Here is a 72,089-nt window from a genome sequence, read left to right on the forward strand (position 1 = left end):
CCGAACCCCATATATGATGGACGGTCAGATTTCACGCATGAAGCTAATGAAGTGACTGAAGTTTTGATCGCCGGATTCTAGATTTCAGCCAAAACTCAAAAGTTGCGAAATCTTCGTTCGGACTCCAAATCGCATCCTGTTCGTTGCTACGTGATCGTGACGGCATGCTTAGTTCACTAAGAGGAAAAAATTATAAAAAAACATCAAGGAATGACCGCACTATCAATCTGAAGTTTTCAAGATTCAACCAAATTTCAAGTCTCATGATCATGGCTCAAAGACATGATTCATGGCTCGAAGTTGATGTCAAAATGATCGTCATGCTGAGCCCTGCAAGAAAACAATAACATTTTGATTAAAAAGGCATCAGAACACCATCGGGTCTGCCATTGAAGACCAATCAAGATCTCGAACAGTAGTAAGGAATGTTCTAGAATTTCACGCATTGTTAGGAAGGGGCAAAAAAATCCTTTTGCACCCATTTTTAGAATTTATTTTAATTCAATTAAATCTTAATTATAAAAAATTAGGTCTAATTTTGATCAATCCACTCATGTTTAGGAACAATTCTATATAAACAGGCACTGCCTCATTGTAAAAACACTCTTAACGACCTCTAAACGCTCAATTCATGCTTTGAAGATATAATAAAATTTTTGTTCTTACTTGAGCTTGTGAGTACGTCTTGGAGAGTGAGAGGAGAGAGAAGAAAAGGGTCGGTACCCCTCGGGCAGGCAACTTTCTCTCTCCTCCCCTCTCTTTTTCTTTCTCTCTTCTCTCTCTTCTCTTTCTCTCTCTTTCTCTCTGTTCTCTCTTTCACTCTCCTCCTCTCTCTTTCTCTCCCCTCCCCTCTTTTCCTTATTCTCTTCTCTCTTTCTCTCTCCTCCCCTCTCTTCTTTCTTCTCTCTCTCTTCTCTTTCTCTCTCTTTCTCTCTCTTCTCTCTCTTTCTCTCTCCTCCCCTCTCCCTCTCTATCTTCTCTCTCTCTCTTTTTATCTCTTCTCTCTCTTTCTCTCTTTTCATCTCTATCTCTTTCTCTCTCATATTCTCGTCTCGCCTCTAACTTCTTCTATCAACTGGCGAGGCCTAGTGCCTGTTGGTCTTCTGTCTCTTCTTTTATGAACTGGTGAGTCCTAGTGCTAGTTGGTCTTCTGTCTCTTCTTCTATCAATTGGAGAGGCCTAGCACCAGTTGGTCTTCTGTCAACTGGTGAGACCTAGCACCTGTTAGTCTTCTGTCTCTCCTTCTATCAACTGGTGAGGCCTACCGTCGGTTGGTCTTTTATCTCTTCTTTTATCAACTGGCGAGGCCTAACGTCGATTAGTGTTCTGTCTCTTCCTCTATGAAATGGCGAGGCTTAGTGCCGGTTGGTCTTTTATCCCTTCTTCTATCAACTTGAGAGGCCAAACACCAGTTGGTCTTCTATATCTTCTCCAATGAACTAGCGTGACCTAGCACGACCTTGCGCTGGTTGGTCTTTTGTCTCTTCTTCTATCAACTAGCGAGGCCTAACTTCGGATGGTCTTATGTCTCTTCTTCTATCAGATGATGAGACCTAGCGCCAGTTGGTCTTCTGTCTCTTCTTCTACCAACTAGCGAGGCCTAGTGCCGGTTGGTCTTCGATCTATTCTCTTATTAACTGGTGAGGCCTAGCGCCCATTGGTCTTTTGTCACTTCTTCTATCAGTCGGCAAGACCAAGTGCCAGTTGGTCTTCTCTCTTCTTCTCTCAGTCGGAGAGACCTAGCGCCGGTTGGTCTACCCTCTCCTCTTCTATTAGTCAGTGAGACCTAGCACCTGTTGGTCTTCCCTCTTCTGTTCTATCAGTAGGTAAGACTTGGCACCGGTTGGTCTTCTCTCTCTCCTCTTTTGTCTGTCAGTGAGACTGAGCGCCAACTGGTTTTCCCTCTGTTCTTCTGTCCGTTGGCAAAACCTAGCTCTAGTTGGTTCTCTTCCTCTCTTCTCATCTGACATAGTCGGCAAAGATTAGAGTCGACTGCTTCCTTTGTCTCCCATCTCCTGAAACAGTCGGCAATGTCTAGCGTGGACTGCATCTGCTCTTCCTTCTTCTCCCTCCTCTCTCCTTCCCGTCCATTACCTTCTTCTCTTTAACCATTCCTCCGCTACACTTTCTTTCGACCAAGATGGATTTAGGTTAGCTTCTCATGGCGGTCCTGTCGTGTAGCTATAATGTTGTTCTGCCAGGTTCACTTGGCCCGCTTTATTGCCACATAGACCGACCATAGTGCTTAACTAGTCGATATTGACAATAGCGTCTAGTAGCAATCCCGTGAGCTGGTGCCAGTTACCAAGCTCGTTTCGCTACAACGTTATGCTAATTATCCGCCAGCCTGGTCACTTCTCTGATTTCCACGCTTGGTGGAATCCTTTTCTCCCCCCGTCTTTCTTTCTTCTTTTTGAATGCGCATGCTTGTGTATGATCATCAAAGAGGAAAAGGGTGCGATCTGACCCACCTGTCTTGTAACCTTTGTCATATAAGTGTGTGATTGCAGGAAAGCAGAAAACATGAAGAATACAAGCCAAGGGAGGCGATTCCAAACCAGTTTCATTGCTAGGGGCCTTTCTTCGTGATCTAAGAGGGTGACCACGTGAGTCAGTTCAAGTAAGTCTCAAACCCACCTTTAAATTCGTCTCTCAACGGTTTGTAGCACCTGCCCTCATTTACGAATGAGTTTCCCGAGAGGGCGATCTCACAAACATCTTGGGTCTCTCCCGAAACCCAATACATGTGCTGCCCGATCCCTTAGGGATCCAGAGGGCAAGATCGAGGCACCTAACCAGCTTGGCGACTCCACTAGGGACTTACTACCCTTTAGTCGGATCGTTTTTGTTTGGCTAGTTTCTTCTTCATCTGCCTTCATTCTTCTTTTCTCATTCACTTATGGCTGCTGGGTTCTGTAACCCATTTATCTGAATCAAGGATTTTCTTATCCCGTTATTTGAGAGTGTCCCTAGGGAACAAGGTCCTTCGATTTTGTTCCAGACCATCCTCATGAGCAAAGATCCCTTGTTTAGCTCCCAGGTCTTAACCTTGACTGGTGTGAGGAGGGACATGAAGGTCCTTCACTTCCCATCTCTTCCCTCTGGAGGAAACTCCACCAAGGCACGTTGCATGAGCGACACTTATGTTGCCCCACATAACATGCACCTAGCCACTAGCAAGTCATTTGCCGGTAGTGTTTCTGAGGTATGTCAGAAGGCTGCCCAGTCTCATTTTGTAAAAGGTAAGCAAGTTGCCATTGCTCCTATGGGTTGTCATAAGGCTGCCCCCCACATTTCTACACCATTGGTCTCTATCCTTAGAGGCTCAACACTCCGAGGCGAAAACCCCACGGTCTCCTTCCCTTACACATACCACAAGGCTCGTGGGTCAACCACTCGAGTCACACCTCGGGGAAACCCTCTTATTGCCTCATGACCGTGTTTGAGATCGAGATCCTCCACATGCCACTCATGTGCATCTCACTGCTTGGGGCAACATCATTATTGCGCCAACCCATGTACACAGGAGACGATCTTCTCGTCCTCCTCCTATGCACACACAAGCGCACCCTGTAGGGGGCAGGCCTGCACCTGTTCTCTTACAGACATCTGCTTATAGTTCTCGACCTCCTAAGGCCAGATCACTTACACGAGCCCAGGTTGACGCTCAGGTTTGCCATAATCCTTCCTCAAGGGGTGCACACGCATCTCCATCTCATAAATCCCCTCATCCTCAACTCAGGCTGCCTCATGAGTCCACCCTGCTCCTCCTTCATGGAGCAAGCACCATCAGCCTTGTTACTCGAAGGTTTTTCCCAAGAGTGTCATCCTAAACCAGCCTTAACACTTTGGTCATGACGCTGGAGCTCATAAGAGAGCTCGGCGCATGAACCTCACAGAAGATTGAGTCCTTCATCCTCCCCGGCCTAAGGTGACTCCTGTTCTTAGCCCTCATCCATTGTTGCACCTGATAGAGACAACTCTCTTCTGTACGAGAAGAGTTGACTTGCCGAGACCTAGATCGCAGGTTTGGCATGAGGTCCATCAAAACCTCAATGTTAAACATAATAGAGGTCTGCGAATTTCTACTAAGGAGGTGACCAAGGCAGTCAAAACATCTAATTTTGATGACCCTCTTCACCTGAACCCCTTCTACCCCCTTCAGATGATGAAGCCTAAAGAAGAGCACAATGAGCCCTGTGTTGTGGTTACTGTCGTAGAAGAAGACTCAGCCACTCAACAGCCATGGTCCCAAGACCGTCGTGAACCGGCTCCTCAGCCATGGTCCCAAGACCGTCAAGAACCGGTCTCAACTCGATTTATGTACAAAAGTCGAGTTCAGTCAAGACATGCTGAACCCTTACTGACTGACCTACCATGTACAACCCGTCAAGCACGCAAACCCTCTATTTCCACTAACGTCGACCCCCGTAATGAAACAAACATCGTAATGGTCGTAAGCAAGCCCAGCGATGCGTAGGAGGATCGAATGAACAAGTTTGAGGACATGGTGCACGCGATGGTGGAGAAGATCGATCATATTGATGTGGCACGACAGTCGTCTAACCATGAGGTTCATTCCCATCACTTTGATGGTGTACCTCCTTGGCAGCCTCTTCCGTCTACCTCACGGGGCAATTATGTCCCTCCTCTAGCCTGTCAGTTAGATATTGGCGCTATGGCCACCAATAGCCTAAAGAACAGACAAATTCTTAGCATATAGGGTGCAACGCCTTATCAAAGACCATATCCTTCCTACATTGATCAAGTCCCATTCCCCTCAGACTATAAGAAAGGGAAGTTTCCTCTATTCAGCGGAACCACCTCCCCAAACCAGCATATCGTCCACTTCCAAGCAGCTTGTCGGGAAACAACAGATGACGGCAGACTTCTTCTCTGTCAGTTCGTTGAGACCCCTTGATGACCCAGCATTTCAATGGTATGCCCAACTTCCTCCAAACTTGGTCCATACATGGGAGGAGATGGAGAAACTGTTATATCAATGCTTCTACGAGGTAGAGAGAGAAGTTCAAACTATCGAGCTTCTCACCTTGACTCAAGACCCTGATGAGCTCGTAGATCAATTCATATCAAGATGGAGAAACTTGGCTTCCCGCCATCCTAATCTTATGCCCTAAAAGGAAGCAGTCCAAACTTGCATGCGGAACATGCGATCTGAAATCACTCTACATGTCGAGGTCTTTAATCTGACCTCCATGCCAGAGTTGATCTCTAAATCAATTAGCATAGAAAGTTTTTCACACCATCTTGGTGGGGTACGAAAACCATCTACAAGTTCAGTGAACAACAGGGGCAATGGTGGCTTTGGGATTAACACATGAGGCAACCAACAAAAATGAGTAATTAGTGCATCTGTTATGGTCACTGATTCAAAGAAGGATCCCTCTCAAACTTTGGACCTTTCTAAAGATGTAAGCACGACGAAGGTAACACCCTAGGCTGGCAAGCAACAACAGTCGTATAATTGGGTACCTACACCAGCCAACTTTAATCGGAGTGATTATTTCACCAGGCATAAGAATAAAGTCTATCCCTTCAAGAAGGAATGGGTCCCTGCGTTGTTCCAGTTATTATAAGAGAAGAATATGATCCAGCTTCAAGAAGCCAAGTTCCCTGAGAAATCTGGCCTTAACACTCAAGAAAATTATTGGGCCTACCATCGGAGGATCAATCATCCCACAGATGACTGCTACACGCTGAAGGATATAATTGAGGCCCTGATTCTGAAAGGTCAGACAAACCTTGAAGATTTAAAGAAGGCCTTCGAGACAACTGAGGCCTCCCATGCTGTAATCATTCAAGAGGAGGATGAAATGCCGGGTATCCTCTATGCCCTCTTCATTATAATGCTTCAGGAAGGCATAATCACACTAAAGAAGGCAAGGCAACCCCGCCGCCTTGCTAAGGGGACTAAAGATCGTTGGTGCCATTCCATCAGATAAGAGGTCATTATTTGTCAGAATGCACAACTTTCCTTGATATATTCACAGAGAAGATACGGGAGTGTCAAGACAACCTCCCTGTAAGTAATCCCCAAATCACTTCCTCATTGGGGCAAGAAGATCTCACTAGGTAGGACCTTCCGATCAATGACCCAGACTCTCCAGAATCCACGACTTCCTAGCCATGGATGATCTACCATGGCCGGAGCAGACTCAAGTCTTTGAGGCGAGAAGCGGTTTGTCAAGCCAGCACTGATCGCGAACCCAGTGAGACAAATAAAAAATCACCTCAAAAGACCAGAAAGAGACGGGCACCAACGACTTCTCACGGAAGAAATAAGATTGCTCAACCCACAGTTAAGTAGGAATTTCTCAAGCCCCTTCCTCCGTTGCCAACTTTGCTGGATTTTATCCCTGGCACGATCCTTTTTTCTTCTTCGTCCTGTCAAGAAGATGTCCCCATGCCGTCTTCCACTCTGCACACGTCCAATGAGGGTGACGACGTTGAAAGAACTCCCCAACAATCTAAGCAAGGGAAAGAACTAAAAGATCCCCCTGCAACCATCCAATCCTGATGATGACGTAAAATGTTGCCCAGATCGGTCTAATGAGGGGAATGACGTTAAAGGTCCCCCACTTTCTAACCCTTCTACACCTTCTCCACTTGCTTCTCATTCTCTTTCTCCCATGGCTTCTTCAAGTACGACCTTGATGTGCCTAGACTACAAGGCTCTTGACCGAGAATTTGAAAGAATAACTATAAGTAGGACGCAGCAAAAGCGATTGAGAAAGACCTTGGCACAGGCAGCTGGATTCTTAATAGTTGCCGATGCCCTGGCAGCTAAAGCCAAGGCAGAGCCACCTTCTACAAGAAAGCGTAAGAAGTCGAATTCAAAGATACCCTAGTGGCCCCCTGAGCCCGACTTCGAGTAGAGATTGAGAGAGTCAAGAAGGCAAAGCTTCTATTCTCAGGGAGCTTTCCACATGGTGCAAGTTTCAGGAGTAATAGCCAGCATGGGGCAGATAAATCTCAGATCAGGGAGGACTTTGCAGCCTTCACCATAGAAGTTAGGCACCCTGAACTTCCCCAGTTCGCCACTAACCCTTAATCCAATGACTAGTATACCGATCCTATAGCTCCTTGGGCTTCTTTTTCATCCCAATACCTTAAACGATCCTCCTATTCCCCAATTTCCTGGGACCCCTTTTATCCCATACACCCAGTTCCTTCTAAAAACTCAAACTTCCATCACTCAAATGAAGCCCATTGTGCAATCAAGTTAGCCAGCTAGCCAAAATAAACCCTCTTTACCCAAACTTTCTCCTCAACTCAGTATACCCACTAAATCAGTGGTAGGACTAGGAGCACAAGGCCTTGATCAAGAAACGGTGAAATATGATGTGATAGGACATTTACATAAGCTTGAAGCCCTTCTCAGTGTCCACGAAGCCCTCATGCTCTCAAAGGATTACCGAATGGATTTGGTTCAAGCTCTCTCTGACCCAGAAGTGTACGAGACCAAAGTAGAACCTATCGAGGTAGACCCGTCAATTCTACAAGGATGTATGCCAATCACCTTTTCAGAGGACGAACTGCAATTAGGGGGAAGTTTCATAATTGCGCTCTCTTTGTTGTGGGCGAATTACACACAGCCCCATCAACCAAATCCGGTTAGATGGAGGGTCTGCAGTCAATCTCATTCTAAGAAGGATCCTTACTTGATTAGGGCTGGGGTCGGATGATCTTACCTCGACCCACATCACAGTTCAAGGGTGGCTGACACGATATGCCTTCTTTTTAAGATCGGTGAGCTGAATGATTATGCTCAATTTCATGTAATCGATACCGACACTTCTTACAATATTCTCCTCGATCGGCCATGGCTCCATGATCAGGGGGTGGCATCAACATTGCACCAATGTTTCAAGTATAGCTGAGACGGGAGACAACATACGATCTATGTTGACAAAAGACCATTCCTAGTGGCAGAAACTCAATACGCTGAAGCTAAATATTACTTCACAGATCTGGCGTCGCCTCAGAAGGTGAGTGATGAAGGTCACGAGTCTACGAGCAAGTCTGTGTCCTTCTCTCATGAAGATGTTGAGGATGTTGGAAGGACGTTCGTGAACAAGTTCAAGGAAGAAGAAAGGAAGGGCATAATTTTACCCCTAGCTACTCTTCATTCCAACATTTCAACCATCAACCCTCAAGAAACTCCCTCTTCGTTTGAAAAAGAGTCTTCACCTTATGCCCCCAGTTCGGAGCCACCTTGGGCAGAAAATGAACCAAAAGTCATTTCTCAGATCGAGCAAGTCATGGGGATAGAATTCCCGGCCACAAGGATCACCTATACGTCGGACAATCAGAAAGTCATGCATATCCCCATTACACTCTTGAAAGCCGAAGCAGTGCGACAATTGCCACAAAATTTTTTTCAAAGTCCGGTTGCTATAAGTATAGAAGATGTTCCTCAGACCGTTATCTAGACAAAAGTTTTACTTTTCCCCAACCTCTCAGGAGAGAAGTTCGGTGAAGGGCAATTTCCTCCCCCTCAAGGGCAGGATCCTCTAACAGACTTGAGGATTTAAGTCCACAGTCTTCAGAGTCAAATGAAGGTGATGTGTACCGCTTCAAAGCATCTCAAAGAGTTTGTGCCGGAGACTAAAAGCTATGACGAGATTGAAGTAAACACGCCACCAACAGAGGCCGAGGCCCCTCCTGATTGGATTGTCTATAGCAACTAGGCTCACCAAATCATGTGGAAGATGAACTATGAGCCTTTGGCCAATCAGACATTGAAAGGACAAAAAGCAACGACTCCCTATTTCGAAGCTATCCAAGCCGCGGCAACCCACCATGGGGATAAACGAGGCCTACGATATTAATCTCTAGGGATAACAAAAGTATCGAGAGGCATTCAGAAGAATCATATGAAGCATGGAAAAATTTAAGAGAGAATGAAATTATGAAATAAAGTAAGTCAAAAAGAGAAACACTTTATTCATCAGTCAAAACTTTTACAAGTACTGAGAAAAGGGGGAACGACATGCTCAGAAACAATCAATCATCTAATTGACCTCTGCTCTACGAGCTTCAAGAGAAGTCTCGGTGCCTTGAACATGTGCCTTCAGTTTCGTCACTTCTTGAGTCGCCTCTGTCATCACCACAGTTTCCGACTCAATTGTGCCATCGAGTTTGGACAAATCTGCAACCAATGAAGCCTCAATGACCTTCCTCTGAGGCATCTCCCTCTCGAGTCTCGTAAATTCTTCTTTCAGTATTTTCATTGCCTCCCTCACTTCGATCATTCTCTTGAAGCTTCTTTAGGCTTCTCTCTTGAGGTCCTGTTGGCTGCCATTTATTAAGGTTTTCTTCTCAATACAAGCATCTTTCTCTCATGACTGTGCAAGTTCAGCTCTTCCAAGGATGCTACCCTTCTTGCTTCTTCCTCATGATGACGCACTCCCAATCGCCAGCTCTACAACACGTTTAGAGTTGCACAAAATGATAAAGCACCTCTAATGCCGTCCGGACCACAGTAGTCCCAACAAAGTCCCTCAGCCTGGCCAAACCTTCTCCCATCCCATTGAACGGCAGCTCCCTTAAGCCCTGAAGGCTTGCTCTAAGCATGTCTTCAATCATGTTAGAAACACCACCGAAAATAGGCCTGGACGGTGCTATTAAGGCCACCAATGTGGTAGACACCTCGACCTCAAGGACCGGGCTTGTTAAAAAGATAGCCATTTGCACAACTAGCTCCTCTGAAACAAGGGCAAAGCCTAGAGATTCTTCCCCTTTGGGCTCATGGACAGCCCCGGCCTCAATCTGCATGGGCTCTTCAATGCCAGCCTCGCTGTCTGGACCCTCTCGTATGGGGAACTCTACTTCTGTCCAATCAGGCTATAGAGGAACCTGTTCCCCTTGCTCCTCACACTCCTGGGCTGTCACGTCATCATCATCAAGTTTAGGAATTGCCCCTTCTCTTTGGCCTTCGCTAACCGACTCATCCCTGGCAGTGGCTTCCTCAACTTGGCCCTCTCCTTTAACAGCCAGAACCTCAGCCACAAAGAGCTCAGTCCCCTCATCTTCATGACTCGGGACAACAAGAGCGGCAACCTCTTGATGCTCGGGCACTCTTCTCCTCGAGCCATAGCCCTTGCCTAGGTCGGGGAACTAAAATCCTTGTGCATGGAGGCCACATCAACATCTGAGCGCCTATCTAAAGCAGTTGCTTTAGTTCTTTCATCCTCCTTGATCTCCACCCAAGCCACCTCAGACTTAGGAACTACCCTTGGACTCTAGGGTGTCTCCCTAAGATTCGGAGTCCCTTCCCGATCAGAAGCAATGCCGATAGGTTCAAAGCTGTCAAAGTCTTCTGCCTCGGTTTCTGAAGAAAAAGAAAACATTTTAGCAAGATACAGAAGATGGTCCAGAAAGCAGAAAGGGTGATACTAGAAGAATTCATAAAAGATCAGAAGAGGAAGGCCTACCTCCTGATTCCGACACCACAGGAAGCTTGTTGCTCTTTCGCCTCCGAATACGCCCACAAGCTGAAGACCCTGCAAGGGTGTTTGCAGTAGTCGGGCACTTTCTTTTCTTTCCCCCTCGTGGAGCAGGAGCTTCAGCTTCAGATCCACCTCCTTAAGGCCCTCCAGCCAATTTGTTGTTGAGGACTGCTTCCAATTAAGACGATCAAGTCCTGTGGTGGACGCTTCTCATAACCAGGGACTTGTCGCCCCTCATCCCATTTGAAGATCGAGCTATGATTGTCGAAGACACTCCTAGTCATTGTCTTCATTGCAAGGAACTTTTGTAAGGCCTCATCAGTAGCTATCTCACGCGGAAGCCCCAAAGCTCGCTAGTTGGAAGGATAATCCAAGTCGAACACCATGTTGGGAGTAGGAGCATCCGCCAACCTCCTTTGCCAGGTGTCCTGATGCCTGTTACCATTCACCCCTTTCCAAGGGTGATCCTTCTCCCAATAGCCCTTACTGGTGATTCTTCACTAGTTCACATCTGCCTTGGTGGTTCGAACTCTCCTACCAAAGTGAGGTAGCACATACTGCTGGTCTCTGTCATTTCAAGACACATAGACCAAATGGTTTGTATATGCTCTGACAACCAACTCTCTCAGAAAGTTCCAAACTCTTCCACCCTCTCCTTAGACACCTTACTCCAGTGCTTTTCGAAGAATACCAAGAAGGGGCAACCTTGGTCAAGCCCGTGCTAACAGGAGAAGCGATGGGGGAAATACCCCTCTAGCCGGGCACTGTGTGGAGTCCGATAAGGTAAAACTCCCCCTCTGATGCTCAGCATAAACATGAGTTCCCTAATTGTTTTTGGGGCACCATCCAATTCCTTCCCCAAGTCATCAATGAAAGCACGAACAATAAAGCTTTCGACCAGAAAAGGGACGCGTCTCATGTGCAAAGAATCATTTTCAAACAGACCCCGAGCTTCCCCTGGGGTATGGAAGATGGCCCTTTGGTTCGCAATCCTCATCAAGAAGGGCCACAATCTATTTCCTGAGCACTAATGCTTGACGTAGGTGTCAGGGAAATAAGCCTCTAGCCACCGGTGCACGTAATGCGTAGGGAACTAAGTTTAAAAGTCTCCAGGAAGATTTTCTCCTCCTACGATGTCGTTCCCTCCCTCTTTACCCTTTTAGGCTTTTCCACAGGAGATGGCCTCCAAGCCATGATATATGTTGCACAAGACTGGCTGAGTAAGGGCATACTCATGCCCTCTGGCCATGTCGCAGACGATGTATAATACCTCTGGATGAATGTCGTCCCCCCAGCCAGGAAAAACAAATTTATATAAGAATAGGGCCAAGTAGGCAGCCAAGAAAACACCGTCATCACCAGTCTTGAGTTGATATACGGGAAGCATCTCTTTTGTAACTGCCTTTCCTTTCCCCTTCGGAGTACCCTGACCACCCACGAGATAATCCCCATAAAAGAACTTCACCCATTCAGTAAAGGTGACCTTACCATTGGTAAAGCAGCTGACAATAGACTGGTAGGCCTTAAATATATTTGGAAGACTGGCCGGCGGCTCTTCATCTGCCAAGTTAACTCTACCGAAGATGACTGAGTTTGAGGGCACAAACTCAATCTCGTCATACATGGCCCCGAGCATCGGAAGACCTCCAATAAAGTGAAGATCCAGTAAAGATATTCCTGCTTCGCCATGACCAAGAAGCCAAATTGCTCACATGGAATCCATTTTCTCCAACAATACCGTTACTGTATTATAGCAACGGTCATAGTAGTTGCTCCAACATTGGACCGCTGCTAATAGTGAAGCATGCTTAAGATCGCTTCCATACGAAGCTAATACCTTGGCAATCCAAGAAGCGTATCCCTTCAAATATTGGTGCTCTCCCTAAATCCGGAGGCCTTTTGCTGACCACCTAAGTAAAAATATTCCTGGACAATTCTCTTCCCCAAGGTGGCCAATTTCTCTCCAAAAGCTATGTTCTGATGCATACAATGAAGAAGTGTCATCCCTTCTTCAATACAGACATTGTCATCATTGCCCTCTCACACTTCAAAGAATAACAGGTAAAAAATTAATGTAACACTAAGGCGCCATTCTGGTTCGCACACTGGCTGGGTCAGCCAAAAGGGTTCTCCCCTTGATAATACTTCACCTGTAAAATCATGGGCGCCAATTTCCTGTTCGCTTGGGAGCCTCTTCACATCGGGGATTTGGTAAGAAAAACCAGCCATTACAAAGGACTTAGTGGTTCACTCTTAAAAAAAAAGTCATTAAGACACTAGAGGAATGCCGGTGGAGTCTATCTAACACTCAGCACCGGTTGAGCCTCTCAAACGCTTAGCACTGGGTGAGCTCCTCTATGCCCAGTGGCTGTTGCATGTTAAAAATTAGTGCCGGGTGAGTTTGTCAAGATCTTAGCACTGACTGAGCTCCTCAATGCCCAGCACTGATTATGTGTTAGCGATTAGGGTCGGGTGAGTTTATTGAACACTCAGCGTCGGTCAAACTTCTCAATGCCTAGCGCTGGTGAGCGCCAACAACTAGCGTCGATTGAGTCTTTCAGCACTCAACGCCAGTTCAGATTGCCAACACACCAATGCCGGTTGAGTTTTTCAAAGGACAACACCAGCTGAGAGCAAATTCCTCTCATGTGCCACGAATCCTAATCGTGACACCTCGAATTCAGTTGCGCCGACTGACAACCGTCGCCACGTCCTTCGGTGCCGCCTCACACATGTGCGACTGATAATCGTACACTTTCCAAGGATGACGGTTCATCTTCAGCAACCGTACACCTTCCCCATGAAGTTTCACCTTTTGCAACCATACAGCCCGCCTCCTACGATCGTGTGCCTTCCATCGAAATTGCTCCCACACGGCTAGAAACTCACAAGAAAACCTTCCCCCCTATCTTTTTAGCCAGAGGGTCGCTAGAACCTCATCGGGAAACCTCTACGACACCACTAATAGTGTCGAAAAGTGGAGATAACCCTGATAAAACTCTTGAAAGTGCATGGAAACCTCTGCGACACCACAAGCAGTGTCGAAAAATGTCCACAATCGTCAGGAAACGCCTAAACATGTCTATCAGAAAAGAAAACTGTAGCGGGATTTTCATAACATTCACGAAAAACTTTCGGAGGACTCTCCTTTCCCAGCTACTCTCTCTACAAGTCCGCCAATTTCTGGGCAAAGTCCACACGCCGAAGGTCTTCTCTACAAAACCCTTTCTGGAATCCTGCTGCCTGTCAAAGAACCTTCCCTGCAGAGACTGTTGCTGTAGTCCCACTACTCGTTGGAACTTCAACCGAGCGTTCTCTCCTCATGGTTAAAGAAAATTGTTGCTTATGTTTTTACCCTTGGTGAAAAATAAGGGAAAATGGGTTTTACACCCTAATATAGACTACACTGCCCTCATATGCCCTTCACAAACTCGGAATACCAGTTGCGTACAAGGGAAGCCAAGCGACAATGAGCCAGGTTGGGCTTTGACACAAGGCCTGAGGTAACTCTCATTGATCCATCCCCAACTCCGGTTGACGCAGTGCCGGGTGAATTTCCAAACAGCCCTAGCATTGGACAACTTAGCGCTGACTGTGTTTCCAAATACAACTTTAGTGTTAGTTGAAATAACGTCGGGTGTGTCTCCAAATGACCCTAATGCTGGTTGACTTGGCACCATGTGTGTCTCCAAACAACCCTAACGCCGGTTCACTTAGCACCGGATGTGTTTTCAAATGCAATCTTTGCGCGATTAACTTGGCGTCGGCTGTGTCTCAAAAATTACCCCAGCGCCGGTTAACTCAGCATCAGTTGTCTTCAGATATTATCACGGGTCATTCACAATGTCAGCTGAGTAGCGCCAGTTGTGTTGTGAGAACACAGCGACGGTTGAATATTTGCAATAAACCATCAGCGCTACACATGGCGCCTTCCGTATTTCAAGTAGTGTATGCCCTATCATTATCCCTACTGGAGTTGTACCCATGCCAGGATGTGTCACCCCTTGTGGACTTGCACCCCGGCTGTTGCACCTAAACTGTGACTTCCCCAATAGAGTCAAGAATTGTCCCTCATCCCCCACTAGGAATCACACCCATGCTGCGGCCCATCATCCCCAGTGGAGTTAGGTCAATCTTACTTCCCATTTACCCAGTGGGTCAACTTCACACTAAGCTACCTTACCCTCAGGGCGGGTTACCTATTATAGAGACTCGTCTTGCACTCAAAGAGTACACTGGCCCCCTTTAAAACCACATTGAGGTCCACTTCTGCTGGTCATCCATCATCATGCCACCATTTCCATCTGAGCCCCCAGTTTGTGAATAGTCTTCTCCATTTTATCCCTAGGGAATCAGATTACCATCCATAGACCTATTCCTTTTCAAGCTCCACCTACATGGCGACCTACGCCTTGGTCTAGTTGCACAACCCTAAACTTCTCGGTCCATACTGCATGACTCTAAACTGCTTAGCCTCGGTCCATACTGCATGACCCTAAACTGCTTAGCCTTGATCTAGTTGTACGACCCTAAACTGCACAGTCCATACTGCATGACCCTAAACTGCTCAGCCTCGGTCCATACTGCATGACCCTAAACTGCTCAGCCTCGGTCCATACTGCATGACCCTAAAACTGCTCAGGCTCGATCCATACTGCATGATCGTAAACTAATCAACCTCGATCCATACTGCATGACGCTAAACTGCTCAGACGTGGTCCATACTGTAGGACCCTAAACTGCTCAGACGTGGTCCATACTGCAGGACCCTAAACTGCTCAGCCTTGGTCTAGTTGCACGCCCCTAAACTGCTCAGGCTCGATCTATACTGCATGACCCTAAACTGCTCAGCCACGGTCCATACTGCATGATCCTAAACTGCTCAACCTCGGTCCATACTGCATGACCCTAAACTGCTCAATCACGATCCATACTTATGACCCTAAATTGCTCAGCCACGGTCCATATTGCATGACCCTAAACTACTCAACCACGGTCCATACTGCATGACCCTAAACTGCTAAGCCTCGGTCCATACTGCATGACCCTAAATTGCTCAGCCTTGGTCCATATTGCATGACCTTAAACTGTCTAAACTACTCAGCTTCGGTCCATTTAGCATGACCCACCCTAAACTGCTCAACCTTGATTCATACTACATGACCCTAAAACTGCTCAGCCTCGATCCATACTACATTACCCTAAACTGCTCAACCTCGGTCCATACTGCATGACCCTAAACTGTTCAGCCTTGGTCCATACTGCTTGACGATAAAGGCCTCAGCACCAAGGTCTGAACTATATGACCTTAAACTGTAGCAGACGTCTAGTCGCACGACCTTAAACTGCATGGTCCTAGTTGTATGACTTTAAACTGCATAACCATGGTCCAGCTATATAACCTTAAACCATAGTACACGTCCTAGCCACATGATGATAAAAGGCTCAGCGCCATGGTCTGAACTATACGACCTTAAATTGTAGCGGAGGTCTAGTTGCCGGACCTTAAACTGCATGGTCCTAGTTGTATGACTTTAAACTATATAACCACGGTCCAACTATATGACCTTAAACCATAGTGCACGTCCTGACCGTATGACAGTAAACTGCTTCGCATAGGTCCCGGAGGCATGACCATATACTCACCACCGCATACGCGCACATGTCGTTTCGGGCACTTTCACGCATGCCTTCTTTAACCTACCTATTAGTGTGCACACACCACCTTTATTACCTCCCTAGTGAGTTCATTCCTTTCATCATCCTACATCATTCCCCAGTGAGTCTCACCCATGCTCACAAAACGGCGAACCATCCCGACATCCATACTCGGCATAAGTTAGTGGGGCACCATCATCCACTAACATTTCATACATCGTCCATCTCTCATAGGTACCTCAAGCCATCTTCCCAAGTGAGCCAAACCACCACCATACTCACTTCATGACCTTCAACCATAGTGCACGGCCAGGCCACATGACGTTAAACTGGTTCGCATAGGTCCCAGAGGCATGACCTTAAACATGCCCTCACAAAAACATATATATAACGGGCATGGTGTATACCTGAACAAGGGAATGCTATGAGTCAAAATGACGGACGGGCATGGTCACGAAACCATGAGTAAAAGAGTTCCATGAACAGAATCGGGCACAGTGAAAACTCGGAAGGGCATCGTGAGTAAAAATGGACAAAAAGGGTGGACATAGCTGAAAGGTCATGGGTAAAAGAGCTCCAAATTAAAAGAAGTTGGTGAAAACCGTCTCCACAACGCCACTTCCCAAGTTCAAGAAAAAATCCGCAATGGATGCTTGGACCAATAAACAGGTTGATGCAGCACTCATCTCAATAGGCAACTTCAACCCTCACTCAAAGGAAGAAAACCCTGGTGGTATAAAACCAGGGATCCAAAATATGAGCTTCAAGGAAAATATTCTGATAGTCTGAGTCCAGTTGTAAAAAAGACTTGAAAGACAGAAGACTCGCCTAGACGGCAAGACAGGTCTCATGACAAAGAGCATCATTCTCACAAGGTCAACAACATAATTAAAAAATGTTGAAGATGCTCATGGAAGTTAAGTCAGTTATGACCTTGAACCGACAATCGGGTGATTGTCCTAGCAGCACAACAATGGGAAAGGGTGGTTGTACATAGAGCTGGTGACTTCGACAAACTGAGGTACCCTACTCGCCAAGGAATAACGGGTTAGAAAAACTTTGGATCTGACAATCGGGGTGATTTTCCTAACTACACAACAGTGGGTAGGGGTGGTTGTACCTAGAGCTGGTCACCTCGACAAACTGAGGTACCCTACTCACCAAAGATTGACTAATTTGTAAAGAAGACGGCGTCGATGCAAGGCCCTTCAGTACACCATTCATCCTCAAAACGTGGCTCAACACCAGAGGATGCAAGAAAACTCAAACCAAATGGGAACAATGCCCTTTGACATGGCACGTAATTGCTAGAGGGGCATGATTCTGACTGACGAGGTCCATACAAAATCCTCAGATTCATAATCACAAATAGTCCGCAAGAGGGTGAGGACTTCGATAAGATCCCTCAAAAAATTATCTTATCCCCTTAAAGTTTCCATGGACGGACCAGCGAACAATGTATCCCTATGTCTGAGCAGCCTAGTTACACCATTATGTGAATCTCCTCGACGTTCACGTGGTCCTGTGGCTAGGAAGGAAAAAAGTAAAAGCCAAAGGAAACTTTCCTAATGATTTTCCTTCTCACTTCTCTTGAAGCACAAAATTCGATGGGGCAAGCTATTTGAACGTATTTTTCAGCACCTTGGTCCCTGGTAGGAAGTAGGTCAATAAAGCCTACAAAAATGTGAAAATTCCTAAAAATCTGATAATGGAACCAGAATTGGTCAATATGGTCATCAACACTCCAAAAGACCACCTGCCAAGTTCCGTCTCATTCCGACATGTCTAAGGCAGTGAACACAAAGGAACATTTTTCAGAAAAATGGCCTCTAGCACCTTGAAAGAGAACCTACAACTGGAATTACATTTTCGGTGTCTCAAATCACTGTGGGACCACTTTCATTAGATACGGTACAGTCGAAAACCCTTATCTGCAAAGTTACGGCTTAATCAGACACTCTAGAACAAAGATATGAGCAAAACATTGAAACAAAAGGGGCCACACACTATTCCCGTGTGGCCTCACTGCACCAAAACACCATTATAAGTAGTTGTTTTTACAGTAACGGGCCGTCACTTTTGGATCTGTAAATCACTCGTTCCAAGTCAGATCGCTCCCAAATTCGGTGATCGTATTCGTTCCATCAAAATGAACAATTCGTTATATGGCACGCCTTGAGACGATGTATGAGCTGGGAGAAACGCTAGAGAGACGCTGCCGATCCATGAAGAAATTGCAGAAAATTCAGCAGCAACACACCTCGCTTGATGGACTAAATCACGACGCTCGCACAACGGATCAATGCGAAACCAAATCTATTGTGTGCGTAACCAAATCCATTATGTGCGTAAGGTCCAAGGCCACCATTGGTCTGAACCGTACATGATGGACGGTCTGATTTCACTCACGAAGCTGACGAAGTCACTGAAATTCTTGATGCCGGATTCTAGATTCTGATTAAAACTCAAAAGTTGTGAAATCTTCGTTCAGGCTCCAAATCGTGTACCGTTTGTTGTCACGCGATCATGATGACATGCTTAGTGCACTACGATGAAGAAACTATGCAAAAACATCAAGGAACGATCGTATTATCGATCTGAAGTTTTCAAGATTCAACCAAATTTCAAGTCTCGTAATCATGGCTCAAAAACATGATTCATGGCTCGAAGTTGGCATCAAAACGATCGCTATGCCGAGCCCTACAAGGAAATAATAATCTTTCGATTAAACGGGCGTCAGAACACCCAGGGGTGACATAGTCCTTTTGCACCCATTTTTAGAATTTGTTTTAATTCAATTAAATCTTAATTTTCAGCAATTAGGTATAATTCTTATCATTCCACCCATGCTTGGGCACAATTCTATATAAAAAGGCATTGCCTCATTGTAAAAACACGCTCAACAGCCTTTGGACGCTCAATTCATGCTTTGAAGATTCAATAAAATTTATGTTCTTTCTTGAGCCTATGAGTACATCTTGAAGAGAGAGAGAGGAGAGAGAAGAGAAGGGTCAGTACCCCTTGAGCAGGCAACTTTCTCTCTCTTTCCCTCTCTTTACTCTCCCTTTCTTTCTCTCTTCCTTTCTCTCTCTTTCTTCTCTCTTCTCTCTCTTCTCTTCCTCTCTCTTTCTCTCTTCTCTCTTTCTCTCTCCTCCTCTCTCTTTTATTTTTTCTCTTCTCTCTTATTCTCTCTCCTCCTCTCTCTCTTCTTTCCTTCTCTTTCTCTCTCTTCTCTCTTTCTCTCTCCTCCCCTCTCCCTCACTCTCTTCTCTCTCTTTTCTCTCTCTTTTCATCTCTATCTCTTTCTCTCTCATCTTCTCCACCTGTCTCTAACCTCCTCTATCAACTGGTGAGGCCTAGCACCTATTGGTCTTTTGTCCCTTCTTCTTTGAGCTTACGAGGCCTAGCACAGGTTGCTCTTATGTCTCTTCTTCTATCAACTGGCGAGGCCTAGCGTCGATTGGTCTTCTGTCTCTTCTTCTGTCGACTGGCGAGACCTAACGTCGGTTGGTCTTCTACATCTCCTTTTATCAACTGGCGAGGCCTAGTGCCAATTGGTCTTCTGTCTCTTCTTCTATCAATTAGCGAGACCTAGTGTCGGTTGGTCTTTTATCTCTCCTTCTATCAACTGGCGAGGCCTAGTGTCGGTTGGTCTTCTGTCTCTTCTTCAATCAATTGGTGAGGCCTAGCGCCTATTGGTCTTTGGTCTCTCCCTCTAATAACTGGTGAGGCCTGACGTCAGTTGGTCTTCTTTCTCTTCTTCTACCAACTGATGACGCCTAGCGCCAATTGGTCTTCTATCTTTTCTTCTATCAAATTGTGAGACCTAGAGCCAATTGGTCTTCTGTCTTTTCTTTTATCAACTGGCAAGGCTTAATGCCAGTTGGTCTTTTGGCTCCTCTTCTATCAGTTGACGAGACCTAGCATCGGTTGGTCTTCTCTCTCTTCTTCTATCAGTCGGAGAGACCTAACGTCGGTTGGTCTTCCCTCTCCTCTTCTATCAGTCGGTGAGACCTAATGTCGGTTGGTCTTCCCTCTCCTCTTTTATCAGTCGATGAGATTTGACACTGATTGGTCTTCTCTCTCTCCTCTTTTGTCAGTCGACAAAACTTAGCGCTGACTAGTTTTTCCTCTCTTCTTCTGTCAGTTGGCGAGTCTTAGTGCCAGTTGGTTCTCTTCCTCTCTTCTCATTTGACACAGTTAGCGAAGCTTAGCGCTGACTGCTGCCTCTCTATCCCATCTCTTGAAAAAGTCGGCAATGTCTAGCACCGACTGCATTTCCTCTTCCTTCTTCTCCCTCCTCTCTCTTTCCTATCCATTCCCTTCTTCTCTTTAACCGTTCCTTTACTGCTTTTTTATTCGATCAAGAGGGATTGAGGTTAGCATCTCATGGGGATCTTGTCGTTTAGCTGTAATATTATTGCGTCAGGTTCGCTTGGCCCGCTTTACTGCCACGACAGACCGACCATCGTGCTTTGCTAGTCAATATTAACAATAACGTCTAGTAGCAATCTCATGAGCCGGTGTCAATTATCGAGCCCATTTCGCTACCATGTTATGCCAATTTCCACCAGCCTAGTCACTACTCTGATCTCCTCACTTGGGAGAATTCTTCTCTCCCCCTGTCTTTCTTTCTTCTTTTTGAATACGCATGCTTATGTATGATCATCAAAGAGAAAATGGGTGAGGTCTAACCCACCTTTGTCGTAGCCTTTGCCATATATGTGTGTGATTGTAGGAAAGCAGATAACAAGGAGAATATGAGCCAAGGGAGGCGATCCGAACTAGTTTCATTACTTGGGGGCTTTCTTCGTGATCTAAGAGGGTACACACGTGAGTCAGCCCGAGTAAGTCCCGAACCCACCTTTAAATTCCTCTCTCACTGGTTGATAACGCCTGCCCCAGTTTTCGAACGAGGTTCTCGAGAGAGCGATCTTACAAACATCCCTAGTCTCTCCCAATACCCGAGATGCATGCCGCTTGATCCTCTAGGGATCTGGAGGGCGAGATCGTGGCCCCTAACCAAAGTAAGGAGAAGAAGGCAAAGGCTCAGGTAGTAATGTGCTATTGCCAATGTGACAGAAGAGAGAGAAATAAGGGAACATAGGTGGTGCTTGACCTCACTAGCTGTAGCGGGGGAAGAGGCATGATAAGACTTTAGCAGAGCTAAGCTTCACTAGCAGTGTTAAACAAAGAAGAAAGAGAGGACACAAATGGTGTTAAGCATCACCGGCTGTGTTAAGAAGAGAGGAAAGAGAGGGCATAGGCGGTGTTGTGCTTCGTCGGTTGTGTTAGACAAAGAAGAGAGAGAACATAAACGACATTAAGAATTGTCGGCTGTGTTAAGAAGAGAGGAGAGAGAGAAGATAGGTGGCACTAAGCTTCATCAGCTGTGTTAGACAAAAAAGAGAGAGGATATAGACTGCGTTAAAGTGTCTTTGGTTGTGTTAGAAAGAGAGGAGAGAGACGGATTCAAGCGACACTGAGCTTTGCGGGCTGTGTTAAGAAGAGAGGGAGGAGAAGGATACAGGCGGCGCTGAGCATCACCGATTGCGTTAGGAAAAGAGGAGAGAGAAGGATACAGGAGGTATTGAGCATCACCGGCTGCATCAAGAAGAGAGGAGAGAGAAAGAGAGATAAAGACAAGAAGGGAGAGATAAAGATGAGAAGAATAGAGAAAGAGAGATAGAGATGAGAAAAAGAGAGAGAAATGAGAATAAGAGAGAAAGAGAGATAGAGATGAGAGGAAGAGAGAGAAAGATAGATAGAGTTGAGAAGAGAGAGTATGAGAGAGAGAGATGAGAAGAAGAGAGAAAAAGAGGGGAGGATAGAGAAAGGGAAGGATGAGAGAAAGAGAAAAGAGGAGAGAGAAAGTTACCTTACCCTCTTCTTCTCTCTCCTCTCTCTCTCTCTTCATGACACACCCATGAACTCAAGCAAAAATTGATGTCTTTATTGAATATTGAAGAATGAACCGAAGGGGTTTTACAATGAAGCTTTGCATGTTTATAAAGAATTTGGCCCAAACATGGATGGACACCCAAAAACTACCTAAAGTTGTAGATAATTACAATTTAATTGAATTAAAAGATATTATAAAAATAGGGTGCAAAGGGACTGTTTTTCCCCTACCTAACAATGTATGAAATTCCAAAACAGTCTTTGTTGCTGCCTGAGAAGTTGTGTGATCTTCCATGACTAATCTAGGGTTACTGATGCCCATTTGATCGAAAGACAATTATTTTCTTGTAGGGCTCGGCATGGCGACCGATTTGATATCAATTTCGAGCCACGAATCATGTCTTTGAGCCATTATCATTAAACTTGAATTTTAGATGAATCTTGAAAACTTTGGATCGATTGTGCACTCGTTCCTTGATGTTTTTCTTCTATTTCTTCTCTGAACCACACTAAGCATGCCGTCAAGATCATGTTGCAATAAGCACGACTCGATTTCGTGTCTGGATGAAGATTTTATCGTCTTGAGTTTTTTGTCGGAATCTTGAAATCCGACGGCCAAAATTTAATGCAGCTTCGATGCCTCCGTGTGTGAAATCCAGTTGTTCATCGTACATGCGGTTTAGACCAAAGATAGCTACGGACCTTATGGACATAATGCAATTAGTTTCGTGTCGATCGGTTACGTGAGCGCGATGATTTGACCGCTCGAGTGAGGCATGCTGCTGCTGAATTTTCTACAATTTTCTTCTCGGATCAGCAACTTATTTTAGTTTTTCTCCCTGCTCGGGCATCGGCACGAGGCGTACCACATATCAAAACGCTCGTCTTCACGATACGAATACTCTCACAAAATTTGAGTGTGATCCAACTCAGAATGAGAAAGATATGGGCCCAAAAATTCACTGCCCATGATTGTGAAAACAACCACCTTTAATGGTGTTTTGGTGCAGGGTGGCCACACGGGGAATAGTGTGCGGCCGACCCCTTTTCGGTATTTTACCCATAGCTTTGTCTTGGAGTACCTGATTAAGCCAAAACTTGACCCATAAGAGTTTTCAATCATGATGGATCCAATAGCGGTAGTCCCACAATAATTTGAAGCACCAAAAATATAGCTCTAGTTATGGGGTCAGTTTCAGGGTGCTACAGGCCAATTTTTTCGAAATTGTTTCTTTTGGTTCACTGCCTTGAGCATGTCTGATCGTGATAAAAGTTGGAAATTTACCTTTTGGAGTGTTGATGAAGATATTGAGCAATTCTGGGGCCATTCTGAGACTATCAAAATTTCCACTGTTTTGTAGGATTTATTTACCGGCTTCCACTTTATTCAGCATCAGGGACCAAGGTGCTGAAAAATGCGTTCAAACAGCTTGCCACGCCAAATTTTGTGCTTCTAGAGAAGCGAGAAGGACGACATTCAAAAAATTTCCTACAACTTTCTTACTTTTTTCTTCTTAGTCATAGAACCACGTGAACATCGAGGAGATTCATGCATTGGTGCAACCAGGATGCTCAAACGTAGGGATACATGGTTTGCAGGTCCGTCCGTGGAGACTTTAGGGGGGATGAGACTTTTTTTAGGGATCTTATTGAAGTCCTCACCCTCGTATGTACCATTTGTGATTATGAGGCTGAGGATTTTGTACGAACCTCGTCAGTCAGAATTAGGGCCTTTTGGCAATTGAGTGCCATATCAAAGGGCATTGTTCCCATTTGGTCTGGGTTTTCTTTATCTTTAATAGACAACAAAAGATCTTTTGGTTGGTGCTCATCTGCATCACGCATTAGTTATTCTTTGGTGGGTAGGGTACCTCAGTTTATCGTGGTGACCAGCTTTGGGTATAACCCCTACCCACTGTTAGAAGGTCGTTACATAGCAGGTCCAAAGTCATGCCTGGATCCTTTACGAGTAGGGTACCTCAATTTATCGTGGTGATCAGACCCCAACCCACTACTAGCAAGTCGTTACATAACTGGTCCAAAGTCAAGGCTGACTTAGCCTTCTTGGGGCGTCTTTAGTTCATCGGAGTGACTTTCGTGTTTGTCTATTCTGCTGAAGAGCCTTTTGTCGACGCTTGTCTATGTTGTTCATCAGTTGTTCCTTGGCAGGTAGGGTACCTCAGTTTATCGAGGTGACTAGCTTTGAGAATAACCCCTACCCATTGCTAGCAGGTCGTTACATAGCAGGTTCAAAGTCATAGCTCGTTCATTGACAAGTAGGGTACCTCAGTTTATTGAGGTGACTAGCTTTAGGTATAGCCCTTACCCACTGCTAGTAGGTCGTTACATAGCAGGTCCAAAATCATGGCTGACTTAGACTTCTCAAGGTGTCTCAGGCATCCTGGAGTGTGTTTCATAACCTCTTGAGAATGATAGTCTTCTTTATGAGACATGTCTTGCTTTCTTGGTGAATCTTCTATCCTTCAAGTCCTTTTTGCAACTGGGCTTAAGCTATCGAAATCTTTTCCTTGAAGATCGTATTTTTTGGGTCCTGGTATCGTGACACCTGGGTTTTTTTTTTCTTTTGAGTGTGGGCTGAAGCCTCCTGTTGAGGAAAATGTTGCATCCACCTTTTTATTGGTCCAAGCATCCTTTGTGGATTTTCACTTGAACTTGGGAAGCGGCACCGTAGAGACAGTTTTCACCCACTTCCTTTTATTTGGGGCTCTTTTATCCATGACCTTTCGCCCATGTCCACTTATATTCTTCCATTTTTACTCACAGTGCCCTTTTGGGTTTTCACCGTGCCCAGTCTTTATTCACGGAACTCTTTTACTAATGGTGTGGTGACCAAGCCCATTTGTCATTTTTACTCATGGCGTTCCATTGACCAGGTATACATCATGGTCGTTATTACTTTTTTTTCCCTTCTTTTTTTGCGAAGGCGAGTTTAGGGTCATGCCTTCGGGACCTGTGTGAAGCCTTTTAACGTCATACGGTCAGGACATGCATTCTAGTTTAAGGTCATACAGCTGGACCATGATGGTGACGAATGGCAATCTATGGACGCCATGGAGTGAGTATGATCGTGGTTTGACTCACTTGGGGACAATGGCACGGCTACCTATGAAAGGTGGATGACGCATGAAAGGAAAATGAAACGTGGTGACCCACTAGCTTACGACGAGTATGGTAGCGGGATGGTTCACCGTTTTATGAGTGCGGGTGAGACTCACTGGGGAATGATGGAGGATGGTGAAATGAATGAACTCATTGGGGAGGTATTGAAGGTCGTGCATGCACAGTAATGGGTCGGTTAGGGAAGACATAAAAGGTGTGTGCACGTATGTGAGAGCTTCACCAACATGGTGATCCACACAATGAGGATAAAATGGTTAAGGTTATACACAAGTAAAGAGCTTTTTAGACGGAGATGCTGGCCCTGTGAGGAGTGGCAAACTTTGATGGCGATTAGGAGGGTAAGTGTGACTCCCTGGGGATAAAATGATTAAAGCCTGCAAGAGACTCATATGAGAAGGCTGACTTCGCTGGGGAAAAGGGGACAAATGTGGGTCCTGTATATCCCTGGGGACAGAATAACTAGGTGTGAAGCAAACCAACTTGTGGTAATAAGTTGCAGTACGACTATGACTCTCCTACTGGGGATGAGAACTTACGATCTGGGTTTGAACGACCTAAGTTCCACTTTGCTGGGGATAATAGGTCACAATCAAGGTACAACTTCATTGGGGATAACAGTAATAGGACACACACGGCTTCGGCCTGGAGTATGCGATAATACAATGTTTAAAACACAGCCGGCACCAGGCACAACGACCTTCATTTCTTGAACACTCAGCTGACGTTGGGTTTGTTAAAAACGCAGTCGGCGTTGAGAACAACCTGTGTTATCTTTTGATCATAGCCAGCGCTGAGGACAACTCGTGATATCTCTTAAGCACAGCCAGGGCCGAGTCATTGAGAACACAGGCGGTGCTAGGGTTACTGAGGATGCAACCGGCACTGAGGTTATAGAGGATACAACCAGTGCTAGATAGTTTTAACAATATGGCCAACACTGACTTAAGACAGGCAGCCGGCGCTGGACACAGCCGATGCTGACCATCATAAGGCAGCCGGTCGCTGCCTGTGTGCTCGCTTATTCTTCTTTTTCTCCTCCCCTCTTCTTTCACAGTTGACAGTTCAGCCGCTGTCTATGTTATGTCTCTTTCTCTACTCTTCCTCCTCTTTTCTTTCTTTTTTTATTATCAAATATGTACTAAGAGTCCATCATCAAGGAGATAGCATAACGCTGTCAAATCGATAGGGACTCCATCTTGTTTTCCATTTTCTTGTGAGGACACATGCACGTGTGCGCTCACCCTATGACAAGGAGGGGTCCTCAGACCCACTTGTCTTGTATTTTAATGCGTGTGTGCGACTGTAGGAACAGAAAGAATAGGTCAAAGGAGGTGATTTTGAACTGGTCATAAGCCCTGGGGGCATTCCGGTGTGACCTAAGAGGTCGCCCAGGTGAGTTAGCCTGAGTGCATCACGAACCCACATGAGGTAAGTCCCACCTCACACCTTAATTCCTCTCTCACTGGTTGGAGTCACACTTACCCTCCTAATCGCCAGCAAAGTTTGCCACTCCTTGCAGAGCCACCATCTCAATCTAAAAGCTAGCTGAGGATAAAATGGTCAAGGTTGTACACAAGTAGAGACATTTTTAGATGGAGATGGTGGCCCTGCAAGGTGTGGCAAACTTTGTTGGTGATTAAGAGGGTAAGTGTGACTCCCTGGGGATAAAATGATTTAAGCCTGCAGGAGACTCAGATGAGAAGGCCGACTTCATTGGGGAAAGGGGGTCAAATGTGTGTCCTTTATATCCTTGGGGACAGAATAACTAGGTGTGAAGCAGATCACCTTGTGGTAATAAGTTGCAATACGAGGATGACTCTCCTACTCGGAATGAGAAGTCACGACCTGAGTTTGAACGACCTGAGTTCAACTTTGCTGGGGATAATAGGTCACAGTCAAGGTACAACTTCATTGGGGATAACAGTAATAGGACACACACGTCTTCGGCTTGGAGTATGCGACATGTTTAAAACACAGTCGGCGCTAGGTGCAACGATCATCATTTCTTGAACACTCAGCCGGCAGTAGGTTTGTTAAAAACGTAGTCGGCACTGAGAACAACCTATGCTATCTTTTGATCATAGCCGGCGCTGAGGGCAACCCATGATATCTCTTGAGAACACAGGTGGTGCTGAGTCATTGAGAACACAGGTGGTGCTGGGGTTACTGAGGACACAGTCAGTGCTAGGGTTACTGAGGATTACTGAGGACACAGCCGGCGCTAGATAGTTTTAACAACATGGCCGGCGTTGACTTAAGAGAGGCAGCCGACGCTGACCCCAAAAAGGCAACAGGTCACCGCCTGTGTGCTCCCTTATCCTTCTTTTTCTCCTCCCCTCTTCTTTCATCGATGACAGTTCAGCCGTTGTCTATGTTATGTCTCTTTCTCTTCCCTTCCTCCTCTTTTCTTTAATTCTTTACTAGAAAATATCTACTAAGAGTCCATCATCAAGGAGACAACATAAAGCTGTCAAATCGACATGGACTCCATCTTGTTGTTTTTCCATTTCTTGTGAGGACACATGCATGTGTGCACTCACCCTATGACAAGGTGGGATCCTCAAACCCACTTGTCTTGTATTCTAATGTGTGTGTGTGACTGTAGGAAAAGCAGGAATAGGTCAAAGGAGGAAATTTCGAACCAGTCATAAGCTCGGATGACAATCCAGTGTGATCTAAGAGGGCGCCCACGTGAGTTAGCCTGAGTGTGTCACGGACCCTAAGTCGCACCTCACACTTTAATTCTTCTGTCACTGGTTGGTATTCTTACCCATGTCTTCCCTACACGATTCACGAGAGAGCGTTCTCAGGTCTCGGGTCCATCTTGAACTCGAAATCACTCCACCAGGTCATCCCGCAGAGGGCGAGATTGAGGCATCTAACCAGCTTGGTGACTCTACTAGGGACACATTTGCCCATAGTCGGATCATCTTTATTTGACTTGGCTTTCTTCTACTTCCTATTCACTTACACACACATGTCTGCGGGGTTAGTCAACTCCTTCATCCGATTCAAGGATTTTCTGATCCCCGCACTAGTGAGTCGGCTTCGGGAACATGTTTAGCAAACCTCGTTTCCAACTTTCCTCTTGAGTGTCGACCTTGTGTCACTCTCCCCGATCTTAACCGGGATTGGTGCAAGGAGAGATCTAAAAGTCCCTCACTCCCCATCTCCTAGCCTTGGTGGAGCATCCACCAATGCACCTTGCATGGGTGGTGCACTGACCACCATACACAGCATGCACCCTGGCACTAGCAAGCAACTTGTCGGTCCCACTGCTTGAGGCAGCTGAAAGGCCATCCCTTCCCTGCGTGCGCATGGCAGTCTAGTTGTCAGTGCTCTTTTGGGTCGTCATAAGGCCACCCCCCATTTTCTACCACATCGAGCTCATGTAAAAAGAGGCTCGACACGTCGAGGAGGAGACCCTAAGGCCACCACCTCCCACACATGCACTAGAGCTCATGGTCCATCCATTCGATCCACACCTCGGGGTGGCCCTCACTTTGCCACGAACCACTGTCCAAGTTTGGGTCTTCTTGGACCCGGCCTTGTGTACCTATTGCATACATATCGCACTACTCGGGGCAGCCTTTTGATTGCGCTTAGCCCAGTATAGGAGAGATGACCCCCTCGTCATCCCTCTCAGCACATGCCTACTTAGTTTGAGACCATAACCTCACAACCACATGCTCACAATCCTCGGCCTCAGCCTCCTAAGGTCCGACCCATTGCTCGAGCCCGGGTTGCAGGTCACCTGAAACCCTTATGCATGTGACACACACATGCTACCCCCACGGACTACTCCAAACTCCTGACCAAAAGTTCGTTGGTAGTTGTCCCCTCCCCCGCTCGTCCCTTCTCCTCCGGACAAACCACTCAAGACCTAGTACTCGAAGGCTTTTCGTAACAGCACTAACTTGAAGAACCAGAGTTTGGGGCAAGGCTCCCTTTGGTGATGAGGTCTTTCTCCTTGTCTCTCCTCAAGCTAAGACAAATGCCTGAGCTGGCTCTTGTTTGTAGCCCACATCCCTTGCCGCACCTCATGGAGACGACTCGACCATGTTTGAAGAAAGCGGAACTTTCACAATCACCATCCTAGTCTCAGTTCTGGAGGGAAGTACACCAAAGCCTAAGAGCCAAACATGATCGTGGCTTGTGAATAGTCACTCGAGGCAAGCAAGCCTACTGATCCTTTGGTCGAGAACCCTTGTTATCCACTATGAGCTGCAGTAGAGCCAAAGGTGAAGGAGTTGTAATCCTCTATGGTTGTCAATATCATAAGAGATGGCCCAATCTTATAGCCCTTACGGTCCCAAAACCATCGTGAACCGGTCCTGACCTGATCAGCGTACAAGGCTCGAACCCAGATGGGGCATGCTGAACTCTTACTGACTGATTTGCCTCACCCAGTCAGAAGAGTACGCAGGACTCCCCCTGAAGAAACGGTCATTGTGATGGTCATGGAAGAACCAAATGATGATCAAGGAGACCATATGAATCAGTTCAAGGACATGATGCGTAAAATGATGGAGAAGATTAAGCTATTGGAAAGTACCTGGCTTCCTGGGAACTCATCTCAATAGGAAGTCAATTCTCCCTATCCAGCCGATCCGACCCTGAGGCAGCCACGTCCTTCCCATGACCATTCCTCCCCTTAGCATGTCTCACAAGCTGACATTGATGCCATGGTCACTCATAGTTTGTGATGCAGACAGATATAGGGCGTTCAAGATACTGCCTTGTATCGGAAGCCCTATCCATCTTATATCGACCCATTTCTCGCTAATTAACAGAAGGGGAGACTCTCGCTCTTCAACAGCATGAGTTTGCCACACCAGCCTATTACCCACTTCTATTTAGCATGTTAAGAGACAACAGTTGTTGGAGACTTCTTCTCCGTTAGTTTGTTGAGACGGGCAAGCATTCAAGAGGTATGTTACACTCCCACTGAATTCAGTGCAGACCTGAGAAGAAATGGATCAATTGGTTTACAAAAGTTTCTATGAGGTTGCAAGAGAAGTTCAAACTATTGAGCTTCTAACATTAGCCCAGGGTTTAGATGAACCAGTTGATCAGTTCATTGCAAGGTGGAGAGATCTGCCTACATACCAAGCTACCCCCATGCTTGAAATTGATGCAGTCCAAACATGTGTGTGAAACATGCGGCCAGAGATTTCCTTGCATGTCGAGGTGTCAAACCCGACCTCTAGATCGGATCTGATCTCCAAAGCAGTCTAGATAGAGAGTCTTCTTAAGCACCATGGTAAACTTTAGGCCCGATCATCAAATGGGGAAAACAATCAAGGCTCTGGTAATGGTCGTCCCAATTCTCGAGGCAAACAACAGAAGGGAGTGATCAGTGTTGTAGTCACTGTATCGGACCCCAAGAAGGCTTCACCTCAAACTCTGGATTTCTTTAAGGGGATGAACTCTGCAAACACTCAAGGGACACCCCAGGTAAGTCAACAGAAGGGCCAATCCTACAATAAGGTGTACGGAAAGGATTATTGGGAGGAGCAAAAAAAGAAAGTCTGGGTCTCGACTTTACTCTGATTGTTGATTGAGCAAAAGATGATCACCTTGTTTGAGGTGAAAAGGCTAGAAGATGTTAACTTTGCCACCCACAAGAATTATTGTGCATATCTGAGAATGTTAAGACATCCTGTTCAGGATTTCTTCACCCTTAAGGATCACATCAAAGATTTAATCCAGAAGGGGCAGATACAGCTCGATAGCCTTAAGAAGGCATTCATGACAGTCAAAGTGTCTAACATAGTGTTAGTTCAAGAAGAAGTAGAATAAGTATATCGGATTGATGAACTACCACCAGACCTTCTTCAAGCGTTATTTGCATGATGCTCCAAGTTGGGGTTGTCACATCGAATCCGTCAAGATAGCCCAGGCACCTCGCTCAAGGGCTGAGAACCTCTGGTGCCCATATCACCAGATACGAGGCCATGACTTAGAAAGGTGTTTTGGCTTTCGAACTTTATTGACAAAAAAAGTACTAGGTGGGTGATCCATTATCTCTATCATGGAGGATCATGCTCAATCCACTGAACTATCAACACAAGAGGTCACCCAGACATAGGCCACTTGTGATGACACGCTACTCAAGCCTCCCTACTCCAATGAACCCTCGATTTCCCAACCATGGCAGGTCTATCGAGGACAAAGTAGGATAAAATCCATGAAGAGAGTGGTTGTTCACCAAGAAAGGCTGGCCCCTAAGCCTCGTGAACCTGGTCATCCAGTGCCCATTCCAAAAAATAGCAGAAGGAGATGAGCATCAACAGTCGCTTGCCTAAAGTGGAAACTCCCTCAACCCCAGAATGAGGTTGAATTCCTCTAGCCCCTTCCTTCGTTGCTAACCTGTGGGATTTCCTCCCCGAGTCAATCTCTTCCATTGACCAAAACTCGCGATCCATCCAAGAGGATATTGTTGAAAGACATTTTTCATCATCATTGGGCCCCCGCTCAATAAAAGCCTAGCAAACTGTGGAAATTTTGACAGTCTTAGAATAACCCTAGAACTGGTGAAGATCGTCATAAGGACTCTCAAAAGTCTTTTGTCAAGTTTCATCGTAATTTGACATGTCTAAGGCAGTGCTGACTGAGAAACAGTTCCGACAAAAGCCACCTCTTGCACCCTGAAATGGACCCTATAACGAGAGCTATATTTTCAGTATCTTAATTTTTCTATGGGACCACTGCTATTGGATTAGATACGGTTGAAAACCCCCCGAGGTCAAATTTCAACCTAAACAAATATTCCATGAAGAAGCTATAGGCAATACAGTGAAACAGGGGGAGCCACACGTTATTCCCTTGCAACCACCCTGCAGCTAAGCTCCATTAAAAGGACAGTCATGAACAATGACTTGCTTGGCTTATATTTCCCTAGTCCGAGATCGGATCGCATTCAAACTTCTTGGAGCGTATTCATCTCATTGAGACGAGCGTTTCGTTATGTGGCACACTCCGCGACGACGCTTGAGCGTGAAGAAAAGCTAGAGAGAAGTTGCTGATCTGTGAAGAAAGTGTAGAAAATGCAGCAGCATCGTACCTCACTCGAGTAGCTAAATTACGCTGCTCGCGACCTCGATCGAATGAAACCATTTCCATCGCATGCAAAAGGTTTCAAGCTATCTCCGACCCCAGCCCTGTACATGATGACCGGCCAGATTCTGCACATGAACCAAATGAAGTGATTGCAAATTCAGTCGCCGAAATTCCAGATTCCGACCAAAATTCCAAAGTTGCAAAATCTTCGTTCGAGCACGAAATCGAGCTGCATTTGTTGCCCCATGATCGTGACGGCATACTCAATGTGATCCAGCAAAGAAATCATAGAAAAAAAATCAAGGAATGAGCACATAATTGATCCAAAGTTTCAAGATTCATTCAAATTTCAAGTCACATGATCATGCCCAAAAAACACGAAGTTGGTATCAAATCGATCGCCATATTGAGCCCTACAAGAAAACAATCATCTATCGATCAACTGGGTAACGGAATGACCTAAGATCATCTACGACAAATCATGCACGTTCTAGGGCAACACAGGGACTGCTATGGAATTCCACAACTTGATAAGAAAGGGTAAATCTGTCATTTTGCACCCTATTTTCTAATTTTCTTTTAATTCATTTTAATCTTAATTTCTAGAAATCAAGCTTACTTTTGATCATCTACCCATGCTTTAGCACAAGTTTATATAGACCATATCATCATTGTACACAAAAAGACTTGAACCCTTCACAAAAGAGAGTTTTTACTTAATAAAGTTTCTTTTTCTTCTCATTGTTGGGTCACGTAGGGAGAGAGAGAGAGTAGGAGAGAGACACTATTGGACCGGTACCCCTGGGCTCAAGGTAAAATCTTCTCTCTCTTCATTTCTTTCTGCTTCTTCATCTTCGTCTGACTCTCCCTCAAAGGCCATGCACGACAGTGGCAGTGCCTTGCATGCCTCTTTCTCTTCTCTTTTCCTCTCCTTGTGGTTTCATAGGTCGCGCATGACGATAGCAGCACCATGTGCGAGCTCCTCTTCCCTTCTGTTGGTTTGTCTCTATCTCTCAGTGAGGTTGATAGACACTACTGCTCATCATCATCCACAAGGATGTCCTCGATGTCTTAGTGAAGAACGCAGATGACGAAACCCATTGTCGCCTGTTGGGGTCTTCCCCCTGTTGTGCGCCTATCACAGTTGGTGATGCCTATCGCCGCCCGTGAGAGGTTGCAACAACACTTATCGTCGTCTGTCAGCTGCCCTCCTGTGCTCGGTGCCTATCGCCACCTACGAACCTCCTTCGTGCGATCCTCCAACCTATCGCCGTCCGTAAGTTACTCTTGCATCCCATGCTTATCGTCGTGTGCCTTAGCAAGAACTGTCACCGCGCGCTCCACAAATGGCTATCGACATGTGCTTCACAAAAGGTCATAGCTGCTCTCGCAAGGGTGTGCTACCTTCTTGTGTTACCTGTGGCTTTGCATAGTGCCGCCCGAAGTTCATTGCTCACCCTCTGGCAGTGAGCAGTAGTGTCTAGCGTCGTCCAAGGGCTGCGACACTGCTACTCTACGGCTGTGGGTGATAACGCATAGTGCCATCGGGACCCTATCTCTTCATTGCCTCGTGCCTTCCTTCCACTTCATCAACCTAACTTTTCACATTCTTAGCCACACGAATGTGCATTGCCCTAAGACAAGGGTGGGTCCTTCGGCCCACTATTCTTGCAAATTAACCATAGTTGTATTGTGCAGAAAATCAGGAGATTGTAGGTCCAGGGAGGCAATTCTGAACCAGCTGAAGCAGCTGGGGGTCTTCCTTCATGATCAAAGGGGGCTCCCACACGAGCCAGCTCGAGTAAGTCCTGAACCCACCTTAAATTCCTCTCTCATCGGTTAGTATACTTGTCCTTGATCTTGAGCAAGGTTCCTGAGAGAGCGATCTCAAGTTTCGGTCTTTCGAACCTAAGACACGTGTCACCCAATCACCAAGATCCAGGGAGGCAAGATCGAGGCACCTAACTAGGTTAGTGACTCCACTAGGGACTTATTACCTCTTAGTCGATTCACTCTTGTTTCATCAATATCTTCTTTCACTTTTTACACTACTTTCTATGGCACCTGCGTTATTCAACCCTTTCATCCCAGTCGGGGACTTCCTTATCCCTGGACTCTTGAGTATCATAGGGAAGCGAGCTACTCAAGCTTCCTTCTCTACTCTCCTTTTGAGTCAAGACTCACAGTCCGGCTCCCAGGTTCCAACCTAGATCGGTGCGAGAGGGAACTTAAAGGTCCCTACCTTGTCGTTTTCTCGCCCTGGTAGACTCTCCACTAAGGCCCCTTGCATTGGTAGCACATCTGCTACCGCACACAGCACCCACCTTGCTATTGAAAAATCCCTTGTCGATCATATTGCTGATGTACATCGGAAGGCTGCCCTATCCACTCTCGCGAGAGGTAAGAAGGTTGCCATTGCTTCTGAGGGTCACTGCAAGGCTACCCCTTGAACTCCTTTACTACCTTGAACCTCTACACTTGGAGGCTCGGCACGCAAAGGAGGAGATCTTGAGGTCTCCACCCCATGCACACAACTAAAGGCTCGTGGTCCATCCACTCGAGCCACACCTCAGGGCAACTTTCACGCTACCTCGAACTCAAGTTCAAGGCAAGGCCTTCTTGGGCCAAACATTTCGCGCTCCATACATCCCACTGCTCGGGGCAGCACCAGTTCTATGTCAGCTGGAGCACCAGAGGGTCGATCGCTTCGTCCTTCCTCTCACGACACACAGCTTCACCCTATGAGAAATAGGTTCCTAACCTGTCCTTCATAGACACAAGCTTGTGGGTCTCGACCTTCCAAGGTTGAACCCATTGACTAAGCCCGGGCTGACCCCCAAGTCACCCCAACAGCTAATGTCACGACCCCTCTCCCATCTACCTATCCACACAAAGGAAGGGTACCGGGCGCGGGTTCCTGACCCCAATGTAGCACCCAGGGAGGGGTAAATTTAACGCCTATATATGGTAATCAACAAACCAAGGAAATGAACACTGCTGCGGCCCACACCTCTGACTTGTAACCTGTTGCTTTCAATCTACAGGGTGAAAAATGTAATGGAATGATCTTTAAAGATCAGTAAGCATATCTAATGTTATGCATAGGTATTAAACATACTCGGCTGCAAGGAATAGTATCATTAATCATCATTATAATAGTGCAGTAGTCGAGCATATTGGTTATCAAATCAATGCAGTAATTATAACAATATATCTAATATAAAAGTGCATCCAACAAAAGCAACACCAGTTTGGCAATATAAGAGAAATCATAATTCTAATTTATACATCTCATACTCATTCCCTAATTCACCTACCCATGCTACTAGAAACCCTATCCATCAGGCTAAGACAATCTCATTGCTTAGGGCGTCTACCATGCCACAGGAGGGAGGGTGATGATACACAGCGCAATCCACTTCGTAATACCCTCAACTCACGGACACGATCCCCAGCATGCATTGGGTTTCGACAGGCCATCACCCAGCAAGGCATCAAATCAGATCTCATATCTCATATTATGGATCAGAGGAAGCGACCCTCTTTTCTCCGCTAGCCTGTTCCTATCACTGTGCAGTCTAAGTAATATGCTGACATCACTATCTCAGTGAACCTAGCTCCACTACCGGTAGGCTCGGGTCCCACCGTGTAGCGGCCAGTGTTCTCATCATTAAGCCCAGTATCCATTACCAAAGGGCTCGAGTCCCAATGCATAGTGGTCAGCATTATCATTAGTATAATAGTACAGTATCCACTATCAATGGGCTCTATCCCACTGCGTAATGGATAGCATTTTCATCAATAAAATAGTACAATACCCACTACCAATGGGCTCGGGTCCCAATAAGTAGTGGTTATCATTAAGGCCTCATTTCATTCCATTCATACCAGTTAATTCATTTACCTCATGGCATATACATCACATTCGCAACATAATAGTATCATAATAGCATGGAAATCATCACGGGCATTTATTTCATGATTCAGAGCATCAAATTCATACATGAGCATTATCAATGGCATTTTGACAACTATCATGAATCAATCGTATCAATATTGCGCCATTTTACTCTTCACCTAACACTTTGTTAAGTGGCATCATTCACAAATTCCCATAGCATATACATGGAAATTATCATGTGGCATTCACACTCATTACTTGATCAATACATCTTAAAGCTTCAATTAATAACTAAGCAAGAAAGATAGATGTTTCACTTATTGAGAAAATCAAACTTTATTCACAAGATCCAGGTGCGGCCTCAAATGAGCAATAGTGATGAGTAATGGTGTGTCGATGCATTTTCAAATATAATTCAACATTTATAGGGAATTTCAAAAATCTCAAAACATGCAACTTACGTTCATTTACAAAACTTAACAACAGTGGCAAATTTGGGGCCTTTAGGCGTCGTTTACCAGGTTGAGATTGCGTCCCAAACAGGTTAATAGTTGCTGGAAAATTTACAGCAACTGTGTCGGTGACATATTTCGCATAAGGGGCCATATCTCTTGATTTTCATGATATTATAACATGGTATAAGAGGCAAACTTAACTAGAGATGTACATTGTTTGTTGAAACTGATTTGGGCCCAAACGGGTGCCGTTTGGCTAGTGAAAAGCACCTAGCAACAACCCTAGCGTTTGCTGGAAATTCTATGTGTCATCGTTGTGTTACTTACTTATGAATCAACCTAAATATCAATGAATAAGCTTGCAAGTTGGGCAAGAAAAAGGGTTCTTTAATTTCCCTAAAATTTACAATTCATTCTCAACCATTTATTCCACTCTATTTCGTTCATTCTCCACTCATTCTTTCCATTGACGATGTTCCATTAAATTCTAACTAATATGAAGAACATAATACTAAACCCACTTACTTGCTCACGCTGCTCCCCACTCTCTTCACGCAGTCGCCTTTGTCCCAGAGGCCTCCTCACGGCGATAGCACTCCCACGGCTATGGTGCAGGCATGCGCACGGCGATGGGTAGAGTACGTTATTTAAAGACGTGGGGTGGGGGGGGTAGTTGAGGGTTGGTGGGAGTTGGTGAAGCTTACCGTGGCTGACATCACAGTAGGTGGGAAAGAAAATTGTAGCGGACGTCTGCCGTGCGACATGTTTCTAACAAAAGAGGCATGACACTGACCTAGTTGGCCATCGTCTAATGTGTAACGCATGCAGTGATAGTCTCCTCTTACAAATTTGTAACGCATGCAGTGATAGTCTCCTCTTACGCTCGTGGTGATACTCTACCTTCCACGCGGTGATAGCCTTCCACCTTACGCACAATGATAGCTTGCCTCTCTCCCACTTCTCTCTGTCGCGTCCTGAATCCAGGTGACAATAAGCTCACGACAACGCTTTAGTCGATGATACCTTGTTAATGCACAGCGTTAATCTCCTTTACACACAGCGATGCTTCTTACGCCTTTCGTGCACGGCGTTACTCCTTGCTCGCACTCGTCGTTACCATTCCTCACTCTTACGCTCGGCGATAGCTTTCAGGCTTGGTCCAAACACTCAGACGACGCTAACCTTTGCTCTTAGCACCGGTTGTGCGTTTCCATCTTTCTTGACTCCCTTCTCTCTCTCCACTGCCGTAAGTGGTCTGGTTTAAACAAATTACAATCCTTATAGCTAACCCTAAAGGTGCACAAGCACCAAATTTGCAGGTTCCTCCTCGCTTCCGACTCAGGTAGAGTCATGAACCAGCGCCTTCTTATGCAGCCCTCGCTTCACCGAGCAAGCACCTCAAGACATGGTACTCAAAGGTTTTTCCTAAGAGTACCATCTTGAGCCAGCCTCAGGTTAGCCTTGCATCTAAGCCTCACAGAGGGACTTGGAGCAGCGACCTGATGTTTGACAAAAGCCTTCAGCCTTCAGCTTCCATAGCAAAAGCCCAGGTTGCCTTTTGTCCTTGGACCCCACTCCCTACTCCAATTAATAGGGAGCTGGTTGCCTTCTGTCCTTGGACCCCACTCCCTACTCCAACTCAAGACCCTGGTGAGCTGGTTGACAAGTTCATCGCTAGATGAAGAGAAATGACAACCTTTTATGCCACCCCCATGACAGAAAAAGAACTTGTCCAGACATGTATACGAAACATGCATCTCGAGATCGCCCTTCATGTCGAGGCCTCCAATATTGCCTCCATTTCAGAGCTCATCTCTAAAGAAGTTCGTATCGAGGGTCTATCTAAGAATCATGGCGGATCTCGTCACCAACTCTCTGGCTCGAATTCTCGCTCCAAGGCACAAACACCTCAAGCTGGGGGCAAGCAACAGTCCTACAATAAGGTCCCCCCTCATAAAATTGCTAGTCGAATTTAATTTTGGACTCAACATCAAAATAGGGTTTACCCCTTCGACAAGGAGTGGACTCTTGCATTGTTTCGACTACTGCTAGAGCAGAACATGATCCAACTGCCAGAGGTCAACACCCAAAAGCCGGTTGAGTAGGAGACGAATGAGAGGTACTGTGCCTATCATAGGAAGGTAGGCCACCCCAGTCATTACTGCCATAAGCTCAATGACACTATCAAAGACCTTATTAACAGGGTTAGATAGGCTCGAAGAGTTAAAGAAAGCATTCGGGGCAACTGTGGCCTCCCACATAGTGACGATCAATGCGGATGAGGGGGCACTCGCTATCCTCCGCACACTATTTTTTATAATGTTCGAGGAGGGACACATCACGCCGAAGCCGACAAGGCAGCCTAAGTTCTTGCCTTCATGAACTGAGAACCTCTGGTGCTTGTATCATCTGTTATAAGGCCACGACATGAGCGAATGCACTGGCTTCCACAAACTCTTGGCAAAGAAGATGCAACAATTCTAGGAAGCTCATGGTAACTCAGAAGGGCACCCTCAACTCCCTCTTCCGCCAGTGCAAGAAGAACTCCCGACACAAGCCCCTGGAAGCACTGAGCCAAACCCTCTGTCGGCCCTCTTCGAGACAGGGTCTCATCACTCCCAAGCCCGCCAGACAGTCTAAACGTCTTGCCCAGGGAACGAAAAACCTCTGGTGCCCATATCACCAAGTGTGGGGCCATGAGCTAAGCGAATGCTTTGGGTTCGAAGCGATAGTCACTCAGAAGGTACAAGAAGGCCACATCCTCTGCGACGTCTCTCGGAGCACTTCGAAGCTGTCGCTCCCGTCCAAGAGAAGACCCCGCTGTAGGTCCCTTATGACCATAAACTAGACCCCTCAGAGCCCTCGAATTCTCAACCTTGGGAGGTCTACCATGGGAAACATAGGCTCAAATCCCTGCAGCGTCAGGCAGTCCACCAGGCTAGGACTACTCACCAACCCGATAAGGCAGACCAAACGCTTCCTCAGGGGTCTAGAAGGAGACGACGAGCACCTAAGTCAGTCCATCGAAGGAATCCCATCCCTTAACCATCAGCCGAGGAAGAATTCCTTATGCCCCTTCCTCCACTATTGACCTTGCAAGACGTCTTTCCAAGCATAGCTTGCCTTATCCTTTCGTCCAATCAGGCGGACATCCCTGAGTCACCAACAGCTCGGGATCCCTCCAATATCAGCTAATTCTGGTGACGATGTAAAAAGTTGCTCGAAACATTCTAAATCTTCTTCTCCTCCCTCCTCTTTTATTTCTTCCAGGGGTGTAGCTTGACAGTGTCCAGACTTTGACGCTCTAAATAGAGAACTCAGAGGCACCAACCTCAGCAAGTCAAAGCAAAAGTGCTTCAGAGAAATGCTGACCCGAGCGCTTGGATTCTTGACAGTCGCCGACACCCTGTCAACCGAAGCCAGAACCGAGTCCTCATCGTGTTCCTCTTCCAAAGAGGCCTCCCACAAGGTGCAGATCTTGGAAATACCACCCAGCATGGGGCAAATGAGCCTAAGATTGGGAATCAGCTACCGAGGTCATTAAAGCCACAACAGGCCGCCATAATATGAAGAAAGGAGTGGGCTATTCTTTTCCATCTCAAACTATGGAAGGAAGGAAGTAATGAAATAGAAAGGGAAGAATTAGAGACATACATTACATAGAAAAAAAGAAAAGGACTATTTCATTCATCGAAAAGAACATTACAAGTGTCCTTTCATTACAATATAAAGAAAAAAAAGAAAGAATGAAAATGTTATCAAAAGCGATCAATGATCTCATTGACTTTCCCCTTGCACTAATCAGCCGAGGTTCTCACTAGCGCAATGCCCACTATCAATTCGGCCACCAATCCAGCCTCGTGCTCCACAGGGCTAGCTCCTCGCCCTAAGAGTACTCGAGGTCCAGCACCTTCTTCCCCAGTTCCTTATCTTCAGCCTCCCAGCTACCGTCTCGTCCTCCAACCTGGCAAGCTCTTGTGTCCATTTGGAAATCTTCACCTTTAAGGTCTACCCCTTGTTATTGTGCGTTACAGCCTTCTCAGTAAGAGAGGACTTCTGAGAGATGGTAGCCTCTATCTCCTCTACCTGAACCTCTGTCAGTTCTTAGTTCTGTGCTAGGGAAGCCTCCAATGACTCTAGCTGCAATCCCTCTATATGTGTTGCAGCCTTTTCTACCTTCAGAGCCTTCATCCTCCATCCCTCCAGCTCACTAGCAACGCTGTCAAAATAAGGAAGGACTTCGAGCACACTCCATAAGGCGATCCCCCTCAATTGTGGGATCGATGTTCCAAGCTCTTCGAGGGACAACTCCTTTAGCTTCTTGAGGCCCATCCGAAGCATCTAAAAAATGATGCCTGATAGCCCCCTGAAAGTAGGCCTGGGCAAGTGCGAGCGATCATAACACAAGGATCCCCAACTGCAGCCAAGGCCTAAGGCTCCCTAGATTCGGGAGCAACCTCAGGCAGCTCTGGTAACTCAGCAATGGCTCTCTCGTTCAGATCTCTTGTCATGACCACATCAAGCTCGACCCTTTCAGGCTCAGATGCCATTGCTTCACCCTCTGTAAGCTCCACAGCCTCAACCGGGGCAAGGCTGACCATCTCGCTTGGAGCTACTACCTCAGGCCTAGGCTGCACCACGATAGCCTCCTCTCATGGGGCAGCGATCTCTCCCTTTGTCCCCTCATCTCGAGCCACCATCACCACCTTGGCAGGTTCGATACCTTCCCCCTCTCCCTCTTCACCCTTTTCTTCCATGACGACCACATCAGCTATAGGCTCTCCTATGGAGCCTGCCTCCTCCACAGTCGCGGGTGTAACCTTCGACACCTCCAAGCTTGATCCCTGAGGGTGTCTTGCCTCTGCGTCCGCCTCAACTACATCACTCGAGGCAGCAACCTCTTGGTGCTCGGGTAATCGTTCTTCAGTCCCTGGGGCTCCATCCTCTTCTATAACCATGTGCTCTACCAAGGCTTCCCTCTCCTCGATAGCCTCTAGAGCCCTAGAGGCCCTCTCCACCTCCACCGCTTCATCAAGGCTAGCCTCATCAGCCCTGGTCACCTTCAGTGGGACTGTGCCCCCCCTTTAGCCACGGTCGTCTCTTCATGATCCGAAGCAATTTCGATCGGGCCAGTAGGTTTTGAGGCACTGGCTGGAGCCTTTGAAGGTCCAGGAGAAGGTTCAAGTGAAGGAGAAGGCGAATCCTCAAGAGCAGGGGGCGATGCAGAAATAGCAAGAGACACGCAGCACTCTGAAGAAGCCGAAGGTGAGGAGCCGTCTTCTTACTAACAAACCAGTGGAACCTTACGCCCTTTACATCTCAAAGCCTTGGTTGCCTTCTTAGCCGAAGCACGAGGTGCTGTTGGGGTAGCTCGCTTCCTCTACTTTCCTTTTGCCTGCTTAGGTGTAGTACGGTGCACGACAGCAAAAGTGCTACCCATGCTAGGGGCCTTGGTTGAGAGTCCACCAGGGTGAGAAAGCGAGGCAAGGACCTTAAATCCCCTCTCGCACCGACCCAGGTGCGAACCTGGGAGCCAGACCGTGAGTCTTGACTCATAAGAAGAGTAGGGAAGGAGGCTTGAGCGGCTCGCTTCCCTGGGATAGCCATGAATGCAGGAATAAGGAAATCCCCGACCTTGATGAATGGGTTGAACAACTCAAGTGCCACAGAAATAAGTGCAGAAAGTAAAGAAGGAAACTGGTCAAACACGAGCGAGCCGACTAAGGGGTCGTAATTCCCCAGTGGATTCGTCAAGCTGGTTAGGTGCCTCGATCTCACCCTCCGGACTTAGGTGATCTGGCGGCACATGTCTCGGGTCTCTGGTGGACCCAAGATTTGAGATTGCTCTCTCGAAACCTTGCTCAAGGGTAAGGGCAAGTATACCAACCAACGAGAGAGGAATTTAGGTGGGTTCGGGACTTACTCGGGCTGGCTCATGTGGGCGCCCTCTTATATCACGAAGAAAGCCCCCTAGCTACTTGAGCTGGTTCGAAATCACCTCCCTTGACCTGTAACCCTCTTTTTTTTCTGCACAACACTTCTATGATTAATTTATAAGACAAGTGGGTCAGAAAGGACCCACCCTTCTCTTAGGGTAATGCACGTTCATGGGAGAAGGCGATGAAGTGCAAGGTTAGATGAAAGATGTAAAGGGGAAGAGAACTTGACGGAGATGCGAAGCTAGCATGACAACTGAAAGCCACTGACTCGGAGTGGTAGAAAGACGGGCATGGTTCACAGGACCAGCATGACGACGGTGCTACTCAAAACCAAGGTTGGTGTGTTGGCGATAGGCTAGGCCCACCCTCAATCAAATGAGAAGAGAAAGAGGTGGAGAGGAATGAATGAGACAATGAAGAGAAGGGGAAAGTCCAGACATTGATAGACATCGCGGTGGGACATGCGACGGCGATAGACGTGGGACGTAGGGAGAATGACGATAGGCACCAGACGCATGGAGGAGGCTCGCGGATGGCGATGGGTGTTGTCGAGGCCTCTAGCAGACGGCGATAAGTATCGACGTCTATGTTAGATGCACAACAGAGGAAGACTTCTGCAGACGGCAACACAGTTCGTTGTCTACGTTCTTCACCGAGACGTCAAAGCTACGTCTGTGGGTGGCGATGGGGAGCACCGTCTACAGAATTCACTAAGAGAAAGAGATAGACGAAAATGATGTAAAGAAGACTCATGCATGGTGCTACCATCATCATGTGCGACCTGTGAGACCAAGGGAGACGCATGCATGGCACTGCCACTGCTGTGCACGACCTCCGCGAGAGACTCAGAAGAACAAGAGGGGAGAAGGGAGAGAGAAGAAGAAAAAAAGAAGAGAGAGAAGATTTACCTCAACCATAGGGGTACCGATCGAAAGTTTCTTTCACCTCACCCTCTCTCTCAAGCGTAACACCACAATAGTAAGAAAGAGAAACTTGTATTAAGTGAAAACTCTCTCTTGTGTGTGTATGTATCTACTTTTCTTTTCTTTTTTGTGGGTATAATAATGGTACGTATATATAGAAGTGTGCCTCAAACATTGGTGGATGATCAAAAGTAACCCTAATTATTGGAAATTAAGATTAAATTGAATTAAAAGAAATTAGAAAATAGGGTACAAAATGACTTCCTAACAAGTTGTGGAATTTCATAACAGTCCTTGTGTTGCCCTCAGACTTGCGTGTTCTTGCATCGCTGATCCGGGGTCGTTCTGATGCCCGATTTATAGTAAGATGATTATTTTATTACAGAACTCGGCATGGTGATTGATTTGATACCAACTTCAAGCCGTGGATCATGTTTTTGGTGCACGATCATGAGACTTGAATTTTGAGTAGATCTTGAAACTTCAAATCGATAGTGTGTTCGTTCCTTGATGTTTTTCTATGTTTCTTCACTGAATCACATTGAGCATGTCACTACGATCATGGGGCACCAAACGCAGCTCGATTCCGTGGCCGAACGAAGATTTTGCAAGTTTGGAATTTTGGCCGAAATTAAGGATTTCGATGATGGAATTTGCAGTCTGTTCATCGGCTTCATGTGTAGAAGCCGACCGTTTACCATGTACGGTGTTCGGGTCAGAGATGGCTCGAGACCTTAAACCCGCAATGGAATTGGTCTTGCGTCGATCGTGCTCACGAGCTGATTTGGCCACTCGAGCGAGGCACAACGCTGCTGAATTTCCTGTACTTTTCTTCACAAATCAACAACTTCTCTCTAGCTTTTCTTCACGCTCGGCTTTCGTCACGGGGCGTGCCTCATATCAAATCACTCGTCTTGACTAGACGAACATGCTCACCAAATTTTAGCACAATCTGACTTAGGACGAGTAATATATGAGCATCGAAAGTTACTCATCAAGACTATCCCTTTAATGGTGTAGTGTTGCAGGGTGGCTGCACGGGAATAGCGTGCGACTTCTCCTGTTTTAATCTTTCGCCTATAACTTCTTCTTAAAGTGTCCGTTTGGGCTGAAACTTGACCCCTGAGGGTATTCAACTGTGCTAGATCAAATGGTGATGGTCCCACAGCAGTTTGAGATGCTGAAAATGTAAGTCTAGTTATAGGGGTCCATTTCAGAGTGCTAGAGGTTGATTCTCTCAAAACTGTATCTCAGTCTACACTTCCTTAGACATGTCAGAATGCAATGAAACTTGATAGGAGACTTTTAAGAGATCTCATGAAGATCTTGGCCTGTTCTGATGATGTTCTGAGACTGTAAAAATTTCCACTACTTGTTAGGCCAGTATTGAGTGGGGGCCTCATGATGATGAAAAATAACTTCCAATAATTTATCTCTGTTTTCATCTCCATATTGGGAAACCGCAGCAAAGACTTGTCCACGGTAGTCTGGCGAGGCCGCCGAATTGTGCGCCAGTCATGGAGGAAACCTAGGGTAAATATTTCGCCTAAGGGAGGGGTCATTGCCTTTTTTTATTGCCTTGTATCTTTGCTTCAACGACCACTCTCCCCTTTCAAAAGGTGGTCCACGTCCCAATACCCCTTTTTCGTGATTCTCCACTAGAGCTCATGAGCCTCGGTTGCCCATACCATCCTGCCAAAATGGGGTAGAACATACTTATGTCACCTTGGTGGCCTCCAAATATGTGGCCCAAACTGTGAGAATGTGCCTCAGGAGCAAAGTCTCCCGGAGGGTTCCCAATTGGTCTGTCTTCCAGTGAGCAGCCTTGCTATGCCGTTTCTCGAAGAATACGGAGAACGGACAACCTTGGTTTTACCCATGCTGTCGGGCAAACCAATGAGGAAAGTATCCCTCACGCTTCACGCTATAGACAGTGCGATAGGAAAGAACTATGCCTTTGACGCTCAACATAAACATCAGTTCTTTCGGGAGGGTGAAGTCACTGTCTAGGTGATGGCCTAGCTCATCAACAAATGCACGCTCTGTGAGGCCTTCAACCGAGAATGCCACCCGGGTCATGTGGAGGTGATCATTGTATAACAAACTGAGTGCATGGCCTAGGGTAAGGAAGATCGCCTTCTGCCCTACAATCTTCAGCAAAAATGGGCACACGGTTTCCTCCAACTCTCTGATTTTGAGATATGTGTCCTAAAAATAAGTCTCAAGCCAGCCATCTACTATGCCATTCCATCCCTCATCCCCTTGATACTATCTTCCCCTGGAAATGGCTCCTAGACCATAACAAATACTACACAAAACAGGTTGTGTGAGTGCACACTCCTTCCCCTGTGCCATGTCGCAGGCCACATAGAATGTGCCGAGACGAATGACATATGTCCCTTCCGGCAGACAAATTACATAAGAAGAGCACCAAGTAAGCTGCCAGGAAGATATGCTCATTCTCCTTCCATAGCTCGAAAATTGGTGGGGTTTCCTTCTCCCTTTTTCTCGAAGATGGACTAGCTTCATCTCTAAAGTTGCCATAGAAGAATGTTATCCATTGGCGAAGGTGACTCGCCCACTTTTGGGCTCATCATAGAGTTGTTGGTAGATCCCGAACAATTTCCGAAGCCCAACCGGTGGGACTTCTTTGCCTACCTTTTCCTCTCCAAAAATGACTGTGTTTGGGGGAATAAACTCGTCATACATAACACCAAGAAGCGGTAGCCCACCAACAAATTGCAGGTCCATCAACGATATCCCTGCCTTCCCATGACCAAGTAGCCATGTGCTTTTAACATGGCTCCAAGTTTTCAACAACACTTTGATTGTGTTTGAGCAATGGTCATAGTAGCCCGCCGAGCACTCGGTAAGGAAGCTCGTCTCAAAGTATTTCGAAAATGCCTCAGCACTTTCATGATCCATGAGGAGAACCCCTTCAGGTACTAGTGTTCCCCTTGTACTCGCAGGTCAGCGAAAGACCACTTCATGCCCGGGGTTTGTACCATCCGCATGCCTAAAGTCGGCAAGTTCCCATTAGAGGCTATATTTTGGTGCAAGCAGTGCAGGAGGCCTACTCCTTCCTCTACACTCACATTGCCATCATTATGTTCCCTTGTCACTAGCCGGATGGGGTCACTAACAAAGGTGATGCTCAAGGGCCACCTCGGTTCACATAAGCTGTTGATGAGCGAGATTTGTGCACCTCTCACTAAGCTGTCGCTGGTGAATTCATCAGTACCAAGCTCCCCTGCTAGCGGGAGGTTCCTCACGTCTAGCATAGCACCTAAAGACTCGACCATTAGATCAAAAGCTTCACGACAAAAGGACGCTAAGCGGCAATGAAGAACTACACTCACAAAGGCGTATCGTTGACTTGCCGTCTCGTAGCCAAAGGCAAGACTTTCGTCGTCTGCCCATTGAGATGGTATCACCATGCACAGAAGGTAGGGCTATCATCGTCTCACAACCGAAAGAGGGTATCGTCGTCCCACGACCAAGGGACTACTAGAAACTCCCACGCTTCAACTGTTCGCATGTGCCACAGTACCACGTCCCTTGAAATATGTGCATGCCGCATGAAAACCACGATGTGGCATGTCGCCACACGTGCGGAAAGCGACCATTCGCCATCTCACGACCCTTCTCGTCCCTACAGTTGCAGGCCCCTGAAGCCTCGAGTTCTCGCCAGAACTCCCTCTGCTCGCCTGGAACCCCCTCGATCATGTTCTTTCCCCTTGCTAATAGCCGAGAAAATCGAAACAAATGTAAGAAATATGCAAAAGGCCTCCCTGTGGGTCTCCCTTCTCCTGTTTTCGCACTTCAGCAGCTCGTCACGAACTCATCGAAACTCCATTGAGTTTTCAATGAGCCCATTGCTGCTCTGCCTTCTTCTCTTCCAAAAACCAAAGGACCGTCAGCTCCCCTAACTTCTCGGCAACCTTCCCTCCAGCCACAGGACGATCGAAAGAACACCCGAAACCACGGCAGAAGCACCATTGTAAACCTTGCTAAGGCTCTGAGAAGCCTTGTTTCCCCCTCAGAAAGCCTTGACACTCTCCCAAAGCATTAGCAAGCACAAAACGAAGCTCAAGACCTGCTCAAGATCGCTTGAAAAACTCCTGAAAGCCTGTCTGCTGCAAACTTTGGCCTGAAAACTCTTATCGGAAGCCTATTGCCAAAGGCTCAGGCTCTGTCTCTCTAGAAACTCTTTAATTGTTTTAGCCTTCGATAAAACAGTAAAATGAGGTTTTTCCCCTTTTATACTACGCAGTGCCACAAACTGCCCCTTGAGAAATCGAAATGATGCTTCAGTCCCTAGCTCCTGACGGCAATAAGATCGGGCCGGGGCGAGTCAAGCTCGAGAAGCGAAAAAGCTGTCGTCGCACCCTTTGTCAAAGAAGCCATCGTCGCGCCCTTCATCAAAGAAGTTGTTGCCACGGCCTTCGTCAAAGAAGCTATCGCCGCACGCTTCATCAAGGAGTTATCACCACGCGCTTTGTCAAAGAAGTCATCGTTGAGCACCTCTTCAAAGGGCTATCACCATGCTCCTCACCAAGGGCCGAACGTCGTGTGCGCAACATCTAGGCTTAATGCTACGTGCACCATCCAACACTTATGTCGTGATCATGCCACGACACTCCCATCTAGACCATTGTCTTGCCTCCTCAGAAAGTTCATTCCCTGCACCACAGTGTCACTCCTTAGGGAGTCCAGTTTTCGATGACAGCTCTGTTCCTCATGGAGTCGCATTCCTTCACCATCTTTGGTCCATGTTGCATGACTTTAAGCTGCATAGGTATGGTCCGCACTGTATGAACTTAAACTACATAGCCATGGTCCAGGTGCGTGACTCTAAACTACATGGTCCAAACTATACGACCCTAAACTATAGCGAACGTCTAGTTGCACGACCTTAAACTTGCACAATCATCATTGCACGAATCTAAACTGCACGATCATGGTCCAGCTGTATGACCTTAAACTATAGTGCACGTCCTGACCGCATGATGTTAAAAGGCTTAGCGCTACGGTCCAAACTATATGACCCTAAACTATAACGAAGTTCTAGCTACATAACCTTAAACTTCATGGTCCTAGATGCATGACTTTAAAACTGCATAGCCATGGTCTGAGCTACAAGTCCTTCTCCTCTTCCCCTTACAAGTCTCCATGGGTGGACCCGTACATTGCGTCCAAATGTCCGAGCACCCTAATTGCAGCATTACATGGATCTCCTCAGCATTCACATAGTCCTAAGGCTAGCCAGGGGAATTTTTCATAATGATTGTAATTCTCAATTCTCTCAAAGCACAACATTTGGTGGGGCATGCTACTAGAAGATATTTTTCCTCATCATGAGGCCCCTGCTCAATAAAAGCCTAGCAAACAGTGGAAATTTTGAAAATCTCATAATAGCCCCAGAATTGGTAAAGATCTTCATAAAGTCTCTCAAAAGTTTCCTACTAAGTTTCGGTACAATTCGACATGTCTAAGGCAGTACAGACTGAGAAACTGTTCCGATAGAATCAGCCTCTGGCACCCTGAAATAGACCTTATAACTAGAGCTATATTTTCAGTGTCTCAATTTACTATAGGAACACTGCCATTGAATCTGGCATAGTTGAAAACCCCGATGGGTCAAATTTCAACCTAAACGGACATTCCAGGACGATGTTATAGATAAAAGAGAGAAACAGGGGGAACTACACCCTATTCCTATGCAGCCACCCTGCCACTAAGCTCCATTAAAGGGACAGTCATGAACAATGACTTACGACACTTATATTTCCCTCCTCCAAGATCGGATCTTTTTCAAACTTTTTTGAACGTGTTCATCTCATTGAGACAAGCGTTTCGATATGTGGCACGCCCTGCGACAACACTTGAGCTCGAAGAAAAGCTAGAGAGAAATTGCTGATCAGTGAAGAAAGTGCAGAAAATTCAGCAGCATCGTGCCTCGCTCGAGTGGCCAAATCACGTACTTGGTGACCCCGATCAATGCAAAACCAATTCCATCACGTGCATAAGGTCTCATGCTATCTCTAACGTGAACCTCATACATGATGAACGATCTGATTGTGCACACGAACCCGATGAAGTGACAGCAAATTCTGTCGCCGAAATTCCAGATTCCAGCCAAAATTTCAAAGTTGCAAAATCTTCATCTGGGTAAAGAATCCAGCTGTGTTTGTTACCCTACGATTGTGACGGCATGATTAATTTTATTCCACGAAGAAATCACAGAAAAACATTAAGGAACGAGCACACAATAGATCCAAAGTTTCAAGATTCATTCAAATTTCAAGTCACATGATCCTGCCCTCAAAACAAGATCCATGGCTCGAAGTTGGTATCAATTCGATCGTCATGCCGAGCCCTATAAGAAAACAATCATCTCTCGATCAACTGGGCATCGGAACGACCTCGGATCATCCACAACAAATCATGCACGTTCTAGGGCAACACAAGGACTGTTCTGAAATTTCACAACTTGTTAGGAAGGGACAAATCTATCAATTTGCACCCTATTTCCTATTTTTTTAATTTTTTTAGTCTAATTTCCAGCAATTAGGGTTACTTTTGATCATCCACCCATGTTTGGGTACAATTCTATATATATCGAACTATCATTGTAGACAAAAAGGCTTGAACCCTTCACAAAAGAAAGAGTTTTTACTTAATAAAATTTCTCTTTCTTCTCATTGTTGGGTCACGTTGGGAGAGAGAGAGTAAGGAGAGAGAAACTATTGGACCGATACCCTTGAGTTCAAGGTAAAATCTTCTTTCTCTTCATTTCTTTCTTCTTCTTCGTCTTTGTCTTACTCTCCCTCAGATGCTATGCACGGTAGTGGCAGTGCCGTGCATGCCTCTTTCTTTTCTCTTTTCCTCTACCTGTGGTTTCACAAGTCATGCATGGCGATAGCAGCACCATGCACGAGTTGCTCTTCCCTTCTGTTGGTTCATCTTTATCTCTCAACGAGGCTTGTAGATGGCACTGCTCATCGACGTCCGTAGGGAGGTCCTCGATGTCTTAGTGAAGAACATAGACGGTGAAACCCATTGCTGCTCGTTGGGGTCTTCCCCCTGTTATCATAGACGGCGATGCCTATCGCCACTTGGAAGAGGTCGTGATAACACTTATCGCCATCCGCGAGCTTCCCTCTCGTGTTCAGTGCCTATCTCGCAAACCTCCTTTTGTGGGATCCTCAAGCCTATTGCCGTCCACAAGTTACTCTTGCGTCCCATTCTTATTGTCGTCCGCAAGTTACTCATGCGTCCCACGCCTATAAGAACTGTCGCGCGCTCTCCACAAATGGCTATCACCGTGCACTTCACAAAAGATCATTGCCGCCCTCGCAGGGGTGTGCTACCTTCTTGTGTTACCAGTGGCTTCGCCTAGCATCACCCGAAGTTCATTGCTCACCCTCTAAACGTGAGCAGTACTGTCTAGCGCGCTGTCTAAAGGCCGCAACATTGCTACTGTATGGTTGTGGGTGATCAAGACCCTATCTCTTTGTCCCCTCGTGCCTTCCTTCCACTTCACCACCCTAACTTTTCACATTCTTAGCCACACAAATATGCATTGCCTTATAACAAGGGTGGATCCTACGACCCACTTGTCCTGCAAGTTAGCCATAATAGTATTGTGAAGAAAATCAAGAAATTGTATGTCAAGGGAGACTATTCTGAACCAACTGAAGTAGTTGCGGGGTGTTCTTCATGATCTAAGAGGGTGCCCACAAAAGCCAGCCCGATTAGGTCCCAAAACCACCTTAAATTCCTCTCTCATTGGTTGGTATACCTGCCTTTCCTCTTGAGCAAGGCACCTGAGAGAGCGATCTCAAGTCCCGGGTCTTTCGAACCCGAGACACGTGTCACCTGATCACCCAAATCCAGGGAGGTGAGATCGAGGCACCTAACCAAACATTTTTTAGCCCTCTTTCGCTCAGGTTACCAACACATCCGATAAGAGTGACGATAATAAAAGCACCCCCCCAATGGTCCAAGCAGGATGAAGACTTAAAAGATTCCCTGCACACGTCCAATTCGGGTGATGACGCTAAAAGCTACCCAAATCGGTCCAATCTAAGTGACGACCTTAAATGCTCTCCCCCTTCTGCTATCCCAGACTCTTCTAACACTTCTTCTTCCTTTGTTAACATGTCTTCTACAGGTTCAACTCACGAATGCCTAGACTTTGAAGCTCTTGACAAAGAGCTGAAAAGTTGCAACATTAACGAGTGTCATCAAAAGCAGCTGAAAAAGATAGTAGCCCAAGCAGCAGGCTTCATGTCAGTCACTGATGCCTTGTCGTCTAGAGCCAATAAGAAGCCTCCTCCAACTATTAAGGAGCTTCTCAAGAGGCACAAGAATCCCAAAGCCACGTCTTTGGAGTCCGACTTCAAGCAACGACTAAGAGAATAAAGAGGGCAGAGCTTCCATTCTCACGAAGCATGCCAAATGTTGCAGGTCTCTGAGGGAGTGACCAACACTCATCCATTCAATCTAAGGTCAGGCAAGAAGTTACAGCCACTCATCCAGAAACCAAAACTCTTAACGTATCCTTGTCCACCACTCATCCCTTATCCTAACACACCAACCAAGCCACCACTCCTTAGGTTCCCCAAGATCACCATTGGTTCCATATACCCAACCATCTCCAAACCATCCACTTTCAACACCTACTCCTATTGCCGAACTTAACTAGTCCGCACCAGACTTGACTACACGACTCGACCAGTTGGCACCAAGTCCGGTGTCGCAACCTTTACTTACCCAGTCCTCACAAACTCTTCAAATCATGCCGGTTACATAGCAAAGTCAGCCAGTACCCGAAATAAACCTTCTCTACCTAAACTTATCTCACAACCTTTCATACCACTAAATCCCACGGTGGATCTAGCGGTACATAGAAATAGTGATTGCAAAAATAAGGATGATGTGGTGGTTGTATCTATGATCACTGAATCACAGAACTCTCCCCTCGTACTCTCTGAGCCCTGCTCCTCCCGATTAACCCAGGTGTTTCAAAATTCCCTCTCTCAATCATATGCACTCCCTCTCTTACAAATGGATCCCTCCTCAAGCTAGCAAGCAGTAGAGCTAGCCACTATGCTCTATATCGTCAAAGCCCAATTTGAGGCGGAGGTCTCAAGAGCATGGGTACCTACAAACTTTGAGGTCGAGACATTCGAGGTCAATGAAGGATCCCCTAGGTCACCGACTGATGATGAAGTGGAAGTTCAAGAAGCCCCTAAGGAATGGGAAGGTGGACAAGCTACAGTTGACGATCTCGAAGAAATAAACTTGGGCGATGAGAATGACCCGAGGCTAACTTTTATTTCAGCTAACATGTCGCCAGATGAGAGGGAACACTATATTGCCTTTCTACGAGCAACCGAGATGTCTTTGCTTGAAACTATCATGAAATGCCCAATCTTGATCCCCAAGTCGCAGTACATCGACTCGGCATCGACCCATCCTTCAAACCTATAAAGAAAAAATCGAGAAGGTTTCGACCTGATCTTGAAATGCAAATAGATGATGAAGTAACCAAATTGAGGCAAGAAGGCTTCATTTGAGAAGTCAAATATATGACCTTAAACTGTAGCAGAGGTCTAGTTGCATGACCTTAAACTGCATAGTCCTAGTTGAATGACTCTAAACTGCATAACCACGATCCAAGCTATATGACCTTAAACCATAGTGCATGTCCTGACCGCATGACGTTAAACTGCTTTCCATAGGTCCCAAAGGCATGACCTTAAAAACACCCTCAAACACACACACACGCCCATCCGTGTGTGCGCACCTTCAGTACCTCCCCAGTAAATCCGTCTTCCTCCATTACCATTCATCATTCCCCAGTGAGTCTCACCTGTGCTCACATAATGACGAACCACCTCGCCATTCATACGCGTTGTTAGTTAGTGAGTCACTACTTTTCTTCTTCCATCCATACATTATCCATCTTTCACAGGTAGCCTCGTGCCATCTCCCCAAAGTGAGCCAAAACCACCACCATACTCACTCCATGGCCTCCACAGACTGTCATTCATCTCCATCCAGCTATATGACCTTAAGTTGTAGTGCATGTCCTGGCCACATGACGTTAAAATACTTCGAACAGGTCCCGAAGGCACGACCTTAAATACGCCTTCACAAAAATAACGGCCATGGTGTATACCTGGGTAAGGGAACGTCATGAGTAGAAATGACGGATGGCCATGGTCTCGAAATCATGAGTGAAAGAGTTACATGAAAATAAAAACCCGGGCATGAAAATTGGTGAAATAAACGGAAGTTGGTGAAAATTGTCTCTATGATGCCACTTCCAAGTCCAAGTGAAAATCTGTAATAAATAGGGTGATGTAGCACTCACCTCAATAAGCAGCTTCAGCCCACATTTTCAAGAAAAAAATCCCTGGTGTCACAATATCAGGATTCAAAATTACGAGCATCAAGCAAGATTCTGATAGCCTGAGTCCATTTACAAAAAGGACTCGAAAGATAAAAGACTCTTTAAGAAGGTAAGATAAGTCTCACGAGGAAGGGCACTATTCCCACGAGGTCACAAACACACTCCAAAATGCTAAAGCCACCCTCAAGAAGGCCAAAGACCGCCAGACGGGCCTGATTCTGACCAACGAGGTCTGTACAAAATCCTCAACTGCCAGAATCACAAATAGTCTCTTGAGGGGACATGATCCCTCAAAATGTTTGTTCTCCCCCTAAAGTCTCCACAAATGAACATGTACATTGCATCCAAATGTCTGAGCATCCTACTAACAATATTGTGTGGATCTCCTCGGCATTCACCTGGTCTTATGGCTAGGAAGAAAAAAGTAATAATGCCGAAGGAAATTTTCTGAATGTTGTCGTTCTCGCTTCTCTCGAAGCACAACATTCGGTGGGGTACGCTATTTGAAAATATTTTTCAGCACCTTGGGTCCTTGATGCGGAACAAAAAGAAAAGCCGGTCATTAAAGCCTTGACATATAGTGGAGTTCTTGACAGTCTTAGAATTGCCTCAGAACGAGTTAAAATGTTCTTAAGCACTTTAAAAGGCCTTCTGTGAAGTTTCGTCGCAATCCGACATGCTTAAGGCAGTGGAGACAAAAAAACAATTTCAGAAAAATCAGTCTCCAGCACCTTGAAACATACCTTGTAACTTGTTATCTATTTTTGGTGCGTCGAATTACTATGAGACCATGGCCATTAGATCCGGCATGTTTGAAAACCCCTATGGGTCAAGTTTCGACTTAATTGGACACCTCAGGACAAAGTTAATTATAAAAGACCAAAAAAGGGTAGGCCGCACATTATTCCTGTGTGCCATCTCTGCACCAAATCACCATTAGAGGTGGTTGTTTTTACAGTCTCGGGCAGTGAATTTCGAGGGCCATATCTCACTCCTCCCGAGTCGGATCAAGCTCAAATTTTGTGAGCGCGTTCGTCTCGTCTAGAAGAGTATTTCAATAAGTGCCACGCCCCATGACAATGTCCAAGTAAGGGGAAAAGCTAGAGAGAAGTTACTGATCCATGAAACAAGTTGCAGAAAAATCAGCAGCGACACGCCATGCTCGAGCAGCCAAATCACTGCGCTCAAACATCAGATTGATGCGAGACTAGTTCCATCGTGTGCATAAGGTCTAAGGCTATCTTTGGTTTTAACTCCGTACATGATGAATGGTCAGATTTCACACACAAAGCTAATAAAACGACTGTAAATTCTAGCACTGAGATTTCAGATTCTGGTCAAAACCCAGAAGTTGTGAAATCTTCATCGGGGCACGAAATCGAGCTTCATTTGTTGCCATGCGATAGTGACGGCATGGTTACTATGATCTAGCAATGAAATCACAAAGAAACATTAAGGAATGAGCACACTATCGATCCGAAGTTTTCAAGATTCATCCAAATTTCAAGTTGCATAATCGTGGCTAAAAAACACTATCCATGGCTCGAAGTTTGTATCAAATCGATCGCCATGCCGAGCCCTATACGAGAACAATCATTTTTTGGACAAATGGGCACTAGAGCAACCCCGGATCATCCACAGAAAATCATGTATACTTTAGGGCAGCAGCAGGGACTGTTTTGAAATTCCATGAATTGTTAAGCAGGGACAGAATAGTTATTTTGCACCCATTTTTAGAATTTATTTTAATTCAAAATAATTGTAAGTATCATCAATTGAGATAGGTTTTGGGCATCCACCCATGTTTGGGCTCAATTCTATAAATACAAGCTAAACCTAATTGTAGAAGGTTCTTCCCTAGATCCTCCTCAGACTTTCGATTGATCAATAAAGTCTGTGCTTTTGCTTTGAATTCGTGGGTGGTTTAGGAGAGAGAGGAGAGAGAAGAAAAGGGTTGGTATCCTACGGTACGATAATTTTCTCTCTCCTCTCGTTTGTTTGTTTTTCTTTCCTCTCCTCTCGTCTCTATCTCTTTCTCTCTCCTCCTCTCGTCTCTATCTTCCTCTTATTTATTTTTTTTTTCCTCTCTCTGGCTTCCTCTATCTTTTCTTTCTTCTTCTTTTCTCAACTTCTTCTCTTCTTCTCTGTGAACACGCAAGGCTGTGGCAAAGCTGTGCATGTCCTCTTCTTCCTTCAATTTCTCTAACCCACACGGCGATGACAGCACAGTGTGTGTCCCATTCTCTCAATTTCTTCTTCTTCTCTTTCTTCTAATTCTCGATCTTTCTCTCTGTTTCTCTTCGACTAAATGTGCCTGGTGAAGGAAATGCCATGCACGAACCTCTCTCTTTGTATTTTATTTTCTCTATTTCATGCACATGACAATGGAAACATCGTGTGTGTTTTCTTCTCTCTCTTCTTCTTCTCCTTCTTTCTTTATTCTCTCTTTGCTCTATCCCTCTATCTATCTCTCTCTGTCTGAACATGCACGGCGATGGCAACGTTGTGCATGAATCTATTTCTCTACTTTCTTTTATCTACTCTATCTTTCTCTCTGTCTCATTCTATCTGGACATGCACGGCGATGGCAATGTCGTGCACGAATTCCATTCTTCTCCCTTCTTCTCTCTACTCTATCTTTATTACCGTCTCTCTCTGTCTGAACATGCATGGCGATGACAATGTCATGCACAAATCTCTTTCTATTTTCTTCTCTCTCTAACACCCACGATAGTCGCAGCGCCATGCATACCTCTTTCCTCTTCTCTTTCCTTATTCTTCTTCTCTCTTTCTTAATCTCTTTCTCTCTCTTTCTATCTTTCTCCTCTAACTCTTTCTTCTCTCTCTACTCTTCTTCCCCTTTCCTAAAATCCTCTTTCTTCCTCCCTGTGTTTCTTGTCTTCACTCTAATTTCTTTTCTCTCACCTCTCTAATTGTGCACGACGATGCTCATTACCGGGTATGACGTTCTCAGTCTTCCTTTATCTTTTGGAAATATGAGCAGTGAGTCGGGCTTTAACTGGAGTGGTGGGTCGGGCCTCTGTCTAAATTTCCCCTTTCTCATGTGGTGCACGGCGTTGCTCATCGTCGTGCATGACATTCATTTCTCATTCTTGTCTCTCTCTCTGTTATGAATGGTGAGAGTCCATCGCCGTCCATATTCTTTCTCTCTCCTCTTTCCTCTGTCATGGACAGTGAAAGTCTATCGCTGTCCATGTTCTTTCTCTCTCATCTTCTCTCTATCATGGACTACGGAAGTCCATCGCGGTCCATGTTCTTTCTCTCTCATCTTTCTCTCTAATGGACGACGGGAGTCTATTGTTGTTCATGTTCTCTCTCACTCCTCTTTTCTCTGTAATGGATGGTAGAAGTCCATTGTTGTCCATGTTCTTTCTTTCTCATCTTCTCTATCATGGTCGGTGGAAGTCCATCGCCGTCCATGTTCTTTCTATCTCCACTTTCTATATCATGGACGGTGGAAGTCCATCGTCATCCATGTTCTTTCTCTCTCATCAGGATGGCAGAAGTTCATCATTATCCATGTTCTTTCTCTCTCCTCTTTCTTTATCATGGATGGTATAAGTCCATCATCGTCCATGCCTCTTCCCTCCCTTTCTTTCTGTTCTTTTTCTCTTCTTCTCTCTCTTGTTTCTCTCTTTTCGCTCTCTTCTCTTCTCTCTTCTCATCTCCACTCTTCTCTTCTTCTTCTCCACTCTATTCTTCTCTTCTTCTTATCTTTCCTTCTTGTCTCCTATCTTTCTTCTTCTCTCTCTTTGTCTCTTTGCCTTTCTTATCTCTCTTCTCTCTCTTCTTCCTCCTCTTCCTCTCTAATTGACTAAGGGACAGTCAGTACTACCATTGTGCCCGTCTATATTACTGTGTCCATCTTGCTGCCACATCGAACTCACTGTTGTGCCAGGCTGGTTCGTGTTAGTGTTTTGTTGTCAAGTAGTACTGTCGTCGTGTCAGTCTACGTTACCATGCCCGTCTTGCTACCACGTCAGGTCAATCATCATGCCAATCTAGCCATTGTGCTAGCCTAGTCACTTGGTCAAATGTCTCTTTCTTTTTTTCCTCTTCTCTCTTCTTCCTTCTCCCAACCCTCATCTCATCATTTCTCTTCTTTTCTCCTTTCAATGGGCACACCTACATACATTCGCCCAAAGACAAGGTGGGGTCCTTCGGCCCACTTGTCTTGTAAAATTAACTACATGTGTGTGATTGTAGAAACAAGACAATATATGCCCAGGGAGGCGATTCAGAACCAGTCATAAAACTGGGGGGCTTTTTTCGTGATCTAAGAGGGCGCCCATGTGAGCCAGCGCGAGTAAGTCTCGAACCCACCTTAAATTCCTCATCCGTTGGTATACCTTCTCTTGCTCCTGGGTGAGGTTCTCAAGAGAGAGATCTCAAAGTCTCCGGTTTCCCCGAAACCCGAGACGTGTGCTACTAGATCATCTAGATCCGGAGGATGAGATTGAGGTACCTAATCAGGGACACCTCTTGTGTTATTCCAAAATCCGTTGAAAATTCAAAACATGATAAGACTGATAAGGAAAAAGAGTTTTAAAAAATGGCAAACACTCAAGATAGCTCAATAACGGTGCACAATACCTAAGAGGACGAATTGGACGACCAAGACGATGATCAAGAGAGACAAGAGTCTGAAGAAATCGCTCAACCTGGGGAACTTACTTCCCATGTTATGCAATTTAAGAAGAGGTTTGATGGTGACCCAACAACCATCATCGAAGAGACGATCAACGTCAACCTAGTAATTGAGAAGGAACCAAGGTTAAAAAAGATTGGAACCTTCCTATCTCTTGAGGAGCGAGAAAATATGATTTCCTTTCTCAAGGAATATCATGATGTCCTCGCTTGGTCATACGATGATATGTCAGGGCCAGATCCCACATTGGTGCAACATCACCTAATATTCAACAAAGGGGCAATGTCTGTCAGGAAGAAACTCCGTCGTCAAAAAACCCACCTTGAACTCAAAATCAAAGAATAAATTGATAAACTGCTCAAGGCAAAATTCATTACCCCTGTCGGTTACTCAAAGTGGTTGGCCAACATAGTGGTCGTACCCAAGAAAGATGGGAAGATTCGAGTGTGTGTCGACTACTGAGACCTTAACAAGGCATGTCTCAATGACAACTTCCTGTTACCAAATATAAATGCCTTGGTTGACAACACTGTGGGGTAAGAGATGTTGTTATTACAACCAGATCCTCATGGCAGAAGAAGATCAAACTAGGACTTCATTCATAATGCAATGGGGAACTTACTGGTATTGTGTCATGCCCTATGGCCTCAAAAATACAGGGGCAACTTATCAGCAAGCAATGACTAGCAACTTCCACGACTGGATGCACACCATCATGGAAGACTATGTCGACGACATTCTGGTCAAGTCGAAGTGCAAGTTTGATAATCTCACCAACTTGAGAACCATTTTCGAAAGACTCCAAAAACATCAACTCAAACTCAGTCTACAGAAGTGTGCCTTTGGAGTTGAATCAGAAAAAATACTAGGATTTATAGTAAGCCAAAGGGGCATTGAGGTGGACTCGTCCAAAATACGAGCCATTACTGAAATGCCCCCTCCCTAGAACATCAGAGAAATCTGTGGGCTTCATGGTTGAATACAAGCCATAAGGCATTTTATTTCACAACTGGCGGACAAGTGTACGCTGTTCAATAGACTCCTTAAGAAAGATACCCCATTCATATGGGACAATGAATGCTAATAAACGTTCGACCAAATTAAGGAGTACCTCACCAAACATGTCAGTGAAAGATAAGACCATGGGGGCAATGCTTGGACAATACGAAGACCATGGAAACTACATCAGCAAAACTATGGTGGACTACAAGACAAGATACATGGATGTGGAGAAGCATTACTTAACACTTGTGTGGGCCATGCAGAAATAAAGACACTATGTCTTATTGCATACAGTCAAGCTCATCTGAAAAATAGAACCACTCAAGTAACTATTGGAGAGACCAGTTCTTAACGGACGTTTGGCAAAGTGGATAATGTTGTTGAGTGAGTTCAAGATCGAATATGTCACTAAAAAATCGGTCAAAGGACAAGTCATTGCTGACCACTTGGCTGAACACGTACTGCTAGATAACACTCCTGTAAACACGGAACTCCCTCATGAAAACCTCTTCACAATTGAGGAATCAATTTGGGAGCTATACTTCGATGGTGCAAGGAATGAATACGGGTCACGTATAGGAGTCATACTATGTTCACCTGAGAAGATTTTAATACAAACAGCCATCAGATTGAATTTCCCATGTACTAATAACATTGTTGAATATGAAGCCTTGATAGTTGAGCTCGAGAACACTATGGGAATGAAAATCTAGCAAATAGAAGTGATTGTCGACTCCTTACTCGTCATAAATCAAGTTCAATGGATTTGGAAAGTGAAAGAAGAAAAATTCAAACCCTATCAAGAAAAGGTGGAAAACATGATCCCATATTTTAAGAAAATCACCTTTCAACACGTAACTAGGGAAAATAATCGATTCGTCGACACCCTTGCGACCCTTGCTTCAATGGTTGAAATTCCTTCAGAAATAACCATGCTGCCATTCTACATCAGGAACAAACATGACCCTTCCCCACCAATGATCGAAAAATAAATAGGGCAAGAAAACGAGAACGATGGGAAAGTGTCTCTCGTCTTTTCAGATGTGCTAGTTAAGGAAAAACCATGGTTCCACGATGTTTTGTCCTTGCTGAAAGATGGGTTATACCTCGAAGGAGACACCAAAAAGGAAAAAGAAGTCCTTTAAAGGTTTTTTATGGGATTCTTATTAAGAGGTGATCTCTTGCACAATAAATCCTTCGATGGAATCATTCTACGGTGGCTCGAGCAGCTAGAAATCGACCAAGTATCGATAGAGTTACACTGGGGACTCCACTGGGGACTCGTCACCCTATCGTTCGCTTGAGCCGTCATTAAGTAACAATCTCTCTTTCTTCTCTCTTCACTTTTGCTATGGATCCTCTCATCTGGTTGGGGAGTTCTACATCCCCATACCCGCGGCTACTCACGATGAGGCTGGACCGATTGGTCCTCTCTACCATGCATGCCCTTTATGCAGCCATGTTGGCCCGACCATCTTGGCCTCGACTGGGAATGTTCGGGGCACTGACCCTGAGCCCCTCGCCCCACCTCTTCCGGTGTTAAGGAAGGACCCCTTGATGCCCATTGCATATGCGACTCTACTACCGTCCCCTCACTAAAACTTCTTGTTGCTGGTGGGCACCCCGCCAGCCACAAATCCCAAAGCAGCCCCCGTGCTGCGTCTTCTTCTCGCTCGGCCGGTCCTTATAAGACTGCCATCGTGGTAGGTAGCCGAAAGGTGACCTTGCCTGCATTACACGAGGGCGTTGCCAACACCGACACACCCACGCATAAACCACTCGCTGGTAACCCCCATGCCGGCTCGCACGGTTACTCCACCATGCATACCTATGTCTCAAGACGACCCAGCACACCAACTGCCATAATAGTGAATAAGGGCAGGGGCAGCCTTCCCCAGTCCCTTAAACTGTTTTGGGTTGCTCTTGGCCCAGGTGACGTGCTGGTAGCTCTCACGCCACTCGCACCATGCATGTTAGCCCAAAGGCCCGGGGAAGCTCAAAGGCTGGCCCCCGACTGACATTATACTTTCGAGATGATCGGAAGTCCCCTAATCGAACACACATGCATGCAGGGGGCCCGATGGCCTCACCCACTAAATGGGCAGACATCACACGTACTCCGCCCCTCACCAAACAAGAGACTGGCCCCAGACCCTCCCAAATACTACTATGGGTCATGGACACAAATACCGATCCAATGAAACCCTCAGTTGCGGGAGTGAATGAACTCTCATCGCCCTGCTTACCACTGCCGCGTCACTCATTGCATGGTACTCAAAGAAGTTACCTCTGAGTACCATCCTCTCCGTTCCTTGCCCTGTGCGAACGCGAGTTGACCCCCGATGCAACACCCAAAAAGATAGGCCGTCGCTCCCGGAGCTGCCGCTTCCTGGATATCTCACCCTGCAAGATCTGATCAACTCCGCCCACGCATCAGTGAAACAGGCTAAGCAGGAAGGAGATAAGAGCTGCTTTTGGTTCTATAAGAAGGTCCATTGCAACCTACAAAGTTAACATGGAAGGCATACAAAAGTCCCGCTCTCACAATGGAGGGTGGAGACCGCCACCTCGAGGAGCCTCCTGAAGCATAGCAGATTTTGGTAATCGTGTGGTACAGGGAAGGACAAGGCCTACAATGCTGCTCATTGCAGTGCAGTCGGAGCACAGAAATCGATGCCTCACACGACTATTGCATGGCCCTAAAAAAATGGGTTCTGGTGGAACCCGGAGAAAGCCCCTCAATAAGGCACCGGACCACTAGAACCCACTTTGGTCGCCCGCCGGTAAAGGGAAAATCCCAGCAAGGTCTAGCCCTCGAGGATTGCACTATGCTGGTGATCAAGAGAAAAAATATTGATCGAGAGATAATAAACATGTTTTGGCAAGGATTCATTAGAGGAGTTATGACGTTAAATTTTTCTGAATGTTCCACTTCTCGCTTCTCTTGAAGCGCAACATCCGTCGGGACAAGTTGTTGTACATCATTTTTTATGTACTTCTATGAGCCTGTACAAATAAGGAGAGAGCCAACGACAGTCTGGTCTTGCGAGTCCACGAAACACCCACAGGCGAAGATTGTGCTGAAAATAAAGCCTCCAACCTATTGACCTGGGTGCGGCTCCCTCCCACCAAACAAAAACCCTTCACTGTAGCTTTATGTTAGCAATTGTAATAGGACTAGACCACTGCCATTGCATAGTACCAAATTTGGGATCAATCGAACCTGCTTATCAGGGTCTACGCTCATGTGACCTATTAGTCATGGGTTTTACCATAGAGCGGTGTGGCTTCACCAAACCTGTCCCATAACTGGGGACAGCTATGATGTTTTCAAACATTAGCTTCGCCAACAAACAATACCTTCCTCCGAAATCAGACAGAGCTCAAATGTTGACATGTTCCAGATCACGCAAGCCCCATCATATTGACATACGGCATACACTGTGGCATGACCGAGAACCCCTGTTGCTCTGAAGAGGAAAGTGGTGGGAGAATCCAAGGAAAAAAAAAGAGGGTTTAGCAAGCCCCAGATTCCGTGTGGCATAACTCCATATCTAAGCCATGGATTGATGCGAGGAGAAGTTCAATACAACCACCTTGTAAAGAGCTACATTCTAGTATAACTCTTGCATTCATTCTATGGTTTGATGAATGCAAGTCCTCAGGTCACCAAAGAAGCAAATCCAGCAGGTTGCTGGAATCCCTTTCTCCAGTAACCTTCCAAATTAGGCAAAGGCGCAAATCTACACCAAATCAACTCAAAATTTATGCAGAACGACTGCAGCCGCCTCCTCTTTAACTTGCAAGCAAAGCCAGGATCCGAAACGACGCAGCTCGAAGACGCATTGGCAAACAAAGTTCGTAAAAAAGGTCTGACTTTTGACTTTTGAGCGTTCACCCCTGTTTGACGAATCCTCTATATAAGCAAGCTTAACTCAGTTGTTAGAGGACTTTTGGACCTTCTTTTTGGAGACACTCCATAATCTTACCCCTGAAGGCTGGCTAGTATCGAGGCTACGTTTCGCTCATTAGTTTGCCTTTGTGAGTCTCTAGTCTCTATGGGAGAAGAGAGAAGAAGGGAGAGAGAACTTTGAGAAAGTGAGGGTACCCCCAAGTCTGCGGTCTTGCGGGTGTCCTGATTGCGTGGGTCACCCCCAACCTCGCCTAAGTCGAGTCACTCACTCTCTCTCTCACCTCCACCTCCACGCGTGACTCCATCTACATGGTAATCCACGTCTACATGCAAGCCCCTAGATGAGAGTAAACCTGTGGGCCACAACCCCCAAGTTTCCTCACACCCCTTCCCTCAACAGTAAGCAATCCTCTAGAAGGGTGACATGGGAGGAGGGATACTTGGATCCCACCCCGATAGCATAGTGAAGGTGTAAGGAGAGAGATCGAGAACCTGAAGAGGGCTCTTGTCCAAACCGCATTGACAAACTGCCGAAGGGCTTTATAATTTCTTTAAGATGACCATCTGCCCGGGTGAGTCCCCGAACCCTCAAAGCGGCGCAAGAGCGTTAGCGCTCCAGTCCTTAAAATCTCTCTCATCGTCGGCCTCCTATCCGTAAGCAGGAGGATCCATGCGCCCTCCACACGTTGAACCTCCGCGGTTGTTCTAAAGAAGGTACTTGCCTCCGTCACCCGGAGAGAAGGAGGCCCCAATGCCAAGATCACACTTTCTAGCCCAAACGCCAGCCTCAAACTCTCCAGCCTCAGCGTCATTATCGCACTCTCTGGCCCCAGCACCAGCCTCAAAATCTTCAACCCCAAAGCCTAAATCAAATCTCTGACCCTAATGCCAGCCTCAAACTCTCCAGCTCCAGTACCAACTCCACACTCTCTAACCACGGTGCCAGCCTCAAAATCTCCAGCCGCAGCACCAAAATCAAATCATCGGCCCTAGCGCCAGCTTCAAACTCTCCGGCCCCAGCGTCTACATCACACTCTCCGACCCCAGCGCTAACTTCAAACTCTCTGATCCCTACGTGAAAATCACACTCTCTAGCCATAGTGTTAGCGACAAACTTTTCGGCCCCAACGCCAACATCACACTCTTTGGCCCCAGCGCTAGCCTCAAACTCTCTAACCCTAGTGCCCGCATCACACTCTCTAGCCCCAGTGCCAGCCTCAAAATCTCTAGCTCAAGTGCCAAAATCAAATCTTTGACCCCAAGCACCAACCTCAAACTCTCCGGCCCTAGAGCTAAAACCAAACTCTCTAACCCCAATGCCATCTTCAAAATCTCAAACCCCAGCGCTAAAAAAACTCTCCGTCCCCAGCTCCAAAACAAATCCTCGGCCCAGTGCCAAAACAAATCACTAGCCTTAACACTAACACCACACTCTCTAGCCCCAATGCCAGCCTATAATCTCCGGCCCCAGTCCCAAAACAACTCTGCCACCCCCAGAGCCAAAACAAATCCTCAGCCCAGCACCAAAACAAATCACCGGCCCCAGTACCAACACCACACTCTCTAGCCCCAGCATCAGCCTAAAATCCCCAGCCCAGCACCACAACAAATCTCTGGCCCCAGTGTCAAATCTAATTTCTAACCCCAGCACTGACCTCAAATCTTCGGCCCCAACTCCAAAACAACTCACAGGCTTATGGGCTAAAACAAGTTTTCTCTTCTTACCAGCTAAATTGGGATCAACACCCACCAAGGGAACCCACTAATCGGGACATTAGGAGGTTTCGCTAACATGGAGTGGTGAGCCCTCCACGAGGAGGCATATCAGCATGCTCTTCTAGAAAACAGACTCCAGCATAATTGGGAAAATGTCCCTAAATGAGGCTCTTGAAATAAATACCCCTCAAGGATTGCACTGATGCCGGTGATCAAGAAAAAAATTATGTTGAGAAGCAACAAACACAGCCTAGTGAGGATTCAAACGATGAATTTCGACAAAAAAAATTTCATTCTGAATGTTGCACTTCTCGCTTCTCTCGAAGCGCAACATCAATCTGGCCATGTTGTTCTATGTCATTTTTTACCCCACGCATGTCTCACAACGGCACTGCCAACACTGACACCCCTTTGCACCCACCACACGTTGGCGGCTTCTATGCCAGTTTGCATGGCCGCCGGACCGCCGCAAGCCCATACACATATCTTATTGCAGACAGTCCAATCCTCACAATAATGAAAGGGACAGCCCACCCCGCTCTCTCCAACTGTTTCGAGTATCTTTCGACCCGAATGCAGCATGGGTGGTCCCAAGACCGCCCACACCTTGCATACTAACTCTAATTCGAGGCAACCTAAAGGCTGAGGCCCGATGAACACGCAACTTTTGAGACAATCAAAGGTCCCATAAACCGGTGCACATGCATGGTCGAGGTCCTGTGGCCTCACCGACTAAACTGACGAATACCATGAGTACTCCCCCCCTCACTCCACCGAGGGTTGGCCGCACGGCTGCCCCAAACGCCACCGTGGAAGGTACACACACGTGCAGGTCCAAAGATGCTGCCGACCATAAAGAAGGACGAGCGCCCGCCACTTCAGCAACTTCTTCCAAGCCATCTATTGTGTAGTACTCGAAGAAGTTCCCTTCGAGTGCTGTACTCTCCACTCCTCCTTCCTTGTGCACATGAACCAACCCTCGCTGCTCGATGCAAAATAAGAGAACACCATCGATTTGTCACCTTGCCTCTCCGTCGGGTAGTTGCCAACTGCCGTCACCACCTTCAAGCTGCCTTTCTCCTCGACATTACACTTTGCCTGAGCTGCTCAAGTTCGCCTGTGCATCAGTCGAGCGAGCCTTCTAAAAAGAAGACTAGAATCGCTTCCAATTCTGGGGGAGGATCTACTGAGACCTGCGGCTCAAGCAGGTGAGGGGGATGGACGTCCTACCCCTCCCACAAAAAGTAGAGTTTTCTATCACAAAAGACTCACCAAAGAAAATCGTTTCCACTCGTTACAAGATATGGAGGAACCTGAAACCAACAATTTGGCCCACTCCAATGATGTTGACACACACAAAGGCGAACCAGCTTTGAGCTATCCTCTACCCCAAGGCCGTCAAGAGCCAGTTGATGTGACACGGCCCCTAGATCATCACGCACCCATTCAAGGCAAGCCAAGGCCCCAGGGCCTTCAAGAGCCAGGCTAGACAGTGACCCAGCCCTGAGGCCGTCCGGAGCCTGTTCTTACACAGGCTCTGAAACATTCTTGGGCTCAAACGGGGCAAGCCCAGCCCTTTCTATTAGGAGTGTCAGACTGGAGCACGAAAACGACCAGGGTCGCTCCTCCCATCGAATTACCCAACTCAGACCAGCCCGTCGAGGTAATGGTAGTGATCCATGATGGAGAAGAACCCGAAAACTCGATGGCCCATTTGGAGAATGTCCAAAACAGTATCTTGGATAGGGTCAAAGGGCTCGAGGACGCTCTGCCCACGGTCTCTTCCCATCAAGAGACACGCTCTCCTCCTGGGCTGCCACTCCAAGAGGAGAAAAGAACTTAGCGTCCCCTTCCACTCAAACACCAAGGCCTCCACCCCGTCCTACCTCCTTTGAGGTTCAGCTCGACATACACCCTCAAGTGGCACTATGGATGTTTACGCAGGAGGATGTGTAGCGGATGATCAATGAAAGCATCCAAGACATGCGGGCGTCGAAAACACAAGGAAGTGTTTCGTACCAGAAGCCCTACCCGCCTTTCGTTGATCAGGTCCCATTCCCTACTCGCCTTCAGTAGAAGGCTACGAGCAGAGGAGACAGAAAAACACTTCTCATCGTGCTTGGCTCACAGAGGAGGAGCACGAGACAAAGCAAGAGATTCATAGGATTAAAGACGAGATCGTGAGGTTGCACACCCATGCCGACTGGTTAGGTGCTCTGATCTCGCCCTCTAGATCTTGATGATCGTGCGACATGCGTCTCAAGTTTCAAGGGAACCCGAGACTTTGAGATCGCTCTCTTGGGAATCTCACTCAGGAGTGAGGGCAAGTATACCAACCGATGAGAGAGGAATTTAAGGTGGTTTCGAGACTTACTCGGACTGGCTCGTGTGGGCGCCCTCTTAAATCACAAAGAAAGCCCTTCAGTCGTAGAATTGGTTCAGAATCGCCTCCCTTGGCTTGTACTCTCATGTTTCTACAATCACACACACATGGTTAATTTTACAAAAACGTTGGCTAGAAGAGACCCAACCTTGTCTTTGAGCGAATGTACACGTACGTGCACGTCGAAAAGAAGAAAGGGTAAGAGGATAAGTGAAAGAAGAAGAAAGGAGTAGATCAAAGGAATTTTGACTAAGTGGCGAGACTAACGCAGTAGATCAGCAAGTGATTTACCCGGCTTAGTAGTAAGATGGGCATGGTAACTAGATCAGCACAATAGAAATACTTCTAGATGCCAGAATGATCATCAGCCAGCCTGACACAATGGTTAGCCTATCATAGCAATAAGGCCGGCACGGTAACTAGGACCGACTCAGCAGCAATATTGCTAGACGACAAGACTTATCATGGCAATGTTGTCTCGACCTCTCTTGGTCAAATGAGAAAGTGAAAAAAAAGAAGAGAGAGAAAGAGAGACATGCACAGTACTACCGATGTCGTGCATGTGAGAAGAAGATGAGATAAGCAACGAGGGAGAAAAGGAAAAAAGGGGGAGTGGAAAGAAGAAAGGAAAAGAATGAAGAAGAAATAGAGAGAAGAGAGCAACGGAACATGAGCGGTGATGAGAGAAAAGATAGAAAAGAACATGGACGGCGATGAGGTCCCACCGTCCATAACAGAAGGGTAAGAAGAGGGAGAGAACATGGGCGGCAATGAGCCTCCACCGTCCATGACAGAAGAATGAGAGAAGAGAGTGAACATGTGGACGGAGATGAACTTCCACCATCCATGGCACAGGAATGAGATGAGAGAGAAAACATGGGCAGCGATGGGCTTCCGCCATCCATGATAGAAGATTAAGAGGAGAGAAAACATGGGCGACGATGTGCTTCTGCTATCCATTACAATAGATCAAGAGGACAGAAAACATGGGCAGCGATGTGCTTTTGCCATCCATGATAGAAGATTAAGAGGAGAGAGAAAATATGGGGGCGATGTGCTTCCTCCATTCATAATAGAAGAATAAGAGGAGAGAGAAAACATGAGCAACGATCTGCTTTTACTGTTCATGACAGAAGATTTAGAGGAGAGAGAAAACATGAGCAGCGATGTGCTTCTGCCGTCCATGACAGAAGATTAAGAGGAGAAAGAGAACATAGGCGACGATGTGCTTCCACCGTCCATGATAAAAGGTTAAGATGAGAGATAGAACATGGACGACGAAGTGCTTCTACCATCCATGACAGAAAGGAAGACAAGGAGACTTTGATCGATGCCCGACCCACCACTCGGGTTAAGCCCTGGCTCACTATTCATATCCCTGAAGCAAAAAGGCATCATGCTAAGTGATGAACTCCACCATGCATGAACAGAGTTGAAGGAGAGAGAACAGAGAGAGTAGGAAAGGGAAGAAGGAGAAAGGAAAGATAAAGAAAAAGAAGGAAAGTGGATAAAGAAGCTTAAAGAAGAAATAAGAAAGAGAGAAAAGAGGAGGAGAGAGAAAGGGAGAGAAAAGAGAAGAGAGAAAGAGAAAGAAAAGAGGAGGAGAGAGAAAATTATCTTACTGAAGGGTTTCAGCCTTTTTTTCTCTCGTTTTCTCTCTCTCTAAGGCGTACCCACAATTTGAACGTGAAAACTTTCAAATTTTATTGATGAGCTAAAAGAATCAAGGGTCCAAACATTAGTGTATGCCCAAAAACTACATAAATTGATGATAATTATAATTTAATTTAAAAGAAATTCTAAAATTTGGTGCAAAAGAGTTGTTTTGCCCCAGCTCAATAATACATAAAATTCCAAAACAGTCCCTTATGCTGTCCTAGAACTTGCGTGATCTTCCATGGATGATTTGGGGTTGCTCCGGCATACGTTTATCTGAAAGATGATTATTTTCTTGCTGGGTTGGGCACGGCGATTGATTTGATACTAACTTCGAGCTACAGATCATGTTTTTGGGCCACGAATATGCAACTTGAAATTTGGATAGATCTCGAAAACTTTGAATCAATAGAGTGCTTGTTTCTTGATGTTTTTCCTTGGTTGCTTCGCTAAATCACACTGAGCATACCATCACGATCACGTTGCAACAAATGCAGCTCGATTCCTGTCTGGATGAAGATTTTATTATTTTGAGTTTTTGACCAGAGTCTGGAAATCTGCCAGCTGGAATTTACCGTAGCTTCGATGCCTTCATGTGCGAAATCCAACGGTTCATCGTACACCGAATTTGGACTAGAGATAGCCCCAGGCCTTATGCACATAATACCATTGTTTAGTACGCGAGCTTCATGATTTGGCCGCTTGAGTGAGGCGTGCTACTGCTGAATTTTCTGTAATTATCTTCATGAATCATCAAATTCTCTCTAGTGTTTCTCCCTTCTCGAGTATCGTCATGTTGGCGTGCCACATATCAAAACGCTAGTCTTGATAAGACGAACATGCTCACCAAATCTGAGAGAGATCCGACTTAAAACGGGTACAATATAGGTTTTTAAAATTTCTGCTCGGGACTGTGCACACCAGCCTCCCTCAATGGAGTTGGTGTAGGGAGGCCGCATAAGAATAGTGTGCGGCCTACCCCTTTTTGGTGTTCTACCCATAACTTTGTCCTGGAGTGCCCGATTAAACCAAAACTTGACCCTTATGGGTTTTCGACCGTGTCGGATCTAATGGTGGCGGTCCCACAGCTGTTTGACATACTGAAAATATAGTTCTAATAACGGGGTCCGTTTCAAGGTGCTAAAGGCTGATTTTTCTGAAATTGTTTCTTCGTCTATGCTACCTTAGACATGTCGGATTGAGACAAACTTGTCAGGTGGCCTTTTGGAGTGCTTAGGAAGATTCTAACTTGTTTTGGGGCAATTGTGAGACTGTCAAGAATTCCACTATTTGTTAAGGCTTTATTGTCTGGCCTCTCTTTTAATTCGCATCGTGACTCAAGGTGCTGAAAAATATGTTCAAAGATCTTGCACCGTTAAATGTTGTGCTTCGAGAGATGCGAGAAGGAAAAAATTCAAAAAAAATTCTTTAAGCTTTATTACCTTTTTCTTCCTAGCCACAGGACCACGTGACTGCCGAGGAGATTCACGCAATGTTGTAACTAGGATGCTTAGACATCTGGATGAAATGTACAGGTCCATCCATGGAGACTTTAAGGGGCGAAGAGACTTTTTTTTAGGGATCCTGTCGAAGTCCTCACCCTCAAGGGACTGATTGTGATTCTGACAGCTGAGGATTTTGTACGGACCTCGTTGGTCAGAATTAGGCCCTCCTGACGGTCGAGTGCCGTGTTGAAGGGCATTTTTCCCTTTTAGTTTGGGTTTTTTGTATCCTTTGGTGTTGGTCCACGTTTCAAGGATTTTGGTTTGTTCTAGATGGTCTACTGAAGGACCTTTGGTTGGTGTCCATCTACGTTGTGCACTAGATATTCCTTGACAGGCAGGGTACCTCAGTTTATCGAGGTGGCCAACTATGGGTATAACCCCTGCCTACTGCTTTGCAGTTTCAACAATTAAGATACCTCTCTTCATCCAAAGTGACCCCTGAGGATTCAATCTTAATTACTGCATCACAGGTCCAAAGTCATGGCTGACTTCGCTTTCTTAGAGCTTCTTCAACATCTTTGAAGTGTGTTAGCGACCTTTTGGGAATAATGCTCTTCTTCATGAGACTTGTATTGCCTTCTTGGCGAGTTTTCTATTCTTTGAGTCCTTTTTGTAAATGGACTCAGGTTGTCGGAATCTTTTCCTTGAAGCTCGTACTTTTGAGTCCTGGTATTGTGACACCAGGGATTTTTCTTTTGAATGTAGGCTGAAGCCACCTATGGAGGTGAACACTGCATCAACCTATTTGTTGGTCCAAGGGACCTTTGCAGATTTTCACTTGAACTTGGGAAGCGGCACTATGGAGACGGTTTTCGTCAACTTCCTTTTATTTGGGGTTCTTTTACACATGACCTTTTGGCCATGTCCACTTTATTTTTTCATTTTTACTTATGGTGCTCGTTCGGGGTTTTCACCATGCCCGGGTTTTTATTCACGGAACTCTCTTACTCATGGTTTCGTGACCATGCCCGGCCATCATTTTTACTCATGGCGCTCCCTTGTCAGGTATACACCATGCCCATTATTTTCTTTTTTTTTGTGAAGGCGTATTTAAGGTCATGCTTAAGGGACCTGTGCAAAGCCTTTTTAACGACATGCGGCCAGGACGTGCACTGCAGTTTAAGGTCATACATTTGGACCATGGTGGTGATGAATGGCAGTCTATGGAGGCCATGAAGTCTATATGGTGGTGGTTTTAGCTCACTTTGGGGAGATGGTGCAAGGCTACCTATGAAAGATGGATGATGTATGAATGGAAGGTAAAAATGGTGACCCATTAGTTGACAGCGAGTATAGATGGCTGGTTGGCTCGCCATTTGCTGAGCACGAGTGAGACTCACTGGAGAGTGATGGAGGGTATTGAAAGGAAT

Source organism: Amborella trichopoda, chromosome 9, assembly GCF_054954075.1.
Source record: "Amborella trichopoda isolate Santa Cruz 75 chromosome 9, AtrichopodaSantaCruz75HAP2 v2.0, whole genome shotgun sequence".
NCBI classification, from domain to species: domain Eukaryota; kingdom Viridiplantae; phylum Streptophyta; class Magnoliopsida; order Amborellales; family Amborellaceae; genus Amborella; species Amborella trichopoda.